Source organism: Phaseolus vulgaris, chromosome 9, assembly GCF_051622355.1.
Source record: "Phaseolus vulgaris cultivar YP4 chromosome 9, ASM5162235v1, whole genome shotgun sequence".
NCBI classification, from domain to species: domain Eukaryota; kingdom Viridiplantae; phylum Streptophyta; class Magnoliopsida; order Fabales; family Fabaceae; genus Phaseolus; species Phaseolus vulgaris.
In genome coordinates, this window is record NC_143506.1 from 26,219,235 (window position 1) to 26,291,323 (window position 72,089).

The 72,089-nt window shown below is 32.1% G+C and overlaps 5 protein-coding genes across 11 annotated transcripts in view; all 5 read left to right on the forward strand.

Annotated features, from left to right (window-relative positions):
- CLPC1 (CLPC homolog 1) overlaps positions 1–889 on the forward strand; it is a 7,805-nt gene extending 6,916 nt beyond the window's left edge. For all 3 annotated transcript variants that reach the window (XM_068624241.1, XM_068624240.2, XM_068624239.2), the window contains exon 10: positions 1–889. This exon is cut by the window's left edge and continues 602 nt beyond it. In XM_068624241.1, coding sequence (XP_068480342.1) covers positions 1–577 — 577 coding nt within the window. In that variant the 3' untranslated portion in view covers positions 578–889.
- Positions 890–11,453: 10,564 nt separating this feature from the next.
- LOC137820166 (DEK domain-containing chromatin-associated protein 1) lies at positions 11,454–18,267 on the forward strand. Of its 2 annotated transcripts, none has more exons than XM_068624034.2 (11): positions 11,454–12,269; positions 12,365–12,398; positions 13,267–13,346; positions 13,436–13,495; positions 13,847–13,957; positions 14,043–14,123; positions 14,574–14,648; positions 16,465–16,942; positions 17,237–17,334; positions 17,679–17,709; positions 17,797–18,267. In XM_068624034.2, exons 1-11 carry the CDS (start codon positions 11,799–11,801, stop codon positions 17,958–17,960), a joined length of 1,683 nt encoding a protein of 560 aa, XP_068480135.2. In that variant the 5' UTR covers positions 11,454–11,798; the 3' UTR covers positions 17,961–18,267. The 2 variants fall into 2 exon arrangements, with proteins under 2 accessions (XP_068480135.2, XP_090150985.1); XM_090294859.1 differs by having other exon boundaries at positions 11,520–12,269; positions 12,365–12,547.
- A 2,374-nt stretch (positions 18,268–20,641) lies between these two features.
- LOC137822885 (omega-hydroxypalmitate O-feruloyl transferase) lies at positions 20,642–24,122 on the forward strand. Of its 2 annotated transcripts, XM_068627902.2 has the most exons (3): positions 20,642–20,721; positions 20,928–21,385; positions 23,097–24,122. In XM_068627902.2, the coding sequence occupies exons 2-3, from the start codon at positions 20,945–20,947 to the stop codon at positions 23,958–23,960; spliced, it is 1,305 nt and encodes a 434-aa protein (XP_068484003.1). In that variant the 5' UTR covers positions 20,642–20,721; positions 20,928–20,944; the 3' UTR covers positions 23,961–24,122. The 2 variants fall into 2 exon arrangements, with proteins under 2 accessions (XP_068484003.1, XP_090152074.1); XM_090295948.1 differs by lacking the exon at positions 20,642–20,721 and having other exon boundaries at positions 21,246–21,385; positions 23,083–24,122.
- A 15,473-nt stretch (positions 24,123–39,595) lies between these two features.
- On the forward strand, positions 39,596–42,603 carry TPD1 (tapetum determinant 1). 3 transcript variants are annotated; one of them, XM_068626732.2, is made up of 4 exons: positions 39,596–40,048; positions 40,725–40,935; positions 41,026–41,136; positions 41,897–42,603. In XM_068626732.2, the coding sequence occupies exons 2-4, from the start codon at positions 40,851–40,853 to the stop codon at positions 42,238–42,240; spliced, it is 540 nt and encodes a 179-aa protein (XP_068482833.1). In that variant the 5' UTR covers positions 39,596–40,048; positions 40,725–40,850; the 3' UTR covers positions 42,241–42,603. The 3 variants fall into 3 exon arrangements, with proteins under 3 accessions (XP_068482833.1, XP_090151910.1, XP_068482834.1); XM_090295784.1 differs by having other exon boundaries at positions 39,648–40,048; positions 40,206–40,935; XM_068626733.2 differs by lacking the exon at positions 39,596–40,048 and adding an exon at positions 40,206–40,558.
- Positions 42,604–52,773: 10,170 nt separating this feature from the next.
- LOC137821227 (Pseudouridine synthase family protein) lies at positions 52,774–66,273 on the forward strand. The gene is made up of 12 exons (XM_068625722.2): positions 52,774–52,987; positions 53,099–53,142; positions 53,255–53,332; positions 53,854–53,954; positions 54,028–54,115; positions 54,530–54,608; positions 54,803–54,885; positions 59,896–59,961; positions 61,945–62,001; positions 64,522–64,632; positions 65,121–65,356; positions 65,969–66,273. Exons 1-12 carry the CDS (start codon positions 52,894–52,896, stop codon positions 66,069–66,071), a joined length of 1,140 nt encoding a protein of 379 aa, XP_068481823.1. The 5' UTR covers positions 52,774–52,893; the 3' UTR covers positions 66,072–66,273.
- Positions 66,274–72,089: the final 5,816 nt, after the last annotated feature.

Below are 72,089 nucleotides of genomic sequence, written 5' to 3' on the forward strand. Positions count from 1 at the left end.
CCTGGAAGATGGAAGACTAACAGACAGTAAGGGAAGAACTGTGGATTTCAAGAACACACTTCTTATAATGACATCAAATGTTGGAAGCAGTGTGATTGAGAAAGGAGGCCGCCGTATTGGATTTGATCTGGATTATGATGAGAAGGATAGCAGTTATAACAGAATCAAGAGCTTGGTGACTGAGGAGCTAAAGCAATACTTTAGGCCAGAATTTTTGAATAGACTGGATGAGATGATTGTGTTCAGGCAACTAACAAAACTGGAGGTGAAGGAGATTGCTGACATTATGCTCAATGAGGTGTTTAATAGACTGAAGGTGAAAGATATTGAACTTCAAGTGACTGAAAGATTTAGGGACAGAGTGGTGGAGGAAGGTTATAATCCTAGTTACGGAGCCAGGCCTTTAAGAAGAGCTATAATGCGACTTTTGGAAGACAGCATGGCTGAGAAGATGCTTGCTAGAGATATCAAAGAGGGCGACTCTGTTATAGTGGATGTTGATTCTGACGGTAACGTGATTGTGCTCAATGGTAACAGTGGAGCCCCCGAGACCTTACCAGAGGCACTTCCTGTGTAATGCGGTCAATTTGCTATTACTATGTGTTATTTAATTTGTCTAAACCATAGTCATAGTATGTTTTTTACCCGTCAATGTTCCTAAAGCTTTTGATTGATACTGGTAGGCCTCATCTAAGAAAAAACAAATTCAGAAAAGGGGTAGTGGGGGTTACCAGGGGTTTGGGGAAACTTAAAAGGATCTGCGGGGAAGGTGAAAATCAAATCAGTGCCACGATGTATGGCCTATTCATTGCTTGAGAATGCAATGCGTGTAATGATAAAATTCTTGCATGATAATGACAGATTCAGGGTAAGTAGATCAATTTGAATACGGAACTGTCCTCAAATCATCTATGCAAGCAAGTTTAAATTTTCATGTGGATGGTAGTGAAGCAACGTGATTCAAGTGTTGTATCGGCATGTTTTACGGTGTCCCTGCGGTCAGATTTATGGTGGTTAAATGTCTAACCTCTTTCATCCACGTTTTGAAACCGACTACAATATCACAAGCGGACTAAAGGTGCAGCTCGGAAATCAAATTCATGGCTCTCCAATGAGCAATTTTATGAAAATTGTACTGGTTCAGACGTTAGGTTAAATGACTCTGTAACTAGCAATTTTGTTAAGGGTTTTTGCATCCCATGATTTTAAGCCTGCACTCCCATAAGACGGTGAAATCACAACTCTATAAAAAAAATGCATTTCAAATTCTACATTTCGATTTCAGAATATGCAAAATGTATTATCTCCATAATGTATTTATTAAATTTGGAAATCTTTTATTTTATGCAATGTGAAATCAATAATATATTAATATATTTTAGAATGTGTATTTTGGAAGGTATTTTAGATCTATAATACTTTTTGAATTGTATAACGTACAATGTATTACTATATTATTAATTGTATAATGCAAAATGTTTTATAGATTTACAATTCAGAATATAGTAATACTTTTTAGAGGTATGTGGTTTTTTTTTTTGAAAAAAAACTTATGAATAAAGGAATTGAGTACAATGCATCTACTAAAGTTAATCTTCTACCGGAATAATGTCAATCAACTGCAAGGTTAACCATAATTTCGCCTCCACATAAAATATATAAACTATAATATGTCTATATAATATATAATTAGTATGGAACAACCTTATTGTAATTTTACCTACACGTAATGTATTCAATTAGTAGTTGGAAATATGAATATAAAATATGATCACAAACCATTGTATCATATATATGAGTCAATGTATACTGAGACTTACTTCGTAAAACAACATTGTATCTACAAGGAAACAAATATTTGGTATTAGATATAGTTATCCATTTGTCTACACTAATTTACGAAACATCAATGCTAGTTAGACAATTATTATTGAGCGTAGAAGTAGATAATTATTATTGAGCGTAGAAGTTGAGAAAAGTATGAGGTGTTAATATCTCATTCACTAGCAATGACCTTTTTAGTTGGTTTATCCATTTATCACATTTTTGTTCAATTTTTTTAAACAAATCCATTTTGACAAGTGACCATGAATCTTCCTCATTTCCAATTATATATCAATAACCAAAATGATCACTACTCTTGACATCGATGACATCATGTATATCAGGTGAAGGTGAACATTGGCATGAAACTTGTCCAACATTGGTATTGCTTTAATTCCTAAGGGAATCATCATTTTCCCCCTCTCTTTGCTTGACTTCCATGTAGAAGAGTTATCATTTGTATTGAGTGACTTCGATACGTTCAAAATATGAGGGGTTATATTTTATAGATCTCACCAATTTATTTGATCAACTTTCTTGGGATTTCTTAGTTTCACTTTATCCACTATTACGCACATTGATGTCATGTTTAGGTATGTTATTTCACGTAACTTGATCTTAATTGTCCCTTTACCCGCAATATCAATTTCTTTGAAATGATTCAAAATAACATCAAATTCTTGTTGAATAGATAATTCAAAGGATAAATCTCATGATGACATGTCAAAAAATTGAGTTTGGTTCACATAACATGAATTACATTTAGAGGTATTTTACTGAGGTCATACTTTACATGCATAAAGTATACCAAAAGTATATCTGAGTACACACCACAACATTCACTATCAATATCAACATGTCTAACTTAATCAAACTCCTAACAAATGTGCATCAAAGCGTATTTGGAAACAAATTCTTGTAGGCTTATAAATAAAATGACATTGAAAGTGTGGATAAAAACGTGTAAACTTTTCTCAAAAAATGTCTTAATTTCATTATGTTGCAAGGTAATGATGTTGTTCTTTGCGTCCCAATAGGTACACAAATTCCCCATATTATTTTGAAGTACTTATTTCATACAATAATAAGTGAATTCAACCATATAAAATGAATGTAGAATCAACAAGTTATTAACCTTGATTTAATATCTAAGTAATAGACACATTGATTTACTTATTCAATGTTGTGTTACCTAAATACATGGTTGTGTCTATCCAAGCCTTAACAATTTTTTTCTCGTATGAAATGAGTAAAAAAGTATTGGTCATGGTGAACAAACAACTATAAAACATTTTATATATTCCACAAATGCATAATAATTTACACAATCTATCACATAGGCTTATGCATTTATAACAAATTCCCAAGCCTCCACATAGTCTATTAACATTTTACACTTTGCTTTAACATTTTTATTAATGCGGAACCATATTGGTAGCTTCAAAAAACACAGTGCAACAAAATCTTTGTCATTGACAATTATTTAAGAGAACACATTTGTCCTAAAAAACAACCCTCTAAATTTTTCAAGGTTTTAATGAACTCTAAATCTTTCAAGGTTCCAATGAAGTTGTTTTCTTGTTTAATTGCCAACAATACAAAAGCAACCGAGAAAGTCAATCATGTCAACATCACACAAACTATTTCAAGCAAAGACAATCCATATTTGTTGGTTTTGTTTATGTTGTCCATCACCAATTTAACCACATCGGGATGTGTCAAAAAAGATTTGTAACAACCTGTGTAGAGTCATTACATTGACCCTAGTGAATATATCATCAAGTGTTGCATTTCCGTTCTACCTTCACTATATGATCTCTTATATGCATATCTAGCACTATAAATTTATTTGACATTGTTCTCATCGTGCTTTTTAAAAGTAATTAATGTGTTTGCTGGTTTCACTAAACTCTTAATCATGTCAATAACTATGAAATGCTCATTTGGTTTTAATACGTTAACATGAGGGTGACTGACTAATGTATAAGACAATTCATGGTTATGTGCCACATTACATTAAATACCATTATGAATTGGTTTGCCCTGAATTTGAAAGGACAATCAGACTTTCTTGTAACATTTATAATCATCTTCAAATAATTTTTATATTTTTTGTACTTACTACCCCTTTCACAACTTTACAACGCACATGTCTTCCTTTCCTGTTGTTGATTTGTTTTGTCAGACCTCAATATGATAACTAAAAAGTGTAGTCAAAAGATCACTTTATGCAGGCATTGAAGTAAGTCATCTTGCTTATCAAATACCTACACAAATACACCATATCTTCAATATATCGGATGTCACCCACCTTTTACATAAATCAATGCAATTACACTTACCTCATCCATTGTAAGTGATGGAACATAGTCTCCTCAAATAATTTCATCTTCAGATGTCACCAACTTCATTATATTCGACTTATCCATGTCAGACAACTTATCTACTTCGTTAGATATTTTGCTTTACTTTTGAGATTACATCTTTATATTCAATAATCACAAATAAATACATCATATTTTAATTAAAAACAAAAAAATATAAAGAAATAAAATAAACGTCAAAATTCAATACATATGTATTTCAAAATAGAATCTAGAATACAAAATATATTCTAGAAAGTACAATCCGAAATACATATATGTATTATGAATTCTAAATTTTAGAATACTTTTTGGTAATTCATATTCACTACAAGAAAAATTGAAATTACATACAGCCGAAATCCGTATGTAAAACTGTCGCATTCTGCAATGGATGAAACTGCAGCAGCCTTCAAGTCCTTCCAGTGCCCAGAGGAAGAGTTAACCACTAGACCAGACAAGTTCTTTGGTCATATTATCATTTTTATTATACTTATTATTACTAACATAATTTATACATATTAATAATATTAATATTGTTAATATTGTTAATAATAATAAGTATAATAAAAATCATAATCATACTAAAACATTTGCTTGGTGTAGTGGTTAAATTTTTGTTGAGTTATCTGAAGGAACCTGGCTTTGAATCCCATTCATTGCACATTTTATATTATTTTGGTGCCAAAATTTACATACGGAAAAATCCATATGTAAGCCTTCCCGCTCCATGGCGCCAAAAAGTTACATACGAAAAAAAATCTGTATGTAATGTTGATTTTACATACGAATTTTGATCCGTATGTAATTCACATTTTTCTTGTAGTGATTGCATTCCAAAACGTACAATATACGTATTGAGAATTGTACTTTTTGGAATACATGTTTTATATATCGAATTCTATGTTTTGGAATAAAAAAAAATAACTTTTAACATTTTGAATTATACAATTTAAAGGATCGATAAATTGTACATTATGAAAATCAATATGCAAAACAAAAAGTAATACTCATAAAAATCAACTACAACAACCACCATGCAACTCAATTAGCATCGTCAACCATCACCAACAATCACCAAGCACATCCAACACTACCTCCAACCATTGTGTTGTTCCAAAGCAAAAAAATCACTCCAAACCAACACAATGTTACCCACATCTCAACATTTATTTTCAAAACAATGATGTCATTTAAAATTATAGAGAGGGTGTAGGATTAAAATATGGAGGTGCAGAATGCAACCCCTTTTACGAAAAGCTAATCAGTCATAATCACTAACAACATGATCAAAGTTTTAAAATTTGTTAAAAAAATTAAAATTTATATGTTCCATTAACCATACTTTAAATTTAAATTGTAAAGTCATAATGTTTAATATATCAAATAATAAAGAGAAAAAAACATTTAACCTTCTTAAACTTTATTCTTTCTATAAACAGATACTACACACTTTATTTTTGTCTTAATTAATTCTTGAATTTTATCCTATCTACATATATATACTTTGACTTTTAATTTTCTTCTATTTGATTCATAAATTTTATTTTTTCTATAAATAGAAATCTAAAACTTTAATTTTATTATAATTATTTTTTTATATATAGTTCTTTTTCTAACAACTTTGAGTTAAATGGTAATAATATAGTAGTAATAATAACAGAAATAATAATAATATAGTAGTAGTAGTAATGAAAATTTAATAAAAATTATTTAATTCAAAACTGTTAGAAAAGAAAAGATATAAAAAAATAAAAATTTAAAAATAGTTATTATAAAATTAAAATTTTAGATGTCTATTTTAAAAAAGTAAATTTAAGATCAATTGAAAAACTTTAAAGTTCAATGTACTTATTTGTAGATATAATAAAATTTGAGGATCAAGAAAAAAAAATCAAATTTGGAGGATATATTTCTAAAATTAAATAAGGTTTAAGAAAGTTCAATGTTATTTTTTAATAATAAATAAGTGTTGTATATTTTTATAAAAAAATTAATTAATTATTATTACTTTCGTTAAAAAATTATCATTTTTAGAAAAAATCAAGAATTTTTTTTTAGTAAATTTTATACTTTTTATTTCTACTAATTAAAGTTAAGGTGGAAGAAAATAGTATAAATCTATAACATTCATAAATAAATTATTCTTTTTAATTACTTTTTTACATAAATTCTTACCATTTTTATGATGAAAAAATTATCTAAAATAAAGTTAAAAATATTAATTATTTTTATGGAACTTTTTATTATTTAATAATTTTTTTATTTTAATAGTTATTCTAGTGATAAAATTTTATTTATTTTGTTATCTTAAAAAACTGGACAAAGGCATGTGTTTCGGTTAGTAATAATAAAATTAATATTCTCAGCAGGCAAATATAAAAAAACTCTTTTCAGGGACAAAGGATAAACCTTGCACTTTTCAGATTGACATGCACAAACCACCATAATCTTCTTACCAAATGGTTACAGTTTTTCTTTAATAATTATCTCACTCAAATTTTAACATTCTTCTGTGTGACTAATTATCTCACCATAATCTAATTTTTAATTTTTATAACTAATTCCATATCTCATCTAACTGCTTCCACCAACTCGCTAAAGTCAGGTTTTACAGCTATAATATTTAAGAATAAATTCAGAATTATCCTAATTAAAAGTATAAAACTTATTAATGATTTATGGAAAAAAAAATCTTAACATTGATTTAAAGAAGGCACTTTGTATACCAAAGAATTAATCTCGTATTATTATTGAAAGGTTTACAAAAGAAGTAAAATATCTTTAATATACATAGATGAAAAGGAACCATAATATTTATGGTTTTTGTATTGAATTTAAATTTTAAGATAAAATGTTATGGAGATAATTGAAAAGGAAAAGTGTTTACGTGACTTATTCATACTATACATAAATATATAAAAAAAATGAAATTCATTCTAATACAAGATATGTAATAAAAGAATGACACCTATCCACACAAGGATGAAATGAAATTCCTTTTTATTATTAGTTGCTTTCTTATTTATTGTGTATAGGATTTATTGTGTATAGGATGGAAGACCCTAGAGTAAATGACCATAGAGAATACATGAAAGTGAGATTAAGCTAAGTTTAGAAGGGTCAAATTTTAGTTTGTATAAATGCTTATAGTAGAATAAAATTTAATTGAGTTTGTAATTGTTAAATAAATTGAGTCATACGTTTGGGTCAAGTAGACTATAGTTTTTTATCTTGTATTTTGACTTAGGGTAAATTAGGGTTAAAGTCAAGGTTCTAAACCTACTAAGGGTTTCATTTGTGCTTCCTTTGGCGTAAAGAAAACCATATGTCGGTCTTGTGATGTTGTTTGCGCACCAGGGAGGGTTGGACAACTAGGAGGACACATGGAAAACATGGAAGAAGTAAGGGGAGTGTGACTATCCACTTGATACACTCTCATTTGCTCTTTTACATCTAGGATTTTTGTTTTGAATTTGAATCTTCTAAATTTGACTCCATTTTGGGCTAACCATGACACTATAAATAAGTGTGCTCAAATCTTGTATTTTTCAATTTGATTGAGAAGAGTTATGGTGTCCACTTTTAACCATAAACACTCTTCTTGAGCTAATATCTTGTGTAACATCCCCTGGACTCCTTACTCACTCTCCTAAACTCAATACGAGGAAGATACTCATCACAGGATTTGTGATTCCCTTTCATGACCGACCTAAGCATAGTTGATAGAGATCTATTTACAACATTTGTTTGTCCATTCATTTGATGATGACAAGAAGTTGAAAAGTTCAACTTAGTTCCTAGCCTTTCCCAAAGAGTTCTCCAAAAATGGCCAACAAATTTAGGATCTCTATCTGAAACTATGGTTTTAGGTAGACCATGAAGTTTACCACTTCTCTAAAAAAGAGCTTGGAGATGTTATTAGCATCACCCACTTTATGACAAGTATAAAATGAGCCATCTTGCTAAACCTATCCACTACCACAAAGATGGAATCAAAACCTCTTTGTGTCCTAGGAAGCCCTAAAATGAAATCCATGTTGATGTCTTCCCATGGAGCACAAACAAGAAGTAAAGGAGTGTAAAGTCCATGAGCATTGTCTTATATTTAGCTTTTAAACATGAAATGCATCTATGACAATGTCTTTGAACTTCTTTTTCTCATGTGGGAGACCAAAAAAATTTCCCTTTTAAAAGATAAAGAGTTTTATCAAATCCAAAATGACCCACGAGACCTCCTTCATGTGACTTTTTAACAAAGAGTTTTTTATGTGTTCCTTGAGGTATACAAAATTTTCCTTCTTTAAACAAATACCCCTTAGAAACATAAAATCCTCCTTGTGCTCTATGTTTACAATTAGTAAACGTAGGTCAAAAATATGAATTTTCTTCATAAAGTTTGGATATGTTTTCAAATCCAAGAAATTGGGCTCCAAGTTTATAAAAGAGGGCATGTCTCTGAGATAGAGCATCTGCCACAATATTTGTATCGCTCTTCTTATATTTGATAACATATGGCAATTGATCTATAAATTCCATCCACGTTGCATGTCTTTTGTTCAACTTATGCTGACCCTTCAAATATTTTAAAGACTCATGATCACTATGAATAACAAATTCTTTTGAAACCAAATAGTTTTCCCAAGTCTACAGGACTATCACAAGTGCATAGTGCTCTTTATCATAGGTGGGGTAATTGAGGGTTGCACCATGTAATTTTTCAGTAAAATATGCTATTGAGTGCCCACCCTACAATAACACTGCATTGATGCCTACTTCTGATGCATCACACTCAAACTCAAAAGTTTTTTAAAAGTTTGGTAAGGATAGAATGGGTTCATTAGTGAGTTGAACTTTCAATATTTGAAAGGCTTACTCATGTTTCTCTATCCAATAGAATGAAGTGTCTTTCTTCACCAACTCGTGGAGTGGTGAAGCTAGGCTTGAGAAGCTGGGAACAAATATTTTATAAAAGTTGGCTAAACCATGGAAGCTCTTAACATCTCCTACACTCTACGGGATTGGCCACTCTTGAATGGCTTTGTTTTTTCAGGGTCAACATGAACCCCATTTTTTTTAACTATGAAATCTAAAAACACTACACTATCAACACAAAATGTTCATTTATCAACATTTTCAAATAAGTTATTATTCCTATGGACTAACAAGACTCCCTTAAGATGACTTAGGTGAGACTCTAGACTATGACTATACACTAAGATATCATAAAAATAAACTACTACATATTTACGTATACAATCCCTAAGGACATGATTCATAAGCCTCATAAAAGTGAGAGGTCCATTAGTGAGTCCAAAAGGCATCACTAACCACTCATATAGTCCAAACTTGGTCTTTAAAGCAGTTTTCCACTCATCACCCTCTTTGATTCTTATTTGGTGATAACCACTTTTGACATCAATCTTGGAAAATATTGTGGACCCATGCAATTCATCAAGCATATCATCAAGTCTAGGAATTGGATGCCTGTATTTGTGGTGATATTATTAATGGCTCTACAATCATGACATATTCACCGCTTGACAAGTGTCCTCCTCTAATTGGAGACAATCCTCTCCATTCCCATGAAGACAAATGGCCTTTTAGCATTAGTGAGAATCCTTTCCATTGAGGGGATGACATGTGGACCTTCATGCCTTCCTTGCCACTCCATGCTTTTTATTTGCACTCTAGTAATTTATTTGTGCACCCTAGATGGTTTGGAGTTGCATTGGGTCTAAGGAGACCCAATTGTAACTTTAGTTATACTCTTTCTTTTTCTATTAACACCCTACTCAAATTGGCCAAATCATAGCCTAAAGAAATGACCCAAAACATAGTTCAAAGAAATGACCCAAATACAAGTGTAAAATAAATCCTATACTACTTTATACAATGTTTATAAAACTAGAGAAAAAATGGAAGAAGAAACAACAACTATTTCTCCCTGAGATGAGAGTCTTCTAAGATTATTTTTCTGTTTCCAATCTTCTTAGCCAAATGTTTTGAGGCATAATGAGTTTTCATTACTTAGGCTCTTTTGGACTCAATCCTTCTCCAACAATTCCTAAAACTAGGTCTCTGTCTCCTTAGTCCCTTCAAGATTAATCTTGTATGCCGATCTATCTTTGAATTTATAATTTAGTTTTTTTTTTAATTTTGAATTTTCTATTTTTTTTTATGTCAAACTAATTATTTTTAATGATATTATTTATTTTAATTATTATATTTTATGTTATATTATTGATTAATAATCTTATATAATATCTTAAGGTAATTTGAAGTGATTCAAAATAAATATAAATAATTAAGTAATATTCAAAGTTTCATTTATTACGTTATTTACGTATCTTAAATAGTATTTAAACTTATCTTATTTAAACGTTAATATAATAATTAATAATTATTATACAGATAAGAATGAATAAATATAAAAAAAAGAAATTATCGAATTAAAAAAATATTTAAGTTAATGTCTTAAAAATACTATAGTTATCGAGAAAAATTGTTTATCCAACATTTTTATAAGAATAAGAAGTTTTCAGTTTAAAAAAATATGACAAACTTAAAAAAAAAACAAAAAAAATATGAATTATACTCATGATTAATTATAGTATCATTATATATTATGTTTTGAAAAATTATGTGTTCTCTCATACATCTAATTTTGTATTTATTAAAATAAGTTATAAATTTATAGTGTTAATATAAATACTTGAATAATAATATTATTTATTTAAATTTTAATATTAGATATAATTATATATAAATAATATAATAAAAATAAAAAATATGGATAAAAGACGTAAAAGGGTCTATATTTATGGTAGTATAAAAAAAATGAACCGGCGCTAGCGGGTTGTCAATTATAAGTTCCCTCTTTTTAATTTTGTTTGGTTTTTGATGAATTGGTCCAAATCTTTTGGGTCCAATATGTTGGTCCAAACTATTCCCTCATTAAATTAGAGACCCATAATTGATTGACCCATTCATGTCTAAAGGCCCACATTATTACTCATGACTGCCAGCCAGGCCATTCAAGTACCTCCATAAGTAGAAAGATTTGCAAAACAAAGATTCATCATTACATTCGGTCGAAGTACAACAGCCCACAGATTCAACAATAATTCACTAATAATAATAACAACAATAACAATCATAATTTTCCAGTACTGTACAAATCATGAGGTTCTTTTTTATTTTTGTCAAATCTTTATTTATTTATTTATTTATTTTTGTTAAATCTTGATTTATTTATTTTTCATTAAGTCAATAGTAATATAATATTAATAAGTGGTTTTGCCGGGAGAAAAGAAAAAGAAAAAAGTGAGTGTGAGTGAGAGTGAGTGAGAGCGAGAGAGTGGTGAGACCCGCTGGCAAATTTGGTATCAAATTTTGAAAACCACCCCACGCCCACACTTTCACCTTCCAGCGCGCCCTCTCATCCAACACTCCAATTTTCATTTCGTGATTCCCCCTTCTCTCTCTCTCTTTCTCTCTCTCTTCTAATTTCCGTCACAATCAAAAACGATTCTATTCCCCTCCAATTCTAGGGTTTCTCTTCCCGCTAGGGTTCCCAATTCCCTTCTCCTTCTGGTCCCTTCGCACAACATGGCCACAGAAACCCTAGAAGACAACAAGCCTCCCCTCCATGACGATGACGACCTCGTCAAGCCCCAACTCAACCCTGAAATTCCCGACAAAGACGCTTCCGAAGACGCCGCAAAATCCGAGGACGCGAATGTCGAGGAGAAAGACGGAGCTGGCAATCAGGGAGTGGAAGAGGAAGAGGCACCTGAGAAGAAAGAAGAGATCGACGAGGACGAAGACGATGAAGAAGAAGAGGAAGAAGAGGATGACGAAGTGGAAGAGAAAGAGAAGGTCAAGGTTAAGGGACGTAGCAAGGAGACTCCGAATACGACGAAGAAGAGTAAGAAGAATGCTGCGTTGGAGAAGAAGGATCCCGTTACGCCGGCCAGTGAAAGGCCCACGAGGGAGAGGAAGACGGTGGAGCGCTTCTCTGTGCCTTCTCCGGCGAAGTCTGGAAGGTCCTCTGCTAGTAAAGGTTTCACAATCGAGAAGGTATAGTTTTATTTTATTTAATTAACTTTTCATATAATTTATTCGTTTTTTCGGGCTCGTGAGCACTGGAGTGAAGTGTTCTTTTGGGGTTTCAGGGACGTGGCACTCAGCTCAAGGATATCCCAAATGGTGCGTCTCGTTCTTCTTCTTTATTGCTTGTTGTTTGCTCCTTGTTGTGGCATGCCGTCTTGAATGGTTTTAACGAGGCTGCTGAATTTTACTTCCTGATGACTTATGGATCAAGTAATTGTGAATGTAACGAGGCTTCTTGGGATAAGGTCTGGAGTTTCAGCAATTGCGTTTTAAAGATATGTCATAGATTATTACTTGTTGATGGTATTTGCATTGCGGTTCTTTCCCTGTCCACTATGCCTTATATGCTTTGTTGTGTTTTGCAACGATTAGTATGATTCTTGTTATTTATGAATAGCCATATATTTTTTTAGATTCTTTCTCCCTCACCATGGTGTCTTAGAGGCAGGGTAATTTTGTTATTGTACAGTTTAGGTAGGTCGGACTTGAAAACATGAAGGCAATGATTTCATGTGAGTTGCATTTTGGACACCGTTTTTACATTTAGTGATGTCTGCTTTTATTGCTGAGGCCAGTCTTGATTATGGCCAGAGAGAATACTAACCAACTAAATAATTTCCCCAAAGAGGTCTTCAAAGTTCTCTTAATTGGTTTTGTCGTTCCTTCTCTTTTTATAAACTGTATTTAGTTGTTCTGCGATCTGTACTTGCAAATTTTAAGTGCTAGAAGTGATGTGTCAATTTTTTTTTGCTTTTACTAATAATAAATTCACTCCATTGGTTTCACATGTTCTTGGTGGTTGAAACCCAATGCCACGCTTTTTCCTTTATTATTTAGCAAGCAATATTGGTTTGGTATTGGATTGCATAGAATATTATCGTTGTGCGCAGATTTTGAAATTTGATTGTTTGCCTGGGATTGTCTGTTAGTGTTACCCAATCCAGTTATTTATGAACTGTTTCAGTGGCATTCAAGTTGTCAAAGAGAAAAGCTGATGACAATCTGCATATGCTTCACACTTTACTGTTTGGGAAGAAAGGAAAGGTGATGTACCTTATATTGTTTGTGTTGTTTTTATCACTCAAAGATGCACAAACCCTTTAACATAATTGCTATTGCTTAACGTTTTGCAGGCACACAATTTAAAGAGAAATATTGGCCAGTTTTCTGGTTATGTGTGGACTGAAAATGAGGTATTGTTGGTTAGTTACTGTAGTATCTCTGTCCTCTATTCTAAAGTCTGAGCTATCAAGATGAAGAAGAGTGTTAATAACACACTTTCAAACACTCTTTCTAATACACTTTTTACTATGTGGTAAAATTCATCTTAGACTTGTTAAATAGTGAGAGGGACTTGTATTATTTAAAGGGTTATATATAAGGTTTTCTTCACATTAGTGTTGGCAAGAGTTTGTTGCTGGCATTTCTCTAGAGATGACTCTTAATGGTTTTCTGTTAATGTTATCTTTTCACAAAGAATGAGAGTGTTTGAGTCTGTAATGATCCCCATAGTTTAAAGATCACAGCTGTATAATTCTTGGCAGGATAAACAAAGGACCAAGATAAAGGAGAGGATTGACAAATTTGTTAAAGAAAAATTGTTGTACTTTTGTGATGTTCTTAATATTCAAATAAACAAGGCCAATGCGAAAAAGGTAAGTATTGTTGTAGTGTAATTTCATTTCAAAAGAGAATCTTGGTACTTTTTAAAATTAAGTTATTAAATCAGAATACTTTCAGGAGGAGCTTTCTGCAAAGTTGTTGGAGTTTTTGGAGTCTCCACATGCTACAACTGACATTCTACTTGCTGATATAGAGCAGGTTTATTCTTTGTAGATTATTTTAGTCAATTGACCCTTATACAAATTATCCTTTGCATTATTGTCACATGATTCTACCAGATGAACTATAATTGAAACTGAAAGCATCTCGCACAGTTTTTTTTTTCTTAGTTTGAAATTGTTTTCTAACTAAGTTTCCTAAAATTGACCAAAAATAAGTGTTAGTAACACCTGAAAACAGCACCGTGATTAAATGCTTATCGGGTCCAATCCTTATATTTTTTTAACTTTTCTTGTTATGATGAAAATTTTAATTCAACAGAGGGATCAATGAAAATAATTACTTCCAATGAAGTAAGTGTCCATGGCTGCCTTGTTTTATAGGCTCAATGAATCCTAACCTAGTGTAATATGTTGTTTTTATTTGTTCTAGAATTTTATTTTTATTATAATGTGACTGTCTTTTTAAAATTTGCTTCTATGTTAACAGAAAGGTAAAAAGAGATCCAGAAAGTCAGCCCCTAGCAAATCTCCTGGGGAAGCATCTACAGAGACACCTGCCAAGGTATTTTGTCGTTACCATATACTGAAAGCATTCAAGCTTGCTATATAGCTCTTAATTTTTCAGGTGGCATTTTTGTTGATGAGTCAATATCTTTCTAATTGTGGTTGGTAGTTATCAAAACAATAACGTGATATTTTGACTTCAAATTTGACATTTTCACTATTGTCTCATCCTATCCCATGGTAGTTGAATCGTGAATCGGAGAGCCTATATTTCGAGTCGTGAATCGTTTTGTATCATGAATATAATATCCAGCCACTTCAAAAAGATTGCCTTCACCTCATCTTGAACATTGCAATAGGGGATAACGTCTTTCTTTGTTCCAGCAAGATGATGTTTCATCCTTGCTATTCCACCCTAACATGTATGAGAGCAAAACTTACATTTTATTTGTAATCTATTTGTTGGAAGACTTTCACAGTACTTCCATGTTATGTCTGACTCTCTTTTTGTGATACTCATCTTAATAAATAAATGAAAAAAGCAGCAAAAAACCTCCCTTAAACCTTCCCTGTTAGCTCTTCCTCCACAATAAAAAAAGGTTCTTTCTGCCTCTGATAGCTGGTTTCGTTCGTTGCTGTCGCTGCTGGTTTTGTTCGTTGTCATCGCCGTGAGCTTCGCCGTCGTCGCTGATGTCCTTCGCACCTTCAAGCTTTGTCGTTGCTGTTGGAGAGAAGAAGGACACCATAGTTGTCGTTCGCCGTGGCAGTCGCCGTCACGACTTGGTTGCTATTGGTAGAAGAACATAAAGAAGGGCAAAAACTTTCTAAATGAGTAGGAACGTTTGAAATGTTGCACTTTGTTCTCAGTTTATTTATAAAAGCAATTAAAATTAAAATTAGGGTTTTTATAAAATAATACAAATTAAAATTAGGATTTTTTAAAAGCAAGTTGCGATACTGAATTGTTTCGTATCACGATTCTTGTGACTCGTATCACGATTCACACGATACAGCTACGATACGGTAGCAAAAACGATTATTGCGATTTGTATTGTGGGCACTCAGAATCGTATCATATTGTACGATTCGTATCGTAAATCGTACGATACTTACTACCATGTCCTATCTTATGATTGTGGAGGCCATCTTGTAGTAGATGTCATAGATATTCTTTTACTATTTTGTTGAGGCCATACTTGTCTGTTACTGACCATTTTGGTTGACATTTTCAATTTTTTATTGTGAAGGGAAGACTAGAATTTCATTGACATTAATCTTATTGTTGATTTGATTATATAACCTATAATGACCTTTTTTCATATCTAAAGTACAGAAGCTTTTGATTTTTGAATTGGTTTGACTTTTAAATTTTGAACTTCATGGGTTGCTGTGTGATAATGCTTGTGGTTCAGTGACCGTGGTTTACACATTTTTTATGGAAGTGGAGTTTTTATCTAATTTTAAACTGAAAGTTGAAGCTGTTATTACTGCTGATTTTTCCAGTTATAGATATTTAAAAATAGATTTTCTTCAGTTCAAGCTGCTTTGTGTTTGCTTTTATTGTGGACTGCTAGAATTGGGAAGTGGTTAATGCTTTATTGTCATTTGGTGGTTGTTGCTGAGTTGATCTCCTGGCCTTGTGCCAATTTTGATACCTAGTAGTTTTCTGTATTCTGTCAACTGTGAATGCAAAAATGCCTTCGTTTATTTTCGTCTGGATATGTATATTCTATCCCTGTAGTGTGGATTATTAGTTACAATGTTGGCTTCGTATATTTTGTTGCAAATTTGCTTGGTACTTGATGAGTGAAGCAAATTATATGCTTCATATATGTTATTATTTTAATCAAGTTTGTATATTTTATCTACTCTAGAAGCAAAAACAAACTTCCCAATCTGGGAAAAAGCAAAAGGAGTCTTCTGATGATGATGAAGATAAAGCGGAAATTTCAGATGCAAAAGATGATTCTCAGGATGATGAAGATGTTCCGGCACCAAACAATGAAAGTGATGAAGAGGAAAGTAAATCAGAGGAAGAGGAAGAGAAACCAAAGTCTCGCAAGCGTACTTCCAATAAAGCTGTTAAAGAGAGTTCAGTTGGCAAAACTGGAGATAGAACCTCATCTGTCAAGAAGACCTCTGTGAAAGATGCCAAGAGCATTGAAAAGACTCCTAAAAAAACTTCAAAGAAAACTGTTGCTGAGCATGACAGTGCTTCTACCTCCATATCCAAGCCAAAGCAACCTGCATCCAAGAAACAGAAAACTGCAAGCGAAAAGCAGGATGCTAAGGGGAAGGCTGCAAGCAAAAAACAAACTGACAAATCTTCAAAGGCTTTGGTTAAGGATCAAGGTGAATTGACTATGTTCTCTCTTCACATATGCTTAATATCCTCTGTACTACTTTAATGCTATATGCTATAGAGTATGCTGGTTTCTCACAAGTTAATTTTTAAACTTTCGATTAATTTTGCTTTAGTAATTCTGTCAAAACTGTCTGATGAAATTTTTTCCCTCTTATATTATGTTCTTACATTTAATCAAGTTATACAACTTAATTCTTTAAGTATGGAATTTAATGTTAAGTATGATTGTTTCCTCTTATTTTTAATCCTGTTCACCCATTGCTTTCTGATGTCAACGGTAGGGAAGAGTAAAGGTAATAAGAAGGCCAAGACTGAACCTACTAAGCATGACATGCATGCTGTAGTTGTTGATATTTTGAAGGAAGTAGATTTCAATACTGTAAGTAATACTTCTACAAAACGTTCTAATTTTGGGAGTTTCAGGGCTGTTTCCTATATTGAAAAACTGTTTTTTTAACGCATAAAAATTAAAGTTTGTTTAGTAAGAGTAGTTTTCGAAAATTGTTTTCCGAAGTAATATTTCTTTTTTCTTAAAACCAGAAAACTATATAAGTTGTTTCTGTTTTCTAAATAGTTTTTTCTTGCACTTTCACTTCTCACTTTTGTTTTTGGAAAATTGTTTTATAAAATGGTTTTCAAATTTTTTTAAAACAAAAACACATTCAAACATACCCTTATAATAATATACTTGTTCTTATTTATAATATTTTATACTTGATGCAGGCAACTTTGTCCGATATACTCAGGCAACTTGGTATGTCTTTTTTCTTGGCAGAAATCCTCTTAAATATTAAGGGAATGATACGTTAAACTAAGCTAGTTTGTTACAAAAATTTTATAGGTACCCACTTTGGTATGGATTTAATGCATAGAAAAGCAGAGGTGAAGGATATAATTACAGACGTAATTAATAACATGTCTGATGAGGAAGATGAAGAAGAAGCCGAGAACGATGATGATGATGATGCGGATAAAGATGATGATGGTGATGATGATGACGCTTGATTTTAGTTGGTCAAATAATATTTGACCTGTGCAGAAATTAGAGGCATGTGGGCATCTAATAGCTAGATTTTATCTTCATAATTCTCCGGTCAGCTGTCACTGCGGATAAGTTAAGGTAGATATTTGGTTTGAGTTGTGACCTTTTCCATTACAGATGCTCTAAATTAGGTTTGTATTTTGTACCATAGATTTAACCCGCTCCTCTGTATTACTGATGTGACCTCTATTTCTCATATTGAATAGTTTGTTTTTTCGCTGGCCTGTAAACATTATTGCCTCCTAATTTAGATAATTGTTCTTTCTTTTATTTGTTAAAACTAGAAAAATAGATTGTTGATCTTTGAAATTGAGGTTATTTTCTTGCTTTTATATATTTAGGCATCTTACTCCTTGTATTGTCACGATTTCCATTCTGGTTTGAATTGGGGATTAACATTTAATTGTTGGTAGGGCAAACAGGTCTCCTTAATTCGTCTGCGTTGTTATAAGTTTGACTTATGCAATAAGCGACAAATGCTTTGGTGAATCCGTTGAACATGTTTGATCAATTTCTTTAGGATTTATAAAGCAGTTCAGGGCTTTTGAGTGGGGGAAGTAACTCCCTGAAAAGTGATGACGCTGAAGGGTGTAGACTGGCTATCGCTCCAAATTGTCACACCTAGGGAAGATCATTTGTTGTTTGACGTTTGGTAGTTACGAGGGTGGTTTTAGATGCACCACCATCTGCCATTGCTGTCTGTGCCCATCCTTACGATGAAGATAATGACTAATTTTAAAAATAGGTAAAAAAAATAAGATTGGAAAATTATTTTAATGGGCTGTTTGTATCCGTGGATCGGTGAGTAACGGTGAGTAAAGGGAGCAATAAAAATTGGAAAAAAGAGAAAAGAAATGGGTTAAAGCACGAAAAATAATGGAGTATTTTTGTTAAAGCTTTCCTTACTTTATGAATCGATTTGCAAAGAAAATTGATTATATATATATATATATATATATATGTTTTTTTATAAAATTAATAAATTATATACTGATTATATATACAAATTATTATAATTATTAATATGTATTTTTATTAATATTTAATATTAATATTTTAATTTGAATTTATTTTAATTCTAATTTATATTTCTAAATTCTTTTATAATAAATTATTTTATAAGTTTTTAAAATTTATTATATTTATCAAATTTGTAAACTCACGATTTTATACATTTTTAAAAAATTAAAAAATCTCTCACAATTATTAAATTTCTTCTACCACATTCCAATTCAAACAATTTCAATTTTTTCTCAAATCAAAATCTAAATACACCATAATAATAATAGATGGAAAAATGAACAGTCATCCTGATTATAAAAAATTAAATTTATAAAAGTATGTTGATACCTTCTATCAATTGAACAGCTTGTTTTTTTATAGCATAATACGTACATATCGGTTAATTTAATTTTAAAAAAATGAATGAAATAGTAATATAATGTCAGTCTCTCAATCGGATGTGGCCCGTAGAAGACATAATATGAAATGTTTATGCAAAAATCTAGAGTCCATGTCGTGTTAATATTAACAATGTTACATCCATGCGCATACTTTATCCTTCCTACAAATTTCTGTTGAATATGATTCAACTAACTGGGTTAGCTATGGATTTTATATATATATTTCTTGCTTTCCACGCATTGCGTTAGTATTTATCTTCAAGCTATGAAGTGAAATTCTAACAGAAAAATTAGAGGTAAAAAAATGATAGAAAACATCTAGGGGTACTATAAATTTAAAGGTTAATTTAATAATAAAAACTTTTTAATATGAATAAACCATTATATTGAGCTTTGATTTAAATTTTGTTACTCTAAATAGGAAAAATCGGGGAGTAATGTTCTGATAGGGTTTGCAAGGACGGAATTTTCACGTGGTAGTTGATGCGTGGAATTTTTCTTCAGTTTAACTTTGTGGTATGAATTTCTCTGCCTTTCGATTACTCGATCACTTGGTGGCAGGTACCTACAAGAACAATTCGACGTTTAAGTTAATTTTGGTCCTAGTGAATATGTTAATTATGGGTTGAATTTCTCATAGCTTGTGCCTTAAGAATGCATTTCTATTTATAGTGATGATTCTTGAGTTTGATCGGTACAAACGATTAGGCTGATCCAGAATGACCCAATTCTCCTAAAAGTGGTGATCATGATGATGATCGTGGTGATGATGATAATAATAATAACAATAATGATAGTATTAGTAATAATAATAAGAATATTAATAGTAATAATAATTCTAATAATAAGAATAATAATTTTTGTTGTTTGTTTTAAGATTCCTTAGATGATACGACTTTATTTTTATGGGTTTATCATGGGTTAATTTTTATCTGCTAAATTATTATTCTCTAAACTGACTTTTGGTACTAGGGTACAAGCTTCAAAAACAATTCCACCACCCAACTTCATCAAGGTCCTTGATAACTTATCCTTTATGCGGGCCTCTGGCTGCTGGTATAGTGTTATTTTCAATTTGGTTTTCTACCTGCTATATAGCTAAACCTTTATACATGCATTAATTTGCACCTATAAATTACCCGAAAATAGTCTGGGTAATTAATCTGTCTCTATCAAGTTGCTACATTTTGTTAACCAAACGAAATGTTTGTCAAAACTTTTAGCTCACTTCATGTTATATAACTTCTCCAACCCCACATGTGCTCTCAGACCCTCACTCATCTTTCTCGCCTCAAAACTTCTCGTGCTCAACCTTGTTCAGGTAAGTAAAAGACTGAGTGTGTCATGTGCCTTCTTTACCAATTTCTTGTTAACTAGGGCTTTTTTTTCTTAATTTTTTCCAACATTTTTCATCAGCTTGAATTGAAACATTATTCTGGCAATATTTTTCATCATTTATATTGTCATCACATATATATAAACGTTGCCAGAAACAATCTCTCACTATTAATTTAATACTGTTCAAAGGTTAACTGATATACGTGATGGCCAAAACGGAGATGTCTAGAACTGAACTGCACGTAAAGCAAGGAGAACCAACGCGAGTTCAGCCTGCAGAGGAAACAAAAAAGGGACTCTACTTCCTTTCAAACCTTGACCAGAACATTGCTGTTCCAGTGCGCACGGTTTATTGCTTCAAATCTGCTTACAGAGCAAACGATAATGCTGCACAAGTTATCAAGGATTCCTTGTCCAAGATTCTTGTCCCTTATTACCCCATGGCAGGCACGTTGACTATAAGCTCGGAAGGGAAGTTGATAGTGCAAAATCCTGGGGAGGGTGCAGTGTTGGTTGAGGCTGAAGCAAATTGTGACATTGAAGAGATAGGAGACTTGACAAAACCAGACCCTCAAACTCTTGGGAAACTGGTTTACAATGTTCCTGCTGCTCAAAACATTCTTGAGATGCCTCTTATGACTGTTCAGGTTTGTTATATACTTCGTATCTCTCAGAAAGATCATGAATGGAAAACAAAATACTCCCCATTATAAACGTTAACACAAAAGTTGTTTTTAAACGTAAAATTTTGAATTTAGTAAAGAAATATGAACAAAAAATATTTATGATATACGCATATGTCAGGGTTGTACATGAGTTGATTAGATTGAAAATATTAAAAATAATCTCATTTGATTAAAGTAGCACACTTTTTTTTTATAGAAATTTATTTGAATTTTAAAATCAAAAGAATAATATTAAATTAAATAAAAAATTTAAATTCAGGACTAAATAAACAAAATCTTATAGTTTTGGTAATAGAAGCTTTACGTCTGGGCCTACCCATTAAACTAAGTGAAATGAATTAAATTCCATTGCATTACTAATTTAAAAAAAAGTGTGATGGTGAATATGTTAAAAAACTATTTTAGAATTAAATTTTTTAAGTTTATATTTTTAATTTAAATTTATGAAGCTAAAGTCTTTTAAAAAAGATTGAGAATGACTTGAGAACAAGCACCTGAAGAACTTAAAATTTTCTACAATCCCAACCATTCAGTTAACTATGTATGAAATAAGTCTTGAATCTCTTCACTATCAAACTTTGAATTTTTTACACTTAAAAAAATCATTAAATATAAACTAATTTTAGAAATAAAAAATAATTAGTTACTAAATAATTGGTAGTTAAAACTTTTGTAGTTAATTAGATACCAATTTAGAAACTATTTAACAATAATAAAAACTAATTTAGAAATTAAAATTTTTTTAGTCTTTAAAATTATATCTAATTTAGTTACTATAACAACTAATTATTTTTAGTCTTTAAAATTAATTTCTATTTCATGATTTTCTTGTAGTGTTATTTATAAATTTACACATGACATATAACAAATTGTTGTTATTTTTTTAACAAGACACTAATAGGATAACTTGTAAATGAATCTTGACTTTAGTATAAACTAAAAATAACTTCATTTAAAGTATAAAAAAAACATAAATTAAAAGTAGTATGGGTCTAACACAACTTATCCTCTCACACACAAAAATTGTATCATGTTTATGGGATTTTATTTTGACAAATATATACTACGATCTCTTTACAAAGAAATTGTGTTATATTAGCACAATTAGTTTATCGATATATTTCTAAAATAATATCCATTTTGATAATATTTTCTTAAAATTGCAGGCTATTGGTTGAAAAAACATTGTTTCCATGCTAATGGTGGAAATAAACCATATTCCAATAATTCATATTCTCTCCATCATTATATATGTCCATTTTGGAACAATTCAACTTATTCAACAATTCAAAAAACTTAACTTCGAATTTCACGTACTACAGGTCTAACATGAATAATAATTAAAATTGTCAATGTCAATAATAATCCTAAAAATAACAAATAATATTTATAAATAATAAATAATAATTAAAAATAATAAAAAAGATTAAAAATAAAATATGTTTTATGTACGTAAATTTATTTGAGGAGAGTATTATAATCTTAACATAAAGTGCTATAATGGTCTATTTTATATTTCATACGAATTGGAACATATTATAATTACAAATATTTTTCTCGAGATTTTTTTTTCTTTCTTTCAATTATAATGCAAGGTAAAATTCATTTTATTTACTTTGTTGACTCATTTAATGATATTTATGTAAGAGATGGTAAAGATTGTAAGTTCCAGGTGACAAAATTCAAATGCGGAGGTTTTACACTGGGGCTTTGCATGAACCACTGCATGAAAGATGGACTATGTGCCATGGAGTTTGTGAATGCATGGAGTGAGACAGCTCGAGGTTTAGAGTTAAAGATCGCACCTTTTCTTGATAGAACCATAATCAAAGCACGTGATCCTCCCAAAGTAGAGTTCAAACACAACGAATTTGCCGAAATAAAAGATGTATCAAACACTAAAAAGCTTTACGAGGAAGAAACCATGCTCTATAGATCCTTCTTCTTTGATCCCGAGAAGCTCGATCTGCTTAAGAAAAAAGCCACAGAAGACGGAGTTTTGAGCAAGTGCTCCACTTTTGAAGCACTCTCAGCGTTTGTATGGAGGGCTCGAACTGCAGCATTAAGGATGCAACCTGATCAACAAACAAAGCTTCTCTTTGCAGTTGATGGAAGGTCAAGATTCGTTCCCCCAATACCAGAAGGGTACTTTGGCAATGCAATTGTGTTGACAAATTCGTTGTGTGAGGCTGGGGAGTTATTGAAGAACCCTTTGTCATATTCCGTGGGATTGATTCAGAAGGCCATTGACATGGTCACAGATAGTTACATTAGATCTGCCATTGACTATTTTGAAGTCACAAGAGCTCGCCCTTCTCTAACAGCCACCCTTTTGATCACAACTTGGACTAAGTTGTCTTTCCATACCACAGACTTTGGCTGGGGTGAACCTTTATGTTCTGGCCCTGTGACCCTGCCAGAGAAAGAAGTCGTTTTGTTCTTATCACATGGCCAAGAAAGGAAAAACATAAATGTTCTTCTGGGTTTGCCTAAGTCTGCCATGGAAATATTTGAAGCATTGATGACGCAGGTGTGAACATGCAGCTTAGGGTAGCATAGGTTTAGTATTGAACGGATGAAAAAGACATCCTTAATTAATGAATAATTCTGGCTAATAAGTATGCAGGTCCTGAAATTTGTAATAAAGACATTTGTTTGTTATGGAATCAACGTGAAACAATATTAATTTCCTATGCTACACTCACAACCGTATTATTGAATAATCATAATTCTATATATCCAAATATCCTAAGTAACTCATTTGAACTCTGTATCTCTTAACACTTATAACACATAATACTTGTATAAGCAAAGTAGATTTAAATAATATCTATAATTGATTGTCCAATTGCTGATGTGTCAGTTGATCAGTGTTGACCTGCATTGGTACTTATTTTATAAACCAACAACCAAACCAGCATATTCTTTCCTTATTTATCTTCACAAATAGAGTAAGAGATTATAAAAATAGTTTAACAATATAGAATTGTTCAGCAAAATAAAGCATACAAATATATAAAATTGTTCATCTTAAACCCAACAAATTTAAAAGACATAAGACATGAGCAGGTCTTCAATCATCTTTCACACACTGGAGTTCAAAGAGCTCATTCTGGACAACTTCAATTTGCTCATCAAGATCCTTAAAACGAGATACACAAAATTCATGATGGCTCCTTTGTTCATCCGCAAAGCTGTTCATTCTACTCAACATCAACCTCTCAAAGGGTGACATGGATGTCATGCGCTCACCCATGTTTCCAGCACTTTGTCCAACTTCATAAGCACCAACACCATCTCCTCCAGCTTCCATTTCAGCATCACCTTCGGTAGCAGCAACATGAGGTTGATCTTCATCCTCATCTTCAGCATGTACACCACTTGATGAGCCAACATGGTCACCACCTTTACCAACCCACCTTCCATTAACTTTGGTAAATCCCATCCTACTTAGGGACCCATTATTAAATTCACTTGTAGTCTTCACAAGTTCAGATTGTTCATACTCCATCTACTTCAAAATAATGCAGAAATTTAGTAATCAAAATAGCATAAGGATAGTGATAATCACATAACCTTATAGAGTTCAACATGTGCTCCTTAAAGACATGAATAGCTGATTTTAATCTTGTTCATGATGCAATATATGAAAACAAGATCTTCTTCAAACAATATAGAATGGTTTCTTCCCCTAGGAGTCAGCATCCATGTGACAATGAAGGCAATAAACCTTCCATTCAGCTTTAGTACCCCAACAGAAAAATTTCTCACTCTAGAATGAGGATCTTTTAAACAACTCTAGTAGAATTGAATTTTATTGAATTCATCAACAACACCAATGTTACCCTTGTTGATCCTCAGTCCATCATCCTTCAATCCAGTTATTGCAGTCCATACCTCTTGGGTAATCTCCATATCTACTCCCTTCACGTGAGAGCAAATATTGTTACCAACAATTTGGAGATTGGTGTAGAAAACTCTTACCAGATCTGGGTATATGTTCCCATTCATCCCAAGAAATCTCTGTTGAACAAGATGCTTTGATGTCTCCAAATCCAAAAGGAAAGCTTGAAGACCTTGCTGCTGGGTGTGTGTGTTGTCTAGTTGTTTGAAACTTGTTAATTCACTCCTTAAGATGATTCAAGTTCATTTGAATCTTTAACCTTTTGAAAAGATGTGTTTTCTAAAAAGCTGTCAAAAATTCAACAGGTTGTTTTACCTTAGCTGTTTTTGAAAAACTTGGTTGACTTTGCTGTCAAATCAAAACAATCGATTGTTTCGACAAAACAACCGATTGTTTTCCTGCAAACCTTAACAAAATTCTGTAAAGTGGTTTTAATATGTTTTAAATGATCCTAACTAACTTGGATCCTTTATTAAATGCTTTTGACCACTTGGTGGGTCTATATAAAGGTGGTTTTACGCTCCTAATCTAGGAGTAACAGAAAGAGTTTATCAAAACAATTTTTCCAAGATTTGCAAGAGCTTTGGATCATTCTTAAGTGTGTGGAATAGGATTGGGTTGTAATTCTGAACTTTAAGCTTTGTAATACCAGGTGTATTCTACTCCCTTCTTCCATGATTACTGTATTTAAGTATTTGTGTTGCCAAGGAGTGTTGTGTGTTCTTGAGGGGTTCAAGATCAACATTCTTGGTGTGGTTTGCCAAAGGTAGTGTGTTTCTTGAGGGGTTCAAGGTCACTACTTTGGTGTTGGTGTGTGTAATCTGGTTTTGATTGCATAGTGGAATACCCAGTGGTTTCTGGGAACTGGATGTAGCTCTTGGTGTAAGAGTGAACCAGTATAAATTGCTTGTGTGCTTATCTCTTTCCCTTATTTCTCATATATCTATTTTTAAGCTGTTTTTATTAACTGCTGATAAAAACAACCGATTGTTTTTCTGATATCATCTTAAAACAATTTTGGGTATTTGTTTCCTTGATTCTTTTCTCTGTAATTCAGCATTGATTTTCATTATACCTTCAAAGTTTGCAAAAATTCCTCTTAAACAATTCACACCCCCTCTCGTTTAAGGCCATATATTCTAACAATTGGCATCAAGAGCTTGGCTCTTGAAAGATATTCAAGTTTTGATCCTAAATCTTTTTAAAATGGCTGAAAAGTTTTCTTTTGGGGAAGGTGCATGTTTAAACAAACCATCTTTGTTCTGTGGTATGAAATATGATTTGTGGTGCATAAGAATGAAATTCTTTGTTGAATTTATAGATAGAAAAATCTGGAATGTTATTACAAATAGCCATCTCATGCCTATATCTGAAAATGTTTCTTCTGAAAGAGAACATCTTGATTGTGTAGCTATGAACACATTGTATCTGCACTTGATTCTAATGAATTGCTCAAGGTTTCAGAATGTAGTTCTGCCAAAGAAATGTGGAATACCCTTGAAGAGTATCAGAAGAATCCAAGGAGTGCCTTGATGGACAAAGAAGAATCTTGATCAAGTCAAGCTGCTAGAAATAAATCTGTCAAGACTCAAGTGATGAGAGTGAAGAGGAAACATTTAGCTTGTTGTTTAAGAAATTCAGCAAGTTCCTAAAGAAGAGAAACATCAAAAGTGATTCATCCAACAAGTATGATAACAAGAAACCTATTGAGTTTAACACTAACAAATATGCATGCTTTGGATGTGGTGAACAGGGTCATATTAAAACTGAATGTCCCAACAAAGAGAGGAAAAACTTCAAGAAGCATGAGAAGAAAGGAAAATCAAGAAGAGCTTACAATGGTGACTCATCAAGCTCCTCTTCAAGTGATGAAGAAGAAGCAAATTTATGTCTAATGACAAAAGAAGAAAGTGACACAAGCAGTGTAAGTTCAAGCTCTTCCATTAATGTTAAAAATTTTAGCCAACTTCTTGAGGCTTTCAATGAGACTCATGAAGAAGCTAATAGGTTGGCCCTTTTAAATAAACGGTTGAAAGGTTTAAACAACTCATTGGAAAATAGAGTCAAGATCTTGGAAGAAGAGTTGAACAATTCAAAAACTGATTTTGAAAATTTGGAAATGATTTACCAAAACTCTTCTTGTAAGTGTGTTGATTCAAGTTTTTGTGAAAATTGTGAATCTCTTCAAAAGAAGGTTCACTATCTTTTAAAAACCATGGACAAGTTTTCCAAAGGCCAATCCAATCTTGAAATTGTTCTTGCTTCTCAAAAATGTGTTTTTGGCAAGGCTGGGTTGGGCTTTAATCCAAACAGCAATAACAGATCTGTTTCAAAACCCTTTTCAAGTTTCTTTGAAAAACAAACGGTTGAAATTTGTCATTACTGCATGAAAAGGGGCCACACTATTAGATTCTGCAGAGTCAGAAGGTTTTATGTTCCTAAAGGTATTTTGAAATGGGTTCCTAAGGTTCTTACTAACATCATTGGACCCAAATTCATAAGGGGACCAAATCTTGCTTCTTAATCTTTTCTTGTAGGTATCCTTGGCAGCCAATAATCATTTTTGGACTTGAAGAATGACTGCTAAAGGGAAGTATATCAAGAGCAAAGACAATCTTTGTACCTATACTTTGAATTGTATATGTCTTGCAAGGTTCTTTGAATGTCAAGAAACATCCTTGGCACATGCATAGTGTTGATCAAAAGAGAAACTTCAAAGAGAGTATGTGTGTTTTCATTTCTCAATTTATGTAAGTATGCCTTATGATCATATGAACATCTCAAAGTCTTCTTTTTGAGTGAATCTATTGGGGTTCTCTGTGCAAAGGTATGAACAAATTGCATACTGCATTATCATAAATTTAAAAAGTTTTTTTTTTGGTTATGAAAAATGTTCTTTTTGCTGTCACAGAAAAACAACCGATTGTTTTTCCTCTGGCACCTTTGTATAATGTTGCCAAGTTTGCTTATGCATGATTAAACCTATTTCTCTTTTTTCAAATCTTGCTATTGGACAAATATACATTGAGTGTGCCTCAGAATTTGATAATAAAAGTTATCTCCACTTGTTTTCTTGAAAGCTCTATGACATTTTCTATTCTTGAAATGCCAACATTGTTTGTACTGCTGGTCTACTCTATTATCATTCTGATTTCTGCTTTGTACAACCCTTCTCATTGTCTATTTGTAGATCAAATAGGGGGAGAAGTTTATGCTTGATTTGGGTGTATAGTTAGCTTTAAATTTGTGCATTATGTTGTTGCTTCTCTGCACTTGAAAGCACTTGATTACTACAATTTTTCTGGTTTTTCTGCTAATGTTGTATATGCATAAAATTGGTTTGTGTGTGTCTTGTTATCTTGCTGCTATACTTGCTTTGTATATGCATCAATTCTGTGTTACAGGACCTTTCAAGTACAGGTGCTATGATGAAGAATAATCAAAGTGATGCTTATGATTCAAGAGCATACACCTTACTCAAATTCTTGACAAGTCAAAATTCATGACCTATGTAAAGTAAGTTGTATATGTTCATCCTATGATTTTGGCTTCATAAGATCAAATGAGATTCTAAACATGCTTGAGGTAATGCAAAGGTATGAATGTATTTCATTATGCATTTCCCATCAATTTGAAAGATGATTTGCTTTGAAAAATAACATTTTCTTGGTGTCTTAGAAAAACAACCGATTGTTTTCACGAAACAACCGATTGTTTTACCTCTGGAACATTTGAATAAAGCTGTCATGATTTCTTATGCATGATTACAACTGTTTCTTTTCTTTCATAACCCATTATGAGTCAAATATGCATTCTTTGTGCCTTTGAATTAGATCATAAAGAGATATATTCTTTGTTTTCCTTGAAATTCAAAGCTTTTTATGAATGGCAATCACATTGGTGGTCATGAGGTTGATGAATATTTGTGAATGTATTCTTTGGAACATCTGGAAGGTTTGCTCTTAACAGAAGAGAGAATGTGTCTACCAAATCCAACTCTTGAGCAATCATTTGACCAACTTGAAGATGAACTTTTTGAAGTATTCCATTGTTGGGTGCTGCTGGATGAATAAAAGATTGGGGGAGAAATTGTGGTCTCCTTGTTGAAATTTCTGGAGTCTATGGTACTTTGATTTTGCTGCTGTCATAGCTCTGATATGCCATAGATCTTTGCTGCAAATTTGATATGGTATCAAAGATTTGTTGCTGCAATGGTGCTGCTACAACACACAGGTTTTCTGGTTTTTATGATGTTGTTGCTATATGCTGATTTTCAATGCTTGAAATTCTGCTGTTTTTATCCCTTCTTTCATTCTATTTGAGAAAACAAATAAGGGGAAAATGGTGTGGTTTTATGTGTTGTGTTGTTGCTGCTACACTATGGTGTTATCTGCTTTTGTCATGGTTTAAATTCTGTTGTTTCCATGCTCTTATTCACCATAAGTTCTGCTGCACACAAGTCTCATTTTGGCACTGGTTTTTATGGTTATTTGACTGGTTTTTCTGCTTAAAGGCTTATGCAGAAAACTGGTTTTGTGTGCCTTGGTATCCTGCAGGTATACTTGCTTTGTATATGCACAAATTATGTTTTACAGGACCTTTCAAGTTCAAAAACAACAACACAAACAAACCAGGGATTTGTCTTCATCAAATAGGGGGAGATTGTCGAACAAGATGTTTTGATGTTTCCAAATCCAAAAGGAAAGCTTGAAGACCTTGCTGTTGGGTGTGTGTGTTGTCTAGTTGTTTGAAACTTGTTAATTCACTCCTTAAGATGATCCAAGTTCATTTGAATCTTTAACCTTTTGAAAAGATGTGTTTTCTAAAAAGCTGTCAAAAATTCAATAGGTTGTTTTTGAAAACAACAGGTTGTTTTACTTTAGCTGTTTTTGAAAAACTTGGTTGACTTTGCTATCAAACCAAAACAATTGATTGTTTCGACAAAACAACCGATTATTTTCCTGCAAACCTTAACAGAATGTTAAGCGGTTTTAATATATTTTAAATGATCCTAACTAACTTGGATCCTTTATTAAATGCTTTTGACCACTTGGTGGGTCTATATAAAGGTGGTTTTACGCTCATAATCTAGGAGTAACATAAAGAGTTTATCAAAACAATTTTTCCAAGATTTGCAAGAGCTTTGGATCATTCTTAAGTGTGTGGAATAGGATTGGGTTGTAATTCTGAACTTCAAGCTTTGTAATACCCAGGTGTATTTTATTCCCTTCTTCCTTGATTACTGTATTTCTGTATTTGTGTTGCCAAGGAGTGTTGTGTGTTCTTGAGGGGTTCAAGATCAACATTCTTGGTGTGGTTTGCCAAAGGTAGTGTGTTTCTTGAGGGGTTCAAGGTCACTACTTTGGTGTTGGTGTGTGTAATCTTGTTTTGATTGCATAGTGGAATACCCAGTGGTTTCTGGGGACTGGATGTAGCTCTTGGTGTAAGAGTGAACCAGTATAAATTGCTTGTGTGCTTATCTCTTTCTCTTATTTCACATATATCTGTTTTTAAGCTGTTTTTATTAGCTGCTGATAAAAACAACCGATTGTTTCGACAAAACAACCCATTGTTTTTCTGATATCATCTTAAAACAGTTTTGGGTATTTGTTTCCTTGATTCTTTTCTCTGTAATTCAGCATTGATTTTCATTATACCTTCAAAGTTTGCGAAAATTCCTCTTAAACAATTCACCCCCCCTCTCGTTTAAGGCCATATATTCTAACAATCTCTTCACCAATTGATCTTTAAGGAGACTCCTCACTTCCATGAGCTTTTGTTCCATAAGCCAGTTGAAAGATATAATCTTTGGAGTGTTGATTAATTTTCTACTAGTTTCATGAAGGTATTTGTCCATCTTCTCACTTTCACCTGAAAACCAACTCTCCAAACGTCCTCCTCTCTTTGCTGCCTTGGATTTCATCCTCTTAGAAGAAGAAGGTGTAGAATCCATGGAAAAGATTAAAGGACATCACACACAATAGAGATAACACACAAAAAGTAGAGGAAAACAATGGGTTGGTTTTGTGAGAAAGAACAACTGAATAGGTTGTTTATATAGAGGTAAAAAAAAAACCTGTGCATAATATGGCATTCAATGGGTTGTTCTGTTCCATAAAGAGAATATGTGCATAGGAGGATCAGTTTTATGACAATCAAAGCATAAAAATCATATGGAAAGTGTTAAGAAGATTTGACTGGTAACAAAAGGTTCTTTAAATTTCCAAGAAAGAGAAAATATATTCCTTTATGGATCAAGAGAGCATCAAAATAGGTTTGTTTCAAAGCAAAAAATGAATGCACCATTGACCCAAGACAAAGTTGAAAAGGAATCAATAACAGAAACACTGCACAAAGAATTATATCAGCATAAAAATAGTACTGTCAGAGGAGAATCAATCAGTTGTTTGGTGAAAACAATTAGTTGTTTTTTTCTATGACAACAATAATGAAATTTCATAATTCAAGAATTATTGGCATAAGAGAAAACAGATGAGATTATTTAGAAAACAAGTGAAAAAGAATATTATTCCATGGATTAAGAGAACAAAAATTCTTTCAATTTATGCAATGTTCAAGTTAAAAGAATATGATTAAGAAAATCCCCTTTACTTTCAAGCCACCAATGATTATCATACATTAAAAGCTTTGAATTAAGAAAAATTTAGGTTAAATTCCACTTCTTTATAATTATAAAACCTATGCTATAGTTAAATAATATATTTTTCTTTATGTAGGCTTAACCAACACTACCTTGTAAATTTGTGTCCCATTGGAGGTCGTCTCTAATGCATAGCCACCAAAAGATTAGCTTTCATTTTTATTGGGATGTCAATCCCACACTAGCCTCATGTAACGTTTCTCTTTTGCTCTTTGTTTCACTCTTTTGGGGACTCTACCATCATTATTTTTTGTAGTGGTAATGTCGCTACTTTAAATGTCTCTTTATATGGTTGGTCACCGAGGCCAAGTGACATGGGGCGTTCGGCACAGACCGGTACACTTGGCCCTAAGGTCGAGGAACGTTTTACTTCCGAAGAGTTGAGATATGATTATTGGGTATCCCGAGGTGAGAAGTGACATGGACACATTAAATGCATTGTTAGAGACATGAGGTGCGTCTTTTCAATGTGTCGTTCAAACGTATATTGTGTGATCAAAGAGATCCAACGGTGGTGAGGTTGTGTCGTTTCGAATTTTGAACATTGTGCGCCCTTGGATGAATGGTGATCTAACGGTGTCGAAGGGTGAATGTTTTATTCTCTCTTTACTTCTTCTCTATAAAAAGAAATGAATGATGAACATTACTACGTTTGCTTTCATTTCCACTACTGTTGAGTTTACCAAGAGTTGTCTGAGTGCCGATTTCTTTTGAAGTTCCTTCCCTTTTTGCATTTTCACTTCTAAGATGATAGTAATGGCTTCCTCTTCTTGATCCTCTAGTGTTCCTTTATGTTCTTCATCATCTGAGGGCACACATTTTGTATCTAATGAGGTGAGGGATGTGGGTTGCTCAAATCAGGCAGTCGACCTTGCTAGCCAACCGTCCGATTGTCCAAATTACAAGTGAGTTGATCCACGTGTCCTAGATATCCCTACTTGTTTTAAGGGTTTGCCTACTTTAGGCCACTTTCTGTCTAAAGTTTCCATTTTGAAACTTGACTCTCCCTCAAACGTGGTTGCAGCGGATAGTTGTAACCATATTGACAAAGTTTGACACGGTCATAAGAATGCTCCTCATGACTTCTTCTCTGTATATATTTGTCTCTTTAATGATTTACATGTAACCCTTCCATTTGAGGAGTTTATCATGGGGGTCCTTAGGATCCTCAATGTTGCTCCTACCCAATTGCACCCAAATTCATTAGTGGTCCTCTAGGCCTAGGGGTGGCAATATAGGCTGCCCCGTCCTTCATAGGCTTACCCCGTGTTTAGCCCGCAAAATATGGGTCGGGTTGGCCCATCCCGCACAAGGAGCATGAGCTCATTTCACTGATTCGCTTCGCGTAAGAGGTAGCTCATGGTCCTGCGGGCCAGCCCGCATAAGGAAAATATATTTTTTAAATTAAAATTTAATTATAAAAAAATATTTATGTTGCTAAAAAATTAAAATTTCATCATTGTTTTCATTCATTCAATTAAGATAAAAAAAAATATAAAAGCATTCAAGTATGAGGGTTGTTGGAAGGCTTGATTAAAAATAATTAAAAAAAAAATTACATGTATTTTCTTTCTATATGTATGTAAATGTATAATAGTATCTTATCAAAGTTTTGCTATAAAATATTTTAATGAAATCTCTTTTGTATATTATTTTTTTATTAACAAATTTTAAATGTAAAAGTTTACTTAAAACTAAATCCACTCTTATTTTTAATATTAACTTCTTTAGATGATTAAAATAAAACATACTTTTTATGCTACATTAAATTAAATTTTTTAGAATAAAATAAAATAAAGGTCACACTACAATAATAATATGTGAGTGAGATATGATTTTCTTTTGTATAAAGAATAAAATAATTATTTTTTTAATTTATGTGGGCCAACCCGCTCTGTCCCGCTGTTGGCCCGCACAAACTACGAGTTATGCAGGAGCAGCCTAAGTGGGTAAGGGAGCTAGATTAGTGAGCTCGCCCCGCACTTTTTAGTAGCGGGTCGTGGGCTGGCCCGCATTGCCACCCCTATCCAGGTCTTTAGGCTAATTTGTAATGTCTTTAGGTTAAAGTCCTCCCCCAATTGTTTCTTTTTTATTATAATTTCCGCGACTCACCCTCTGGGTTGGTTGTCATTGACAAGTCGTCCAGGCAGCATTCTCTTCACATTTTTCGGTTCTTCCTACAAAACTTTCAAAGAAAGATATTTTAAAATGTTCATTGAGTTGGATGGTAAACCATATTTTTAGGGTTAGGAAGGGAAGCCTAAATTCCCTTTCAATAGACCCAAACGTCTATCAGTTACACATCTTGGCCGAGATCCTCCATGACTCTTCAAGACAAAGAAGTCTTTCATGAATTTGATCAGCTTCCGAATAGGCTCCTTACTCGGAAGATTATGATCGTATATGAGTCGTTTGAATGATGGTTCGATTTAACCGGTATGTTTTGTTTTAATTTAGTTGTTTTTATTCATTATGTTGACCGTGTGATTAATTTTTTCTAAATTTGAAGAAATCATGTCGCTTGTTGATCCTGAATTGTAAATGTAGTGAAACACTTGAAGCGACAGACTGCCAAAAGACAAAAGGGATCTGTTGAGCTTATAGGTGAGGAACATCCATACCTATCATTGACTTAGTCCCCCTGGCCAACAACGAAGAACCCGTGAATCCAAAGAAAAAGGGGTGTCCGGCTAAAATGCCTCAACCCCAACCTCCTTTGGAGGCGGGATTGTTATCATCCTCCCCTTCGGTCTTAGATGAGCGAGTTCAACTCACTCGAGGGGTTCAGATCGCTCTCACCCCTGAAGAGGAAAGTATATTGGCTGCCACATTACTTGGTTGTTGGCTTGGTGGAAATGTTAAGTTGGTCACTAGTTATGAGCCAGACTGTAGGGGATACACTGGAGAGAAACTCAGCCATCGTAGTGGCTAATTTAAAAACTGAACTGGACGAGTCCTCCAACTCCCTAAAGGCGACCCTCGAGGCGCTGGGGATGTTAGACCAGAAATTACGCCAAGTCAACGCTGAAGTTGACAAGGTAAAAAGTAGAATGGCGGTCTTGGAGACTGAGTTGGATACTGAGAAGGTCGACCGTCATAGGGTCGAGGAGGAAGCAACAACCAAATAGAAAGCCCTGCCCGATGAGCTGGAGCGTTATCAATCCTTCCTCCTCCGCATCAACAAGCAAAGTTTTGGTCAAGAAATTAGGCAGGCGCTCTTCTATCATGGCGTTCCTATCAATGTTGATCGATATGACAAAAATAAATATATGAAATTGGCCTCGGTCTCGGTCAGGGGAGTGAAGAAGACGAGGAAACTGAAAGCCAAGATGAAAACCTTGGTGGTCCAACCAACATGGTCCAACACTCTCTGGAGGAGTTGTTCGACCCTTTGTAAATTTATTTTTGTTTTGGTTCTCATATCCCACGTTTATGGGTGTTCTTTTATGAGAGCTTTATACACTTATGTGTATATGTTTGCATGCTAGTGGTGGTGAGGTTAGTTGTTGATGGTGGTGTGGTTAGTAGTGTTTGGTGGTGTGGTTAGTTGTTGGTGATGGTGTGCAAAGAATCTGAGACAGTTTGATAATCCAACAATGATAAGTAACTAATATTTTTTTAAATAATTATTCAAATGTGTCAAAAATAATTTACAAAATTTTAATTAACTCAAATCTACATAAAAAAAATACCTCATGTTTCATTATTCAAAATATTTTTAAAGACAAGTGTAAAATTGTAAACTTATATTTTAAACATTTTTAAAAAAATTAAAAATTTCCTCACAACCATGACATCATTCACAAACTTCAATAAAATCTCTCCACAAATCTACTTTACATCGTGTGTTTGGATTGGGAAGAGGATGTGTGAGGATTTTGAGTGATTTGAGAGGAAAATGTGATTCTTTGGATTATGATATGTTAGAGTGGATTTATGAAGAAAATTTATTTAAATTTGTGAGTGATGTGATGGTTCTAAGAGAATTTTTAATTTTTTCAAAATGTGTAAAATGTAAGTTTACAAATTTACCATCGTCTTTAAAAATATTTGAATAATAAAATATGAGGTATTTTGGATAAATTTAAGTTAATTAAAATTTTTGTAAATTATTTCCAATATCTTTGAATAATTATTTTCAGAAAAAATATGAATTTTTTATCATTCTCAAAACATGAAAATTTTTCATAAAAAGAAGTTTATGGTGATTACGAATTGAAATTTTATTTTATTTTACCGAATAAAAGTTTAAGATTATAAATTTACTCTTATAAAAAAAATATATTATAATTAATATTATTATTATTATTATATAAATTTATTTTTTTATATAATTTTTTTTCTTATTATTATTATTTATTTTATTAATAATATTATTAAATATTTAATACAAATAAAATTAAACTAAAATAATTATTATTAATAATATTATTTAATTATTATTAAAAATTTTAATTTATGTTTATTATCATTATTTTCACAATTTATTTTAATTAATATTATTATTTATAATTTTATTGTTATTAATTTTAAATTTTTTATTTTTTTATTTTTTTATTATTATAGATATATTAATATATTTATATTATTATTATTTATTTTATTATTATATTATATTATTATAGTTACTTATATTACAAAATTTAAATCGATTATATATTATAGATAATATAAATTTTATAATATAATTAATTTTTAAAGTTTTATTAATACATATATAATATTTTTTATTTTATTATAATTATTATCATAAATATATTTATAAATATATTTAATATTTTTATTTTGTAATATAATTAATATGTTGTGGACAAAAAAATTCAAATGACTTTAACTATTTCTTATCATGATTGTTAATTAAATATGTAAATAAAATATAATCAAATATTTATATTTTTATATTCACAAATATATTTTATAAAATTAAAATTTTTGTAAATTTCTGTATCTTTAAAAATTGGTTATATTTTAAAAATTAGAAAATGATTTCACATAATATTTTGGAGTAAAGTAAGAAAAGCAATAGTGTTATGTGGTTTGCTCTTTGGATATTTGCATTTGAGAAGGGGAGAAAAAGACTATTAACAAGGATTCACTTCCTTCTTCTTTTGCGCACCTTTCTTGATACAAAAAAGAGTGTTTATTTTTAAAGTTTGAATTTTGTTCAACTGATTTTATGTACTAATATTTTAATATTTTTTATTTGTCTAAGATTTTGGATAATTTTATTGAATCTCTCTAACAGTAATTAATAGAATTTGATTTTAAATAAGTTATATTTTTTAATAATTGGAAATTAGATCAACTTCTGATACATAGTCGACTAGATGAGGTGAAGATGTTTATCAAGTAAAAAATCAATAAATTACAATGTAAGTTATGTCTAATCGGTTTAAAGTTCTATTTTTCCTTATCGTTTTGCATGTGTTTAAATTACTTTACAAGTTTACCAATTCAGTAATAAAATTACTAGTCGAGCTAGGAGTACGTTTGATCAGTAAAAAATTCTTCACATTCCAAAGCACGCCATGAAGTAATCAAAACATTTTATGCCACCACAAAAGGGTCAGTCTTAATATAAAAACATCATGTGACAATATTTTTATGTCGTCCCAAAGGATCGATCTTACACTTTAAGTTTTGTTGTCGCCTTATGAGTAGGTCTTACACATTTTAGTTTGACCACCAAGTAGTTTCGTCTTAAACTTTTTAAATTTTTGTGATTGCCACGTAGATCAGTCTTACACCTTTTAAATGGTCAAGCCCTTTTTAGTTTGACTAAAATTTGTCGACTAGTAGTGCTAGGAAATTTGTCGACTTGTAGTGTCACAAAATTTGTCCAAATTTTTTTTGTTGACGGGCAATGCCAGGACATTTGTCGACTAGAAATGCCAAGAATTTTGTCAACTGGTAGTACTAGAAATTTTATCGATTGGTAGTGCTAGGAATTTTGTCGACTACCAGTGCTAAGAAATTTGTCAACTACCACTACTAGGAAATTTGTTGATTTTGTTGGTTGGTAGTGTCGGTAATTTTGTCAACTAGTAGTGCTAGAAAATTCCATTTTAAGGAAAATTATTTCTCAATCAAACTCATGTGAAAAATTCCTAGACATTCTAGTAAGAAGCTGAAAGAGCTCACATGACAAAACTATAGGAGGTTTTAAAAACAAAGAAGGACAACCAACCAGAAGTTTGTAGGTAACCTCTCCAATAAATTTGTTGCATCATTCAACAATAATATTTATTATCATTTTTTTCAAAATTTATTTTAATTAATATTATTATTTATAATTTTATTGTTATTTTATAAATTAGTTTTAAATTTTTTTATTATTAATATTATTATAGATATATTAATATATTTATATTATTATTATTTATTTTATTATTATATTATATTATTATAATTAATTATATTACAAAATTTAAATCGATTATATATTACAGATAATATAAATTTTATAATATAATTAATTTTTAAAGTTTTATTAATACATATGTAATATTTTTTATTTTATTATAATTATTATCATAAATATATTTAATATTTTTATTTTGTAATATAATAATATGTTGTGGACAAAAAAATTCAAATGACTTTAATTATTTTTTATCATGATTTTTAATTAAATATGTAAATAAAATATAATCAAATATTTATATTTTTATATTCACAAATATATTTTATAAAATTAAAAATTTTGTAAATTTCTTTATCTTTAAGAAATGGTTATATTTTAAAAGTTAGAAAATGATTTCACATAATATTTTGGAGTAAAGTAAGAAAAGCAATAGTGTTATGTGGTTGCTCTTTGGATATTTGCATTTGAGAAGGGGAGAAAAAGACTATTAACAAGGATTCGCTTCCTTCTTCTTTTGCGCACCTTTCTTGATAAAAAAAAAAACGGATATCTATTGAAATCTGTTTTCGTCTACCGTTCAACTATTAAAACAACACAATCTTAATCGAATAACTTAATTTTTTTATATTTTTATCTCAAATCTCTTCAAATTTAATTTTTTAAAATCCTCAAACACTCCTCTAATCAAATTACATCATAAATTTAAGTAACATATACATAATGAATTTGGCAGACTAGTATTCATATAGAATTAAAATAATAAAAATAGATTAAAAAGAAATATAATGTTAGGAAGGAATCAGTGAGAAGGTGGTCCAGTCCATTGCGATCACATTCCCCACCCGGTATACCATTTATGCATGTACCTGCACACAAACAGAATGTGTCCGCTTGAGTACGTAAAAAAACAGGACTCTTGGATTGACTGGAATTCAGATAATCAACCTCATTTCTGGTTGGACCGCGTCAACTCCACTCTCTCCCCTCAATTCTTCTCTCATCTTTAAATCATGCAATTTCAAAAAGACAACCATATAGTAAATGTGGCATACGTGTCTTACAAATACCATAGGAACACATATACATAATTTTTCTTTCCTAAGAAGGAATATATGACGTGATTCCCAAAACAGAATGAATGGACGTTCCGCGGCAAGGAAATTCGTCTAGCTGTATCTAAATTCGATTTGCCTTTTCATAAACACTCATCACTACTAATTTGCAGCTTCAAAGTGTACACATAACATATTCCATATTTTAATTAAGGTGAAAGGGTGAAAAGTGGAGAAAAAACAGCTGAGATGGAAGAAGTGCATTTCCTAGTTTGTGTTGTGTGGAAAGGCGAAGGAATGATTAAGAAGGAGAATAAGAAGCATGATAATCATATCAGGGTTAGGAGCTCCACGTGCAATGACTCTAACCACTAACCATGGTTGATTACATTAAACTCATATGCAAACAAAACAAAGCATAAAATGATAGCGAAAAAAATGAGTTTATTATTTATTTGAATATAAAAGGAGGCACAGTGAGATATAACCACGCCTTGGTGCGGGTGTGAAGAATAAGCAAAAGCCCCCGACAGAGAAAAAGGAAAACCCCACCGTCCCCGCATGGACGCTTCCATTTGCAACACCAACAAAAAAGAAAAGCGACCAAAACCTACCCAGTAGCAGCACTGTAACAGTATGTGTGGTAAGTAGAATCCCTCTCTCTTGTTTGTGTATGTGGTGTAGTGTGTGGTGTGTGAGGTGTGAGTCTGGCATATATAGGGAAAGACCTAATGGTATGGCAGTGTTACCTCATTAATGCGCTTCACCTTTTTTTGACGATTGTCCTTTACGCGTCGCAGTTTGTCACTTCTGATCCTCTCTGCCACCTTGGTCGCTTCAAACCCTACCCCCACCCCCCACCCTTTTCCTTTTTCCACCTCCCCGCCTTCTCCTTTCCACCACGCACCACTGTTCCTCTCTCTCACTCTTCCTTCCCTTAAAACGTAACCGACACAGATACCATAGAACAACAGAATTGCATGGAGCAATCAATGTCCTTTTGCTCCAATCTCATCGCCATTTCTAAACCAACTAACCGTGTGCGTCTGTTGCACCTACCTACTTTACCCTTCTCATACTAGCTAGCTGGATTTTCATTCAATTCAACATAATAAGAAAAGGAAAAATCCAACGCTTGTTTTTCTCCTTTTAGGTTTCACACTCTCTTCCTAGTTCTACCAGTAGTCCCGTGACATTCACTTTCTCTCTCTCACTCGTCTTTTCCATAATCGACGGCTATTCCTGCTTCGTTGACTCCTTTCTTCACATGATGTGATGTGTATATATGACCCCTCCTTTTCTTCTCTTCTCTTCTGCAGATCTGTGATTTCTCTGTAATCAAAGCTCATCCTCTTTTCCTCTTTTCCTCTACCTCTCCTCTTCCATGCCGTGACTACTCAGTATTCACTTCCAACTTCCAAACGCCTTGCCGTGCTCCTTGTTTCATGGAACAGCATTCGGTTTCACGAATCCTCATCATTTTCGTAACCGTCTCCTTCTTCTCCCTCGCACTCCTTGCCGTTTCAACAGGTGCGTCTTGTTCACTCTCAATCTCGTTATTGTTATTTGAATTATAATTGTTCATAGTTTCTTAAATTACTGTTTCAATCGCGTTTGTAGGTTTGGGTGGTGGTAGGACTCTTTCGGGAACCATGGTGTCCGCGTCATCGCCTCGTGTAGAGGAAGGGGCCAAGGAGTTCCATAGTTCGCATCGGAAACTTCTTACTAGTGGTAATTGTTCATTTTTTTTTAAAATCTTGTTGTGACGAGTTTACTTGTTTCTTTTCATGGGAGAAGAACGAGTTTGTCTTCCTCTTTTGAGGTTGCCCTTTTTGTCTTGTTTTCATGAGATACATGCCTTTGCGTTATATCTTTGTATGTTTTCGCTGAAAACGAAATGGCTGCTAAAAGATTGTGTGATCTAATCATCAAAAGCCCATACAACTACAGAATTTACCCATCTAATTACAGCTGCACTTCGATTTTGAGCACCAAAAGGATATTTTTTACCATATGCCTATGTCTTTTTTGTAGCGTATAGTTCTTAACATATTTTTTATCATTGTATTTTCCCTTTGATTTAAACAAGGAAAAAAGTTTGGAATTTTTCTTTGACCCTTTTTTTTAAACTCCACTAGGGTTGAAATAATTCCGGGCTAGCTAGCACTAGCCTTTCGAATAATTGGCTTTTCGCCCTAGTTGAACTTGAAAGTTGCTTTTTAGCTTTTGGGTATTGGTTTGGAATGATTCACTTTTGTATGATCTTCACATTTTTTATAATCCAGAATAATAACAGGATTTTGTCGCGGAGTGGCTTCCTGCGCAGATGTCATTTCCTGGTGTTGATGTTGTTTTTCTGGTGTCCCATGTAACACAGTAGACTGTCATTTTGTTTACCAAATAAGAAAAATAATATTTGCAACTGTTATTTAATTTGAGAGAGGGAATTTGATTTGGTTTTGAAAAAGAAAAGATTCGGGGTTTTGTGCAGAGAATGGAAAGATGGAACCGAACCGAATATGGGGTGAGAAGTGCAGCAAGTCTGATATAGTGATAAACCAGGGTCCCACGGCCCCACTCCCAAGTGGCATTCCCACATACACGGTGGAGATCATGAACATGTGCGTGAGTGGATGCGACATCTCTGGCATTCACCTGAGGTGCGGCTGGTTTAGCTCTGCACGCCTCATCAACCCCAAGGTCTTTAAGCGCCTCCGTTACAACGATTGCCTCGTCAATGATGGCAGACCCTTGATCAACGGTGCCACCATTTCATTTCAATATGCCAACACCTTCCTCTACCCTCTCTCCGTTTCCTCTGTCGTATGTGTCTGATCATCATCATCATGATCATGGCCACAATCCTCTCTCTTGCCCCACAAATTCATTCTTTTCACCTGTATATACACATTTTATATACGTATTGCGGAGAACGCCTGGTGCACGTGACGGGTCTTTCAAATGTGATGCTTACAATTTTTTGATAGAAAGGAAAAATAGGCTAGGAGTGAGTGTTTTTTAGCTTTGTATTTTGTGGTTTTGGGCATGGTTGCATGATGAGGTGATGATATACTTTAAGTCGTTTTCCCGTTTGTGTGCATTCATTAATGGAACTGTACAAGAATCAGTCCTTAGCAGTGGCTAAAAGTCATTGCATATATTGCAATATTCAAGCAAAGCAGATCTTTTTCAACTGTAGACATTATTTTTTTGGTGAGGGAGAGTGGAAGGAAGGAAGCAGAAGGACTGGTCCCCTTTTCTTTATACTTCAATCTGTGCTGTGCCTGTGGTTGTGGAATTGGATTACGAGGGACGGATGTATAATCTGTGATTGTGACCTCTCCTCAGGATGTCCGTGATTCGTCATTATGTCAACAACCCAAATTTGGTTCCTCTTCCTAACTGGGAACATTCATTTCATCCTCACATGACGCCAAACATAAGGCTCAATAGGTCGCATCGTACCTTCTTATTTACACTTCAATTACTATCCTTACCCCTACCTCTACATTTCTTTTTATAAATAACTACATAAAAATTGGTGAAAGTGTGCAGATAAAATGTCGTGCAGCGATAAGAGAATATAACTACGTATTTGCCATGTTAGAGGGAAATAAGTTTCACGTATAGAGTAAGTAGTTATGGAACAAGTATTTTTTTTATAATCAGATAGCTGCATGTCTATGAAACTATTATTGTTCTTATTCAAAAGTTTAAAATGCTTTTAAATTTGATCATTCAAGCATAAGTTTTCTTCTGGATGGGTTAGAGATGTATTTATAAGTTATAGTTTATTTTCTGAATTTTAATTAATATTATTTAATTTTTAAAGTTTGAATTTTGTTCAACTGATTTTTATGTACTAATATTTTAATATTTTTTATTTTTGTCCAAGATTTTGGATAATTTTATTGAATCCCTCTAATAATAATTAATAGACTCTAATTTTAAATAAGTTATATTTTTTAATAATTGGAAATTAGATCGACTCCTGATACATAGTCGACTAGATGAGGTGAAGATGTTTATCAAGTAAAAAATCAATAAATTACAATGTAAGTTATGTTTAATCGGTTTAAAGTTCTATTTTTCATTATCGGTTTGCATGGGTTTAAATTACTTTACAAGTTTACCAATTCATTAATAAAATTACTAGTCGAGCTAGGAGTACGTTTTATCAGCAAAAAATTCTTCACATTCCAAAGCACGCCATGAAGTAATCAAAACATTTTATGTGGGGTCAGTCTTAATATAAAAACATCATGTGACAATATTTTTATGTCGTCCCAACTGATCGATGTTACACTTTAAGTTTTGTTGTCCCCTTATGGGTAGGTCTTACACATTTTAGTTTGGCCACCAAGTAGGTTCGTCTTAAACTTTTTAAATTTTTGTAGTCGCCACGTAGGTTGGTGGTACGCTTTTTAAATTTTTGTAGTCACCAAGAGGTTGATCTTAGGCTTTTTAAATTTTTGTGATTGCCACGTAGATCAGTCTTACACCTTTTAAATGGTCAAGCCCTTTTTAGTTTGACTAAAATTTGTCGATTAGTAGTGCTAGGAAATTTGTCGACTTGTAGTGTCACAAAATTTGTCCAAATTTTTTTGTTGATGGGCAATGCCAGGACATTTGTCGACTAGAAATGCCAAGAATTTTGTCGACTGGTAGTACTAGAAATTTTATCGATTGGTAGTGCTAGGAATTTTGTCGACTAGCAGTGCTAAGAAATTTGTCAACTACCACTACTAGGAAATTTGTTGATTTTGTTGGTTGGTAGTGTCGGTAATTTTGTCAACTGGTAGTGCTAGAAAATTCCATTTTAAGGAAAATTATTTCTCAATCAAACTCCTGTGAAAAATTCCTAAACATTCTGGTAGGAAGCTCACAGAGCTCACATGACAAAACTATAGTAGGTTTTAAAAATAAAGGACAACCCAACCAGAAGTCTGTAGGTAACCTTTCCAATAATTTTGTTGCATCATCCAACAATAATTTTGCTAATCATAAGGAAATTTTCCCAAGAAACTTTTAATAAAATATGAACAAGAATATTTTTCCAAGATCCTTTGAGCAGAAAAACCTATAAAAAGATACAAACTTCTAGGAGAAATCACCAAGCTTCAAGTAGAAATCATCAAACATAAATATGAGTCTTTTGTGGTATTATTAATTTTTTTTAAACAAATTCAAAATGAAAAGGGTTTGTCTATCATTACCATTAAAAGTGATCGTGGTAGTAAATTTGAAAATGAAAACTTTCGAGTCTTTCACGAAAATCATTGTATCAACCATAACATTTCTACTCCCAAGACACCACAACAAAATGTTGTTGTTAAGAGAAAAAAAAATAGGTATTTGTAGGAAATGGCTCAAACGATGTTAAACGACAATTCTACTCTAAAACATTTTTGGGTTGAAGCAATTATCACAACATGTTATTTACAAAATTTTATTTACATAAGATTATTGACAAATAAGACTCCCTTTGAAATATGATCCATGAAGGAAGAGTTAGAGAGGTTTCAAAAGAACAATGTATGGACTTGTTAACCCCCCCCCCCCCCCCCCCCCCCTCTCATTCACTACTATAAAGTTATTGAATAGTGACCGAAATCAGTGACTGGAAAATGTGGTCACTATTAGTGACCAAATCAGTGATTGGAAAACATGGTCGTTATCAGTGACAAAATTAGTGACCAAAAGTTATTTTCATGATTTAATGGCCAAAATAGTGACTACAATTTTAGTCACAAAAAATTCATCATAAAATCAGTCACCAAATCGGTCACGAAAACGGTCACAACAAATCAATCACAAATCGGTCACTAAATTAATTACAAAATCGATCACAAAAGATCACCTTAAATTGTGTTCTTGCTATGTGTTAAGGTGTTCTTATATTGTTTGTTTGGTATCACCTTAAATTAATGTTAATGGATTGAAATGGTTTGGATTTTTAAGATTGATGTTTTAGTAAACCCTCGATATTTTTCACGGGTTTGGTTCACAAATTAAATCTCTCTCACACACACGTCAGAGAATTACCCCTCTCTCTCTCTCATGCATGTCACAAAATCACTCAAATGTGTTTCTAAAACCAGGTAATTGAAAATATGATCATAGGAGAAACGTGAGAAAGTAATAAGCCAACACATGAGTGAATTAACAAGAAATGACAATTAACAGTTAAAGAGTCTGATAACTGAAAAATATTGAGGGGTGGGTTGAACTTTTGGAAGTTGACAATGAAATAAATTTAGAAAACTTTTCATAAATTTGAAATAATTGCACAACCAATAAAGACAATATTATGGTAAATTAACGTGACTATTATGTGTAAAAGATAAAATAAAAGAGCTATACAAATCAAACAAAGATACGAATTAAAAGACATTTTTTGTATGTCTATGTAGAAATATGATTCATGAAAATTTCCTTATAATTAATCATGTGTGAAACTTATCCTCTAGATGGGTATTCTTTTACTTTTTTTCTTTGTGAACTTGATGAGTTTTTCTTTCACATTGTGAAAAAAATGAAAAATACTCTGTAAATTATCTAATTTTTGTGTAATCATCTTCTTACTTAGAGACTTATTGTTATGTGATAGGGTCTCTATCTTTTTACTTCACCATTTTCATTGATTTTCTTTTGGTGATATTGTATCTACCTCTTTTGTTTTTGGTGTGATACATGAATTAAAGTATCATTTTATCTAAAATAAACTTGTATTTTCCTATTATTTTTTAACAATTCCACTTGCTACATATGCATTTTTTATAGGAGAAAGGATCCAGTGAAATTGTTCTGAGAATAATGTGGCGCAATAAATAAAATTATAATGATTGCTTAACTGATCAAGGTGGAAGGATCAATATCTATATGAAATATGTTGATATGCATTTGTACATTTTATTTTTGTGAATTATAACGGTTTTGTACTTCTTTCAGATAATCAATGACATTTTTTTATAACAATTTCTAACAAATAATTGAATGACTCACATTATTAATTGACGATGAAAAAAAAATTGTGTTTCTTACTTTGGAAGATAAACACAACTTTAATGATACAACTAATATTCCCTTTTCTATAAAAATTATTTGTAAATCACGTTCATTGTTATTTGTATTTTATTCATAATATCACATGCATTATTATCATTTATTTATTTAAAAACATTTAAGAATTACTAGAGAAACATTATAATTACAGTGATTTTTGATTGGTGAGAATTTAATACATAGAAAAAATTCTACATTAGTGTACTCATTATTCAACTCAGCTGAACCTCTTACATAATTGTATGTATTTTTTTAATCATTACACTTCTCAATCATAAACTAATTAAAGTAGAAAGTTTGTATTTAGTGTAATATTTAATGTCTCATAACATATTTACGCTGCAACTCTTATTTTTTAGTTACTTAATTATTGTTTTAAGATTATATTCGCGGTTGTATTTTTTTAAATTATTATATGTGTATTTATATTTATTAAAATGAAGTATAAATTTATATTATAGTATTTTAATTTATTATAAATTTATGTATATTTGTAATTTTTAAATATCTACGTATTTGTATTTTTTACTTTTAAAATTACCATATGTTACATGATTATAGATAACATAAACACATAATATATTTATCATAAAATTAAAAAAAAATGTGAATACACAAGTTAATAAACAAATTAAAAAATACAAATACACATAAATTTATAATCCAATAGAATATTACATTATGAATATAATTTATTTTAATAAATATGAATACATATATGATAATAAAGAGGATTTTTTTTTTTAAACTATTTTTGGTGTACAATTTTTTTTCTCATTTTATCATTATATTAACTTCTTATTTTATTATTTTTTTTGGATTGTTCTATCATTTTTTAAATTGACAAATCAGTTGGTAGAACAAGTAGTTGACAGAGTAGTTTTGAATTTTGAATTGTGAACATTCATTCTTTCTCTTCCTACATTTTGTTCTAACCTCCTTTCAAAAATATTTTAACTTTCCAATTTTTCCTTATCCTTCACACTTTTCCTTGAACTATTTCCCCTTGAACTCCTTATTTTAAGGGACTAACGCACAACCTCCTTATTTTAAGTGTCATTCTCTTTGTTTTGTATGTTTCATCTAAAACGCAAATCTAGTACTTCTGTCAAAGAAGACTGAGTAAGTTAAAGCTAAGGCTACCTCTTCATAATGGAATTGACATAGTTAAGTCAGGGATATCGTTGGAGAGCGATGCAATGTTAAGAATCATAAGGCCGATGAGGTTCGCGATCTCCGTGTGAAGACATGGTTCCGTTAAGAGCGGTGCACACAACACCACGAGGAGAAGAAGAATAAGCATGAGAATGCGAAATGATAGTTATTGGTTTATGGAGAAGGGTATGATTAGGTGTTTAGGTTAGACATGTGTGCAGTTGTTACATACATTAACACACTACTCACAAAAGAAAATAAGAAGGAGAGTGTGCAGTAATGTGCGCATAAGGTCATAACAACTCCCCTTTCTATCTTTTTTTTTAATGTTCATTCTTCTTTAATCATTTATTATCTATGTCTTCATCTCTCCTCTCCAATATATATTTTTTCAACCATTTAAATCAACCCTTTTCAAAACACCACTATCTCTGTTCTGGTCTGAGTTTTGTTGGGACCCTTTAATTTACAAACTTTTTAACTTCATGTGATGTGATACGACTTAAATCATTTACCCTTCTTTTTCCTTTTTCTAATGTTCCTTTTCAAATTATTTTTATTTAATATTTCTATAATGTGAAAATAGGCACATTTAATACTTATTATAATAACATGTGTCAAATACTTGTATAAATTAATACATGCAATAAGAAAGCCTAAACCTTAAATCAGTATAAATTATGTGTGTACTTCTGTCTCTGTCTTTTTATCTTTTAGATATTGTATTTGCTTTGATAATTTTTCAGGTGCTTGAATTAAGTTCAGCCTTTATTCAACGCCACTTCTAGAGCCAGTTATACCTTCAGGAAGACTCTCGTCTAACATTTAAAAAACTAGGAAAATGAGTTTTGATTTTTTCTAATGGAATAATAGTAAAAGAAAATCTCAAATAACAAGAGAAAACAACCTAAAAATTTCAGCAAACATGTAGTATACATAACAAAATTGAACATTTTTTTTTGTAGAACCACTTATATGGTTGGCAAGATAAATGACTAAAGAAAACTCTAACAAACACATGGAGGATTCAGAAATTTAAAGCTAATTAATGAAATTATACAACCTAGAAAAAATTGACATGAACATAAACTAATACATGCAATAAGAAAGCCTAAACAACATTGATTCAAGATTAGAATAAGAAAATTGAATCAACAATTTTAAAGACATGTAATAGCACGAAATTAAGCTTTAGAATTCAAAACACTTCATAAATTAGGGAATGTGAGACTAATTGTGCAAAGTGTAACTACACTTGTATTTTAGTCACTCCATGCAAATCTAGTCCCACATTGCCCAATTCTCTGATTCTCCAAGTGCTTATAAGCTTTAACGTTCCTCCAACTGTTGCTTGGCCAGGTGGGTGTGTAGTGGGTTGTGTTGCACTCTTTCCATGCCTCTACAATTAAGGTTTTGACTTTTCTAATAGAGAGAGTTGCATGTTGACTCCACAAATTAGGGCTTTGACTCCCAAGTTAAACCCCAATTAGGTTCAAATTAAGCCCACTTATGCATCTATTTTTTTAATTAAGAAAAATTCTAAGTCCTATACAATTTTTCTAATCTTATTTTATTTACAAAGCTACTCTTGTATATTCTTACAAGACTAAAAATGTTTTTTTTAATATTCTTCTCCCAAATGTTGATTGTGGGGCTTTAATTTCTCCATTATTCTTAGTCAATAATGAGGTGGCTAGATGTTTTTCCATCATTGTGTGATCTCTCTATTGTACCAATCACTCTCCAAGGTTGCGTTTGAAAAATGAAACAAACAAAAGGTTGAAAAATGGTTAAACAATTGTGATGTGTGGTCAATCTTGAAACATATATCAAATTGAGTTAAAATGAAGGTGAATATAAAACATCAGTCAAAGTGAGTAAGGGAGATATTTGAATTGTATCAGATTAATTAAAACTTAATTGATTTCCATTAGGTAAAAAGTGTATAGGAAAAATATTATGAATGGAGAAGAAAATATTTTTATTGTAGCGTATATGATTCATAGCCCTTGTGTCTAATACCTAGTGAGTATAAAACTTACCTACTTTGGCTAAATTGATTTGAGATGTACTAATATGATTGAGAGTAGGGGTTTGAGAAGATGATTGTTGAATCAAAGCCATTAAACTGTTCTACTGCTCTTGAGAAATATGAATATTAGAACTAGGTGAATTAGCCTCAAAAGGAGTAACATCTTCACGAGCATTAACGAATGCAACTGTATTAGTAGATTTTGTTGCTCCTTGCTTGAATTTGTAACCCAGTGGAAAATCATGTTTATGATAACATGTGTCCACCATATGGTTATTTTTGCCACAATATGTACAAAAACGAGAGTTGTTTCCTGATGAGAATCAAATAAAGGAGGCTTTTATTAATGGAGGAAGAGGACATCCACCCTCACATTTGAAGTTCTTCCTTCTAGTCTTCTCAAAATTAAAAGAAGACATAAAATAAAGATGAGGCCCAAGTCCAAAGCCCAAGCCCAAGCCCAAGCCCAAGAAGGCCAAAGCCCAAAGAGCCCAAGTCCATCCCATGAGGGGCAAGGCCAAGCTTTGAAATACTCTTGTATAGTTTTAGGAGGTGTGGTTATTAAATAAAGGTGTGTGAAAATGTAAAATAAAGTCACATTGTCCATGTGACTTAGGAGAGTGGTGTAGGTGTAGTTTTTGGGAGGTGTCATAGTAGAAAAAGGTCACACCTCCCATGTGACTTGTTTTTGGTGGGAATTTCAAATGAGTTTATTTGAAATTTCCCACCTATTTTTCAGCACCTTAGGCTATAAATAGAGGTGCTTCCTTTGTAAAATTGAGATTGGAATTAATCTAAGAAAACTCTACTCAAATTTTGAGTGAACTTTGGAGAGCTTTGAGCCTTCTTCTCTAGTCTTATCTTGATGGATCATTGGAGTCCTCAAGTGGCGGCATCACTCTTATCTAGGAGCATTCCACACTTCTAGTGGCGAGATCATCCAACATTCTTCCATCTTCATGAGCACTCTCTTCTCCTTCCTTTCTTCTCTTTCAATTGTTCATGTTGTCTTGTGTTCTTGAGTTTTTTTTGGTTTGGTTTTTCTGTTTTTCCAGCACCTATGTTCTGTTCTTGCCTTTTAATTTCAATTCTGTTGTTCCTTTTAGTTTCTCTTCTTTTTTGGTTCAATTTGACTAAAATTGGTTCATCCAAATGAGTTTGGGATTTGGTACTAGTTTTTGGTGAGTTCTTGTCTTAGAACAAATGATCCAACTCTAAGAAAAGTGCCTCTATAATGTCCAACTCAAGGTGATTCCTAAGAAGGTCAATAATCATTCTCTATATGGCTAGTGGAATCACATCATTTCCCCCTTTACCTCGTCTAGTAAAATCGTGACCCACACCTCTACCATGTCTTCCACTGAAATTTTGTTAATGAACCACGGTATTCATCAACACCTTGTTAGTCTCATTGCTGTAAGTGAGAAGTGGTGTCTCAAATTTTTCGTTCTTACTAAATGATTAGAGATAACACTTGTGTGATCAATGGCATGGGATGATTTGAGATCAAACTTGATTGTATTGTCGTTGAGACCTCGTAAGAACTGTATTGCGTAGCTTGTGGTCTGATAGGTTATGGCACAAGTAATAACACCACAACCACATGAGTTTACACAAGAACATTGTGTCAACAATTTAAACATCTTTAAAGCCTCACAAACATTTTTAATCTTATGAAGTATTTTGACACCATCATATCTCCTTGCAAGGTTGCAAAGCAAAAATTATCACCTTGCGAAAATCTATTTCACACATCATTCCAAACGTCAACAACAAGATCCATCCACAAAACGAATTTAAGAATTGAAATTGTCATCGCACCGTGAGGTCAAGAAACCACCATTTGATTATACGGATAGCACGTTTCGTGCATAGGATCACTGAGGGGTGTTGGCGGGAGACTTTCGTCAACAAATTGCAACTTGCTCTTCGATCGCAGGCATGTTTGCATAGATTGTACCCATTCATGATAATTGTTCTTGTTAATAGGGAAGGAACGAGAAGAATGGTCAGATTTTGATTGGTGTTGAGATAGTATGTTGGAGGGATTAATGAGATAGTATAAGGTTTGGCTTGCTATGATGAAAGTATAAGGAAAAAAAAAAACAGAAATAGGCTATAACTCCTAAAAGCTCTTCTACCATATTAGTTTTATATGTCATTTAAAGAAAGAAACAATAAACAAGAAAAAATAATTAAAAAAAACTATGTTTTATTAATCTAATAATTGGTACATACCTATTTAGACTATTGAGTACTCTATTAACAGAGGACAAAAAAAAACAGAAATGACAATGCAATTATAATTGATAGAGCAAACTGATGCAGTTATAAAAAAAAACTCAAATATTCATGAGATGAGATTTATCATCTAATAAGTACTATTAATTTATAAAAAATAAAAATATTAATTAATCTAAAAAAAAAGAATTTGTATTTATAGTATGAACTATACCAAAATATAACACTAATTTAAGATTATTAAAGAATAGATGGTAGGAATTTGATACTTTGTCTTTTTCTTGCTTCTAGGTGGGTCTGGGCGTGAGTGTGATTTTGACTTCCTAAAGTATGTAAGGTCATTGCTTTGTTACTTAATTGAGATGATAATTCTGTCGCAGCGTTAATTATTACAAAGAATCCAGCTAAGATATTTTTCTGTTAATTTATTGTGTGTTTCTAATGATGATTTTTTTTTTGTATATCGGTGATAATAAAATATTTTCATATTTATTATTTTTCTTTTACGGGACATGACAGGTCTTTTTCTTCTCTTCAAAGTATTTTTTTGAGGTTTTCGTGAACATCAGGATGCAAAATAGTTTAGATTAATTAATGTAACGTGAACAAATTTTAAGGAAATAAATTATTTAATAAATTCCAAGGGAAATTTTGCTAATAACGAGCTAGTATTGAGTGGACCAAGTTTCATATTCTATTCTGAAATTTATAACTTTAATTTCGTATAAATTTTTTAAAATACTGACTTTTGACCTAATTTTACCAATTAACTTATTTGGTCATGAAATAACCGTGCATTTCTATTTTATTATTTTTTAAATGTCACACCAAATTACCTAACAAAGTTGAAACGACACGGCATGCAAAAGCGTTCGCAATTCAATTGTGTCGTTTAATCTAATCGGGCGCAACGACGTTGTGAAGACTGTCGTTTTGGCAGCCACTACCTTCCAAATTGCAATCTTTCTTCTCTTTACGTCAAGTGAAAGGGGAATATGAAGAGAAAGAGAGAAGGCGAGGAGGGCATGGATATCGTGTGGCAGACTCCAGCGAATCCCCCGCACCCGCAAGATTACGTCTTTCGAAACGGTAACGTTCCAGTATCGAAGACGTTCCACATATTCCAGTGATAAGGACGAAAATTTACTACGAACTTAGAACGTGACTCCTTTTTTTGTTTGCTTGTTGGAATTTGTGCAGGAATACGATTTGTTAGACCATACTACTTTGAATTCATCGCTCATGTAATTTGTTTTGTTTTTCTTATTCAATTTTTTTATTATTTTAAAATCTCTCTTCTTTATTTGTTGTAAAAATCTCGATTAAACCCTATAAATGGTGTATTTGTTGTTGCAGGTTAAAAATCGGTGGGCGGGAAAAACCATTGTCGATTTATTTGCTGAAGAGTTTAAAGGTCGACCTTATGAGTATTATGTAAGAATCACGCCTACTCATTTGTGTTTGATTTTGATGATTTGTCTAATCGTAACTATAATTTACTACAAACACTGAAGTACTAGTCATTCTCTGTTTCGTATGTTGAAATTCGATCCATTGTTAGAGTATAACCTTTCGCAATATTACAATACTCAACAAAAAGGTCACATTAAGGTAGTAAAATTTGCTCTGGTTCCTGATAGGTTTGGTACCCTTGGTGAGTCGTCGATAGTTACTTCGATTTCATAATAAACATTTGATTTTATATTGGATAGTATCAGCAATCAATTAAATGCTTTGCGAGTACAGTATCCATAAGAAAAGAATGGGTACCAGAGTAATGTCCTGTGATCGTTATTATTACTATTGTTATTATTTTTATTTACAATAGATGTTTTTAACACTTTTCTGAACAAATGCCATCACTGACTTCATACTCCACTTGTTGAGTTCAGCTCAGTGAACTTGATGTTGCCCCAGAGTTTTACTTAATTGATTGTTTGTGTTTAACATTGTAGGTTAGTGCAGTGAAATGTGGAAGGATTCAAGTAGATGGTGAGATGGTACCAGTTTCATACGTAGTTAGACCATCTCAAAAGATAAGCCATTTCTTACACAGGTTTGGTTTTCAACTTCATGGTTTCATTCTATGTATTTAATAAACCTTGCAACTGATGCCACTGAGATTTCAGGCATGAACCACCTGTGATGGCTTGTGATGTTCTTATTCTTCAAAAAGAACCAGATGTGCTAACTATTTGTAAGCCGGCATCTGTTCCTGTAAGTATGCATTAACAAATGAATTATTGAAGTGCGTATGTTGTAAAACTGTGATAGCTCATGTTAAGTAAAATAATTATGCAGAGAATAAGTTCGGTCATGAATTAATTTTCCCTGAAGTTCAAGCTGTTAGGTGTGGAAACAGTAAGGATTTTAGATATATTTCTAACACCCCTTTATACTAGAGCCATTTGTGATTGAAACGTGGATCATAATTCTAATAGTATGTTAAACGCAAAGATAACAACTGATGCCTTTATATCATTTAAATAATTTCCTTCAGTTCTACCAAAAGAAGTCAGGAATTTTAATGAATTCTGTATTAGATACCTATGTAATGGTGATATACTTATTGATGGTAGTTTGCTCTAAATTTCGTATATGCTAAAGCTGTGAATTTTAGCTGTAACATAGGTACACCCATGCGGTCAATATCGGAAGAACACCGTTGTTGGCATTCTTCAAGCTGAGCATGGGCTGGCGCCTCTATTTCGTATCCAAAAATGCCTTATGGAAATACAATTTATAATCATCATAGAGATAAATGTCATTTGTTGATATGGTTTAACATTTCCAATTAGCATAAAATGTAGCTTCTTTCTTGCCCTTAATATTTTTGCACGCCTTATCTCCGTCTCACTGTATCCATTTTGTACTTGCATTTTTACCTTGACATGATCATCTCAGCTGTTCATCGTCTGGATCGCCTTGTCTCAGGACTTCTTATTTTGGCCAGAAGTGCTGCAAAAGCTGACATCTTTAGGCAACAGGTGAGTTTAGGAAGTGATGGTCTTTTGCTCTTAACAACTTTTACTTCTCAGAGATGATTTAATTTCTAATATTAAGTAATAGGTTAATCTGTTTGATTTTAAAATTTACATGACATCTAATTGGCAACTTTGTTCCTTTAGATAAGCCTTTGAGCCAAGGTAGTCAAAATCGAGTTTATGGTTGGAATTGTGAAGGGCTCACAAAATTGGAGATTGTAGGATCATAATACATATTGTAGATCCTACTCCTACATAGATATGAGATATGTACTCATACAAATAATATAAATATTTAAAAAATATTTAGTCAGAGGGTCACACTTTAAAATCCTTAATCAAACTTAAGTTCATCATATACCATAAAAAAGAAAGCTTGTCAATCAAGTCATAATTCATGAGTGACAAACAAAACAACTTAAATCCCTAATTACTTAAGTCTAGGTAGCCTAAACAAAATACCAAATTATCAATACCAACTACCAAGCCCAAGACAAAGAACACCTAGATGGCTAAAGCCTAAACAAGGAACATCTAATATAAATCTTTCAAATTACAATAAAAAGATCAAGGGATCTTCATTAGTGCCATGCCTTTCACAAAGCACATCAATAAGAAGATCCTCCCCTTGTAGAGGTGGGATGGCAAGAACATCATCCTCTTATTCTCTGCCTTGGGCTTGACCTTCAACCAAGTGTTCATCTTCTCTATTTGAATTCGGGGCATAATGTAAACGTACATTTTTATTGTCTTCAAACTTTTCTATAATCCACTCATCATCAGATAGAATATCGTCAAGTTTAAACTCCTCAAGTGATCTTCTACATTCCTTCTCATCCAATTTTGAATTATCTCTAGAATATTTTCTTTATATGGACCTAGTAAATACAAATGCAAGCATACATATAAATGATTACTAATTTACTATTTCCGTTATTTTAATTTCACAATTTTTAAGATCTTGCAATCTCAAATACACTCTACTTCCATTCACATCCAAAGGAATTACCTTTCAAACTACATATGTGAATGGAAAACCTTTGAAGCTTTGGGTGTTGATCTCCATAAGACCCCCACCGAGTTGTTGGAGTCTTTTTCCCAATTGCCTCTATAGCCAAGCCAAGGAATTACCAAAAGCTTTTCTTAGTTTTTGAAATCTTGAAGTTGAAAGTGAATCAAATGTTTCTCCTTAGGGTTAGCCTCCATCTTTTGTATACATTGCATTAGGCCAATTTTAACTTTTGTATCAACTTTAAAATTAGGAGAATAATGCAATTTCAAAGCTGGTTGTCCCACCTTTCATCAAATAATATTCCACTTATCTTCATAACTTTAAATAGAACAATAATAATTTGAATTAGTGTTCAATCTCAATTCATTCTAAAAGTAAAATCAAAAGATGAAATTTCAATTTGGAGATTGTTAAAGTACCTTTTCTTGTCATCACTAAACTCTTTTTGTATCTTTTCTTTAGCCCGATCCATTGCCTTGTAGATGAAACTCGTGGCTTGTTTCTCATTAGAATCTACCATTCTAAGCACTTCCATTCATGGTAGTAAGTATCGTACGATTCACGATACGAATCGTACGATTCACGATACGAATAGTACGATTCACGATACGAATCGTACGATATGGTTCCAGATGCCTGCAATACGAATCATGTTTAATTTTTAAGAATAATTATTTTTACTCCCGTATCGTGTGAATTGTATCACAAATTGTATGAATCGCGAAACGGTTTTGTATCGCGGCTTGGGTTTTATTTTGGGTTTTGGTGTGAACTGGGTCGGGTCACTTGAGTTGGTTTTATAATAACCCCAATTTTAATGTTTTCTTTCATTTAACAAAGGAGTTGGGCCATATAACCCAACCCAATCCAACCATTATAATATTAACCTAATTTGGTCAGTAATACAACCACTCTTTTTGAACATGGTTGTGATTATTAATTATATTTTTATATGTTTTATGTTATATTTTTTAAATTTTTATGAATCTTACTATTCACGATATGAAACGATTCACGATTCAACTATGTAGTAGCTTTATAATTGACAACATTTTCCATTACAAATTGGTCAATTTTCTCCTCGTCAACCTCTTCAACAATCTCATCTAACATCTTATAAATTTTATCAATTGTTTTTGGGATGTTAGTTGCATGAATAGATTCTAGAAAAAAAAATTCCCTTTGAACTGTTCTAAAAAGTTCAAAATAGTCCTTCTCCTCTTGTAGGTCCACCAATCAGTCAATTTAGTGCAAACGGTTTTTGTACCTGTGTGGATGTTAGGGGCTGAGTAATATTGATCCACGTCGATACGCAATGATTGCCGTGTCCTTTGTTGTCCAATTCTTCAAGTCTCTCTACCTCTTCACGTGCTTCGGTCGGCCGGCGGGGGTACCTGCGGTTGCACTTCGACGCTCAAGTCAGCGGTGATGCTCAAGTGAGAGTTCTCTGATATTATGAAAAACGTACATTTTCCCCCTTTCAGAAGTCCCTTTAGTAGGTTGACTTGGGCCTTGGCCATGTGGGCCAAGCAATTGATGGTTAGAGACATGCTTAGTGGTCTCTGGGTCGTGCTTGGTGGCCTCCTGAAATCCAGGGAGTGTTCCAGAGAACGTGTTTGACTTATTCAGCAGAGATTATAACTGCTTGTTCCACGTGTAACCACGTTCTTTATTTAATTAAATCATTTAACGCAAACCTTTCGGTCGGACGACCGGTACACTTGCCCCACAGGCTCGAGGATATGGATGGCCGAAGAGTCGTATGAGACGCATGGGATTTTCGAGGTAATGCTTGATAGCTGGCACCATTAAATGCGTGGCAGAGATGTGACGCATGGCAGAGCTGCCGTTTGGGGCTGCCACGCATTTAATGGTGCCGGCTATCAAGCACTACCTCGAAAATCCCATGCGTCTCATACGACTCTTCGGCCATCCATATCCTCGAGCCTGGGGGGCAAGTGTACCGGTCGGCACCGGACGACCGAAAGGTTTGCGTTAAATGATTTAATTAAATAAAGAACGTGGTTACACGTGGAACAAGCAGTTATAATCCCCGCTGAATAAGTCAAACACGTTCTCTGGAACACTCCCTGGATTTCAGGAGGCCACCAAGCACGACCCAGAGACCACTAAGCATGTCTCTAACCATCAATTGCTTGGCCCACATGGCCAAGGCCCAAGTCAACCTACTAAAGGGACTTCTGAAAGGGGGAAAATGTACGTTTTTCATAATATCAGAGAACTCTCACTTGAGCATCATCGCTGACTTGAGCGTCGAAGTGCAATCGCAGGTACCCCCACCGGCCGACCGAAGCACGTGAAGAGGTAGAGAGACTTGAAGAATTGGACAACAAAGGACACGACAATCATTGCGTATCGACGTGGATCAATATTACTCAGCCCCTGACATCCACACAAGTACAGTTTTCTTCCACACAATCCTACAAACTTCTTCCAAAGCATCTATTGTTCCCTTAACTACTTTCTTCAAGAACTCTACTTTGATCTCATGGTATGAAGGTGGCTTAAATCGCATGCCATCCATAATTTGAAACTGTATCAAGCATTCTCGTAAATCCTTTGCTTCTTGACACATTTAGTGGTATGACATTTCATAGAAAAACTTTTCTACATCATTTGTACAAGTACTTTCTTTTTTATCCTTCTCTAATACTTAATAGATATGGCCTATGAGCACAATGACCTCTTCAAAATATTTTTACTACTGTGCACATCCTCCTCTCTACATCATCATCAATATCAAACCTAGTTTTTTTCATTAGTCTTTGTGACAAACCCACAACAACCTCAAACAACTCCTTTTTACTTGTCACATTTTTGAGCAATTACATCCTTTTGAGTTCCTGCCAAGTGGTGCTTCATGTAATAAACCCCTCCTCTTATGATCTTTTGACAAAATTTGCATTGATTTGTTATTGGTTCTCCATCAATACACATTTCATGTTTCCAAACCAAGTCTGTTCTACTACACAGAGCATTTTTTGCCACTTTCTTAGATCAAACTTTTTGTGAGCATGGACTACCATTGTTGTCTGAAGTAGTGACAATATCACGAGAGGAGGGTTAAAATCCCCAACACCGGAAACCATTATAATGATATATGAAAAAAATAGAACTGCAAAAGGAGACAAAATAAGCAACACACAATTGTTTGCATAAAAAGAACTAGGTGGTTTTGCATTTGGAGAAGATGATTAGAGAGGCATAAGAAGTTCGAAGGAAGAGACCGTGAGTGAAGGAGAAAAAAATGAAAGTGGAGGTGGTTATGTGTGCGTAACTTCACTTCTAGTATGCTTGAGCAACCTGATTGACCACAAAGGAGTTTTCTTTTGGGGAAGCAGGTTGCTTAGTGGACAAGAAGGAAGGAGAAACATAACATCACTTGTGTAGTTACTTAAAATTGTGTGTGAAGCATAATAACTTTTTTTAATTGGACTTAGGTTTTAACCTTAAACTCTAGACACATCACAACACGAAACACGACGATTTCACTGTTTTCACAATCTTCATCGATGATCCATCAATCCTACTTTGGCATGATCTTGTGTGGGCTAATAATCAGAAATGGTGGGCAGAATCATAGAATCGTGCGATTCCACAATTTTAATCCTGATTTTAACTACATTGCTTTGAGCTCTATCCGCCTCTTTGAATATTATATATAAATAAAGTATTTTTTCTATCTATATATACTAGTTTCCTTTTTTTGTTCAATGAAAATGTTGTGATTGAAAAGTTTTAAAATAAAAAAAAAAATTAGGTAATATTCAGTTGGTACTTTACAGTATTATTTACTTATTACGATAGATTTATAAAGATAACTATTTACCTTCTTTGACATTAAAGTTCAATTTCTTATTTTGTGATATCAACATCTTGACATGCTTGTAAGACATAGTTTATTCTGTTTTATCTATAATGCCTATATCTGTAATATAATTTTTTTTATACATTATAACTATTGAGTTTTATTGTTACAGATAGAAGCTGGTTTAGTCCACAAACAGTATATAGCAAAAGTAGTTGGAGAATTTCCTGAGGATGAGGTATCTTTTATATGTTGTGGATAAGAAATGTTACAGATACCTACTTGGTATTTATTACTTTCTGCGTCCCATTTGGATGGACCTTGAAGGTTTTGGCAGTGGATTTTAAAAATGCTATTGCTATATTATAATTTCATAAAGCTTATTATGTTATTTCCTAATACATCCCGTCATCTATTTTTTATTTATTTTCTCACTTCATAATAATGGTTAAGGATATAATCAGAATTAATAATATTTAATGCTTCATTAATATTATAAAATGATTTTCAAAATGGAACCATATTTTTTGCTAAAATATCAAATAAAATGAAACACAGGGAGTATGTTGAAGAAAAACCCTGAAACTGTTTCATATATGCTTAGAATATATTCCTTCTTCCTTTGGTTAACATAGTTTGGTATAATTAGAGGGTGAACCTTGTGGTTTCTCTCCCAGTGATCTGGATGTCATTGATTCAAATCCTGAAAGTAGTCATTCTGAATGTGGGATAAGGCACATTCATCATTCCTCCCCAAACTCCTCCCAGTCTGAACCTTGTGCACTTGGCCATCCTTAAGAATTAGCTTGACATTTGCAGAACATTGATGGGAAGTATCCTCTTTCTAGTCAGTCAGCAGTATTTGGAATGTTAGATTCACGGTCACAAACTAAAGGAAAAGTAACTAAACGCTAGACTTTATCTTATCTACTTAAGTGATTAACAAAATTTGCACATTTTCTACTATGTACTTCATTTGATCTTAAAGATATTGTGGGCATATTAGTTTCTGTTCCTGCCTCTTGGGATTCACGACAGTTTTAAAAAGATACATAAAATGAGCTAGGAATATTAGTTTGCAAACAATTTAGAAGAATCCATGCCATGAATGCTTAAAAACATCTCAAATGGTTGTGTTAACCTTCGAGTGACATGATACCGGTGTATTATGGTTCATATTTTCTAAGGTCTGCTCGCAAATATAAGAATGGTGATATATTTGCTACTTATCCAAGTTTCTCACGCCAGACATGGAATAAGCAGTTACTTCGTGAATGTGTTGAAAAATTGTGTAATTTACTATTGCACATAGAAACTTTCTACAGTAGTAAAAGAGGGCTATCTCTCGAGCTATCCTCTCTGAAAGATCAGTTCAGTGGCCAAGAAAGAAGCAAGTAGGAATGAGAGGAAGTAGTTGAACTTTTGAGTATATCTTTTTCTTAGAGAAAGCAACTGATCACATCTGGGATGTGTCTAAATTGAAAACCTCTGTTTGAGAGGCATTAATTTCCCACTTATGAGAAGCTTTGGTCCCTGAAGTGTGAGAGTACAAGTGAATGCAGGTAGCAACATGCACTGTAGCATGTGCATGTGAAGAAGCAAAGGTTTGGGAGAAAAGTTGTTTACGTGAAAATCAGTGCATATTGCTGTTCATAATAATATTAACATAGGTTGAAGTTGCTAATTCCAATTTTTCCACCATGGGATTGGCTATGCTTGAAATGTTATTTTTGAAAAATATGAAATATACTTGGTTTGAGTTTAGAATTGTCAAGTTATTTTTGTAAATCTGAAAACAATAAGCAACAGTTAGGTATTAATTAACTCCCTAATTTTCGTTTTGTTTAGTTTTTTTTTTGGTAGTGGTGTTTTTTGTTTTTGAGCATGGGTTTGGTTTAGTCCCCATGTTTTTATATTTGTTTTTCTCTTCTTTTATATGCAGTTTTCCATGCCATGACATATGGTTATTGTACTTTCGGGTGTCAGCTTAGCAGGGATGTAAAAATCCATAGTGATGCCGCCTAACATGTGAATTAAAAAAAAACAGGCAATTCCAAATGGGTCATGGTTAACTAAAACTTCATTCAGAGATGTCTAGTCATATTTGTATTTGAGTGAACTTTAATTTGCCTAATATATTGATTTTAACTATTGATAAATAATTTTTCAACTGAGTTAAAATTTCATACTTCTCTAATTTGACCATGTTTTAACTTTTCAGCTAATTGTCGATGCCAATATTGACTATAATGCACGTGAAGGAAGGAGCACAGCGGAGGTGAGGCCTTGGGATCCTACATGCTTTTTTGTTATTGAACTTTTGGATGCATTTTCATTGTTTTTGTTTTCATTTTCAGTTGATATGTTTTCACTAATAATTATAGAAATGTCGCTTTGTTTGTGATCAACATGTTTCCTATTTTCAAGAATTTGCAAGAATCCTTTTAGGAAGAAAGTGCTATATTTATAATTTTAATATTAAGGCATTGAAGGAAAAACACTTTTATGATTTAGCTATTTTTAGTTAATTTTCTACCTTCTGTGATAAATGCTAACGCAACCTTTCTTTTGGATGTTTTGCCATTTCTTTTTTTCTTTTACTGAAATATAGTCTATTGTTATAAATTTTGGTCATTTGAATAATTTATTTTCTTTAACTGCCAAATATTTATCTAAATATAAATAACATATTAGGCTAAATAATTATCTAAATAGTACAATTTACTCTAATAGTTTAGAATTAAGTTCTATTATGAACTTGATGTTATTAATTTTATTTTTTCATTTCAAATAAAGAAAGAGAAATGATAATTGTGAGCTTTTAAAAAATAATTATTTAAAAAATTGGTTTGGAAAATAATTTCTTAAAAAATTATTTTAAAGAAATATTTTATAGAATATAATAATTTAGAAAAGTAATCATTTAAAGAAACATTTATTTACAAAAATATATATTTTAAACAATAATTATTTAGAAAAGTATGTTAATAAGAAAATTTCATTAATAAAATTAACATATATAAATTTGAAATATTTTTTTTTGAAATTTTGGTTTGAAAATTTTATTGAAAAAAACGATTTATTTTTTTATAAAATAGTGAAAAATGTTTTATATAATTTAAATTACTGATTTGTGAATAAATATAATAATTTAAATATTTATAAATATAATAATTATTCAAAAAAGTAGTAACTTATAAAAATATTTTTGTATAACATTATTCCTTATTATTGTTTGTTATCATAATTATTTTATTAATTGTGTATGATTAAAAACAAATTTTAAAATTGTATAAATAAAAAAATTGAAAATTGATTTAAACTATTTTTTAATATAAGAATTTATATTACATTTTTATATTTACATTTACTTAATCTGTATTTTATCTATAAATAAATAGCTATTAATATTAATTTTTTAATTCAATGCAAAACTAAACAGTCACATCTCTAAATATGTAATTTTCTTATAAATTAAATTTGTACATTTTCAATTTTTAAATTAATTAGTTCTTAAAATAATTTATTTTCTAAATATTTTTTTTAATTATAATATTTTTAATATAATTATTTCTTAATATAATTAGTTTTCTAAATTGTTATTTTTTAATATATTTATTTTTCTAAAATATTATTCCTCAAAACCTTTCTAAAAAATTATTTTTTGAAATATATATTTTTTCTAATATTTTATTCAAAATATTTACTTTTTAAGATACAAATTTTATTTTAAATTTTAAATTGTCTTTCTATCATTTTTAAATAGAAAACAGAAAAAATAAAATCAATTTTAGAATGAAACCCAATTGTGAAATTTTACATTAAACCATGTTATTTGTGTAATTATTTGGTATAATATATTATTTAGATAAATATTTGACACAACATGCTACTGGAGGAAATAAATGATAAATATTTGAGACATGTTACTGGAGGAAATAAATAATAAATATTTGACACCACATGCTGCTGGAGGAAATAAATGATAAGTGTGTATTATGAAACTTTTTGGGCATATTTTTGTAACTATTTTTCTCTTCAACCGTCATCCAGTTGATTAACTACTATTTAGGACTGATATAGACGCCTTCCTTCAAGTTCTTAAGTACATTTTTAAGACAAAAAAATCAGCCATGGAATCAGTCAACAATTGTGTTCATTTAACTCATGTTAAGCAACTAATTTAGAAAAATCTGCTATTCAACTTTAAATATGGAATTTATAACTAAAGTTCAGCTGAAAAAGTTGTCAGCTGCCTTGGTAATATATGTTTTTGGAGAGTCTCACTTACCTTTTGATGGCAAGCCCTGACATAATGTTAAAGTTGCACATTGGTAATTGGTTGGTGGTCATGGGCTCAAATTTGGAAGAAGTCTCTTTTTGCATATTCAAGGGCAGGGCCTTTTAAAATGACCTTCTGTCATGTCTTTTGTGTAGCAAGGAGGCCTTTTAGCATCTTTTTTATTAACTGCATTGCTTTTGTCATAGTTCAAAATATATATCTCAGAATTAGAGCAATATGTTACAGAATTGGAGTCCAAGGCAATATATATTCCAACTCAACAAGGTTAAAATCATAAGAGATGCAAATAGAACAAACACCATGGATTCCTTTGTCTTTGCTAAATGATCTGATGTGCAAAACTGAGACGCATATGACAGCTAAAACAAAAATGTTTGTGATTATGTTGGGTATTCTTATTTTATAATGTTTCAGTAGTAGCTAATATTGTCAGAGGAAAAGTGATTTTGAGGTATCTAATGGGATATCTGAATGAAAATATCTTTTTTAATGAAGGTCAGAGACTCTGCAAAGGGGAAGGCTGCTTCTACAAAATTTACTCGGATTAGTACTAATGGAACTCAAAGTATCGTTTTATGTGAACCTATCACTGGCCGTACTCATCAGGTAGGAAAATGTTGGTTGATTTAGATTGCCTGTTTCTTTTTATTCAAAACTTAAGCTGCATATTTTAATATCTTCATATCAGACTCTCCATATTTCTGATATTTGGTTTAAACATTGCTATCTTGTGTAAACCTCCCTAATGAAAAAAAATATTCTATTATTTCGATGTGTTGTTTTTTGAGGCTTATATCTCGCATTACATGGACTTTGATACCATAACACATGCTTGCACGGAAATGATGTGTCACAATAGTCAATGACAAGATATTCCAAAGCAGGCCTCTAGCCAGCCATTCTGTACTGTATAGGAAAATGTATGAATGTCATTGTTTCTGTACAACTTACGGAATACAAGAGATGAGATTAACACAACATATGTAGTTGGAAATATTAATTCAACTATGACCAAAGACATCCTTCACTTTATTTTTGTTCAGTTTATTACAATTTGTATATGGTGCTTAACATACTATATACCTCTGGTGTAGATACGTGTTCATTTACAGTATTCAGGGCACCCAATAGCCAATGACATGCTGTACATCTCAGAACAAACTGTTGATCGATCTGTCAAAGGGTTGAGTGCTGATAGATCAGCTCGCATATCTGATGTTTCTCTGACACCAAATTTTGATGAAGTGCTCAATGCATGCGAAGCAAATTCCAATGAAGATTTTATCATCGATCCAATGTGTACAAATTGTCCAAATTTGGAACCCAAAGGGTAAGAAATTATCTTAGAAAACAATATTTGCTGCTTTGTATATTGTAAAAAGACAAAGATGTCTGGGTGACTTGAAGAAAGTTCAGAGTAGATTTGCTCGTACTCAAGTCTTTTGTGTAGCTGTCTAAACTATAAAGTAGAAAGGGCACACCATAATTTGGTTGAGCATAATTAGAGAAAAAATCTAACATACCATTATGATTCAATGCTTCATAAAAAATGTTACAGGTTTTACAATTTATCTGCTCTGAGGACACGAGGATATTAGAATTTGGTTAAATATTTATTGGAACAAAGTAGGAGCTTTAAGTTGCTGATTGTTGTTCACCTAAGCTTTGTGTTTTGAGTATGACGTTGTAGATGCCATTGTTGATCTAAATAAGTATTTATTGTTTTTTTGGTGCAAAATTATGTCATATAACTTTCAATGTTATACTTCTGTTTTTGGCTGTTTTGTGATTGTTTTATGTTTTAATATATGGAACACACCAGTTTATCTGTTCTATAGCAAGACTTGAAACTTATAATTCTGAAGATTCTTTTCTGCCTTTGTTTTAAATCTCAGACAGCTTGACCATTACGTTTGCTTCTGTCGAGCTTTTATAATTGCAGATATGATGGTAATGAAGAAGGACTATGGCTACATTGTTTTTGTTACTCGGGCCCTGGATGGACGTACGAGTGTCCATATCCTGATTGGGCGAAACTTAGCTAGACAGTCTTATTATATATCTTTCATTGTACATTTCAAACAAATATGCAACGGCTTGTTTTATGAGTTTTCTGTTTGGTGAAAAGCTGTTTAATCTTTTGCTATTAAGGGACACTTGATTGGAATGATCAATTATTGTTACTATTGATTGTTTCACGTAGAAAAATCAATAGATTATTCTATTTTGAAATTACTAAATGTTTTTTTATAGAACATATGTACTTTTACCTTTTTGGACAAGACATTTGTAACTTATACCGGATTGCTTTGCATTTACCGACATTGTGAGTGGAACACAGACGCCTAAGAGGAATGTAACAATTGTCTGCAAGTAGAGTACGGGTCAATGGCGAGAATTGAGTGGAGTGTTCTATTGTTTGTATCTTTTATCATTTCTTTATTTGTGTTTAGGAAAATGGTCGTTACCTTTGTTTTCTAGTAGATATGCCCTTCAGAAAAATGGATGCAGCAATAGATGTAACAATTCTTCAACAAGTTTTACTGCTTTAACACTGTAGTTTTCTATTTTGCATTAGTTTTTAATGGGATTACCTCTTTAGTTTTATTTGAAATTTCATTGCATTTTTATTACCTCTATTATGGTTAATGTGTGATTATGGTATTTTAATATTTGTTTTTTCTTATAATTTTCTGAGTTTTTAATTATTGCAATAATGTCTTGTTAGTTTCTCTTTATTTTAAACTCCTAACACTTTGCCTTTTTTTCCCATATATAATTGATTGTTTAGAAAAAAAATGGTATGAAATTATTTGGAAGATTCAAGAGTTAGAATTTTGAAGGATTTTGGAGGGTGTGACCAGGGTTTCAAAGGGGAAACTTGGGAATTTAGTTTATGGTAAAATAGTTTTTATTTGATTAATTGGAGACAATTGTATTCTAATTAAGATTTTATTTTCTTTGGATATAAACATGCAAAAAATAAGATTGATTAATTACTGACCGCTTAATCATTGGATTATGAACTTGAAGGAAAATTATGTACAAATTTCACATTAATTTTTTTATTAAAGCTGTTTTATATTGTTGCGTGTATTAATAATTTTAATATCTGTCCTGAAAATTAAATTGTTGAAATTTTTTAATGCAGGTTAAGTTGTTTAAAATTAGTGTTGAATTGGGTACTGTGATGAAATGAATGACGTGAGTGAACCATCCTCTGTTTCCGAAAGATACCAACATTCTTGGATAAGAATTCTAGTAGTAGTTAAATTTCAGAAGCCCTCTTCAGCTAGTTATTATATGAAGTCATCTGGATCTTCTCCGTTTAAGTGTCATGTTGATATTTCATCTCCTTTTTAGTTGATATATGATATCTAAGTTAACAATTTCAGAAAATAAAATAAGTAAAGTTATTACTTTTGTTTTTGAAAAATGTAGGGACTAGCATTAGGTTCTTGAAAGAAACTTTCAAATAGATGGGTTGGGGTTGATTCCTTATTTGGTTACTTTTCATTAGTAACTTCATTTTCAGATGGATAATAAGTGTTGTCCTAAAACTTGAATTCATGTTCTAATAATTGCCCTAATTATTTAAAAATAAGACACAATTTTAATATTTTAAACTATTATAATATGATTGTATCATTACAAAATAAAGCATAAATAAAAAACGTGGTAAAAATTTGTGGGTTTATAAAATTTGGTGCTCTCAATACTTGGAGGTCTTATGTAGAGGGTATGTTTACACATGTTCTATATAGTGATAACGTTAAGTATTTGCTAACCTGGTATGTTGCTCACGAGAAAGAAGTGTTGTTTGTAATTATTTTATTATTTGATAAGTAATATAAATGTAATTTTAGTAAAGTGGTTCATGTTGGATTTGGTATGTAATATATAAAAGCTTTGCATGAGAGTATAAATTGAAATTGAATCATGGATTGAAAGTGTTCATTGCAATAAATTAAGAATTATTAGAAAATGTACATAATCAAAGTCAATGAGCAGTGACATGAAAAGTATAGAAGAAATTTCTAAATTGAGATCCTCTCCCTTAACTATGTGGAAGTTTACTACAAATTTGGTAACTTTAGTCTTTTAAACGGTTGATGTTTAATTAGTTCTTTTCACAATTTCAGCAATTGAATGGAGATTTGTAGCACCTTCATGCCGGTTATGTGCAAGAGGGTGAATTAAACTTTTATTTTTTTAAAATAAGTTTATAATGAAGTTTCTAGAAAAATAAATCAATTAAAATAATTTCAAAATGCAAAAAAACACGTTAAAAATTCAATTTCATTTTAAAAATAAGAACAACCAATCAAGTTTTGCTTGATAGGAAAAAAGAGACCGAGAGAGAAGATCACACAATGATTTTTATAATGGTCTTCTACAAAAGCTATATCCAATCTCTTAGTCATACCAACCAATATTTCACTAAATATAAATCTTTACAATACAAAAGATTCCAAGAACACAACTCTTAAACCATACAGAGTGTTACACCCACAAGTAACTTGCATTTACTCTATACTTAGAAAGCCTATCTAATTTCAATCAAGAGTACATAAATAAGAAGAATTAAAGTAACAACAACACCTAAGTTTACAACATAAATAAAGAGGTTCTAAAACTTAGGAATCCTTCTTCAACCAAGACAGGTGATCCAAGATTTTTAGAGAAATGTTTCAAGAAACCAGTTTTTGCACATAAGTATTTCTTTCTCACAAAGTAATAATGATTCACTCAAAAATATTTTCAAAAGTTATCCAAAAAACATCAGAGAAATACAATTTTATAAAAATTGAATTGTCAGTTTTAATGGATTAATATTTCGATTTAATTTGTTGATTTCACAAGAACAATGAATTAGTTCGAGTTTTCAATATGTTTAGAAAGATAATAGATAACAACATCATTAAAATCCAAGAGTTTTTAAATTTATTAAAAAACAAGTTCTAACAAATTAAAAAATCTTTATAAAACCACCATGAGGTTTTAAGTAATTTTGACAAAATGATTTGATAAAACAATCAATTAAAACATTTATTGCAGTCTTTAAAGACTTTAGTTAAGAATATTTAACATATTAAATTACCATTTCAATCCATTGAAATTATCTCAATACTAACAATAAGTTCTAACCAGTTAAAAAATATTTAGAAATAAATCTTTGGATCATTAATCTTAGTAATAGAAGATACAAACTCTCTCACACACTCACGCACGCACACAAACACGAAAACACACATGGCGCACACACACAACCACACACACATGCACGCACACACGCACTCATGCATCCACACACACACATACGTTAATTTGCATCGATGTAGCGACCAAAATCAAATTGGTTAGTAAATACAAGTATATCACTACAAATTAGCAATCAATTTGGTTTCGATTGCTAAATCCGTACAAATTAGCGATTGAATTTGGATAACGTCACTAATTTGCATTGATTCAATGACTGAAATCAAATTGGTCACTAAATACAAATATATCACAACAAATTAGTGACCAATTTGATTTTGGTCACTAAATCTCTACTAATCAGCGAGCGAATTTGGTTTCCATAATTAATTTGCATTGATTCAGTGACCAAAATCAAATTGGTTTCTATTCGCTGGATCTAACAAAAAAATGTTAGACATACAAAACCCTGCTTGTGCTCATTTTTCTTTTCCATTTGTTGTAAAGTCATTAATCAAGTAAAGGTAGATGAACTTGAAGATGAAATTGTTGTTATCTTGTGTGGATTGGAGATGTTTTTTCCTCCATCCTTTTTTGACATCATGGTTAATCTAGTTGTGCATATGGTAAAAGATGTTAGATTGTGTGGACCAGTGTACTTAAGATGAATGTATGCTGTTGAGCGGTATATGAAAATTTTGAAATGGTATGTTAAAAATCATTATCGTCCAAAAGTTTCAATGATTGAAAGCACTTTTGTATCGATCAAAAGTCTTGCAAGCACATTTGTATCGAGACATTTTAGACATTCATAGTCTGACCCAGACACTTCGTTCAAATTACACCAGAACCCCCTCTGTCTAATTGTTAAAAAAACCGCTATTTTTGACCTTTTATGCACTATACCAATTTGAAAGACGTGTTACAATATTCTACCAATTTTTGAAAGACTGGTTTGAAAATTTGAAAGAAAAAAGATGTAAAAACGAAATCAATAATCATCAAATAACCTCCTTAAAAATTCTCACGACAATGTATGATTTGTACATGTATTTTTGCCTCTCAAACTATGAAACCATATTTCTAGCATTCTACATTTATAAAAAATAAATTTGGTTACACCTAGTACATCTAGAAATCTCTCAAATTAACAACATATTTAACTATGAATCTACTACACAAAACCGGTAATTTATATTTATGTTACTGTTTACTTGATGTGATTAAAATGATGACTCGCAGTATTTTAAGAACTAATTAAAACCAGTTACTGAAGCAATACAAGTAAGTTTATGAAAAAATAAATAAAATTACAATTTATGAAAAATTACATATTTTGCAAGATTAACCTACGACAAAGACCACTCACAGAAATGATACTTGACAATAATAAAGCCATTTAAAAAAAAAACACGGAGACCCTTAATTTATTTCTTTAACGAATAAAATAAATAATTTTGGAGAATAAAAATACATTCAATCCTTTAATTTATCATATTTATCAAATGTTGATCTCAAATTTGTTAAAACTTGTATTTGGTTGAAGTGACATGCTAAGGGATAGTTCAAAGTTTTTGCCGTAGTACAGAAAACTTGAATTCCTTTCAACATTTAAGTCCAAAGTCTTTGCATTCGTATTGTCTATTAAGTCGCCACCACTCGACAAATTGACAACTGTTAACACTTTGCAACAAATTTGGCGAGGGTTGTGATGGCAAAAACGAAGGCTAGAGTCTCCACAAAACCCACACTGATGAAAGAAACAACTCATTAGAAGATACGGTAGAATCCAAAATGGTTACGAGATATTTTTATTTTGGGTGCTGATATTTGTGTTCTACTCTACTAAACAAATTCTAATTAACTAAGGGATCCACATTAGTGCGTTCTGTTCAAATATACAATATCTTGCTTGATATCATCGCATGTGCATCTAGAGATATCTCAAGTTAACAAGTTTGCATGAGATTTTTTGAGGATTGAGTTCCTCTAGAGTGAGTAAACAATGATGCATGCGTTCACTTTTAATTTAAAGTAGGTTAAATATATTAAGATGTACCTTTATCTCTATTTTTTTTTATCTTAACTTTACACTTGGTTAAATAAATATGAGCTTCATGTTGAATTGGTTGAGCAACAAAGTTATTATTACAAAGACCAATCTCCATCGTTGAAGTGTCAGAAAATGAGTTGAACAGAAGCCATAAATCTCCTTTCACGGTAACTGTACGGCACAAGACAAAAAAGTAGGAGGAATAGTAAGATATGGTGGAATTAAAGCATGATGTAATCTTGGCCCGCTCCAAAGTTTATGCATGACACATGGTGCAACGCTACCCTTCCACAATTAAATCAATCACCAAAATCATATCTATCAAGGACACCATTATGATGCAATCATTGGCACCAAGTCCAGGTTAGCCACTAAAAAACATTAAAAAGGAAAAAAAATAAATGTAATGAACACATATTTCATTACATTTCACTTGATTGACGTGCGTGAATAGAAAGAGATAAAGCATTAGAAGAAGACGTGTTTGATAGATGAGTTGAGGAGCTTTAAAGTTCCAAAACTAGTGGTTTGTTGCATCACCCTTATCTCTCTCTCTGTGTATGTTTATGTTTTTGTTTGGTGCATGGCATGAAGGTTATCTGCATCTCAACACAATCATAGGAAACTTTTTAAGAATGCTTATCTTTGTTATTCTCTTTGTGTGGCCCCATCAATTCTTTGGTTTGGCTAGTGCTTCTTCTATTATTAATCTTCAATTTTCTACGCCTAACGTTTCTTTTTTCTTTTTGATCGAGTTTATCCCCACTCCAAACTTCAACATTGTGAGACATTTGGAACAAACTCCTTCTTA

Bases quoted from the DNA above. Each gene is read 5' to 3' on its own strand.
- LOC137820166 (XM_068624034.2), top strand. From the start codon at position 11,799: ATGGCCACAGAAACCCTAGAAGACAACAAGCCTCCCCTCCATGACGAT. The intron at 12,270-12,364 runs GTATAGTTTTAT...TTGGGGTTTCAG, and splicing joins AAGGTTTCACAATCGAGAAG to GGACGTGGCACTCAGCTCAA. The intron at 14,124-14,573 runs GTTTATTCTTTG...CTATGTTAACAG, and splicing joins TACTTGCTGATATAGAGCAG to AAAGGTAAAAAGAGATCCAG.
- LOC137822885 (XM_068627902.2), top strand. From the start codon at position 20,945: ATGGCCAAAACGGAGATGTCTAGAACTGAACTGCACGTAAAGCAAGGA. The intron at 21,386-23,096 runs GTTTGTTATATA...TGTAAGTTCCAG, and splicing joins TGCCTCTTATGACTGTTCAG to GTGACAAAATTCAAATGCGG.
- TPD1 (XM_068626732.2), top strand. From the start codon at position 40,851: ATGGAACAGCATTCGGTTTCACGAATCCTCATCATTTTCGTAACCGTC. The intron at 40,936-41,025 runs GTGCGTCTTGTT...TCGCGTTTGTAG, and splicing joins ACTCCTTGCCGTTTCAACAG to GTTTGGGTGGTGGTAGGACT. The intron at 41,137-41,896 runs GTAATTGTTCAT...GGTTTTGTGCAG, and splicing joins TCGGAAACTTCTTACTAGTG to AGAATGGAAAGATGGAACCG.
- LOC137821227 (XM_068625722.2), top strand. From the start codon at position 52,894: ATGAAGAGAAAGAGAGAAGGCGAGGAGGGCATGGATATCGTGTGGCAG. The intron at 54,116-54,529 runs GTAAGTATGCAT...GCTGTAACATAG, and splicing joins GTAAGCCGGCATCTGTTCCT to GTACACCCATGCGGTCAATA. The intron at 54,886-59,895 runs GTGAGTTTAGGA...TTATTGTTACAG, and splicing joins CTGACATCTTTAGGCAACAG to ATAGAAGCTGGTTTAGTCCA.